Genomic DNA, 72,089 nt, shown 5'->3' on the forward strand with positions numbered 1-72,089 from the left:
GATTTGTGGGAGAGACCAAAATATCAACATTTATAACTTCAGGATAACTTCAGGCTGGCACTCAAGTGCAAGACTTCAGTGAAGGAAGTAATTGCAAATGTGATGAACATATTAAGAGAATTGGAATTAGAAATGGAGCCTGAATGTGATTAAATTGTAGGAATGTAATAATAAAACTTTAATGGATAAGAATTGCTTCTTATGGATTTGTGAGGAATCATTTCTTGGAATAGAATCTACCCCTGGGGAAGATGCTATGAACACTGTATAAATCACAACAAAAGAGTTAGAATGTCATAAATTTAGCTGATAAAGCAATGGCAGGATTTGAGACAAGTGACTAAATTTTAAAAGAATTTCTTCTGAATGTAAAATGCTATGAAATAACATTGTATGATACAGAAAAATCTTTCATGAAGAGTCAATTGATGTGGCAAATTTTATGTTATCTTAAGAAATGATAACACAAAATTCAGCAACCACAAACATAACCAGTCAGCAGCCATCAGTATCAAGGTAAAATCTTTCACCAGGCAAAAGATTATGATGTCCTAAAGATCCAAAATGATCATTACTATTTTAAAAAAATAAACTGTTCTCAAATTGAGGTATTTACATAGCTTTTAAGATACAATGCTATTGTACACTTAATGGACTATATTGTAGTATCAACATAATTTTTATATGAATGAGAAACCAAAAAAATGTGAACCACTTTATTGCAATATTCATTTTATCGGTGTCATCTGGAACCAAACCCAGAAAGATATGAAGTATGCCTAAATTGTTTGAAGAAGAAGCAGTTGAATTGCCTGAACACTAAAGAGTCAATTACTTGTATCCAATTACCTTGCATATATGTAATGTCAGTAAATCACTAGTATCTGACAAATAGATGAACCCAATGTTGTCAGGGGTAATCAGGGGTGAGTTACAGTTAGGGACTAGGCAGTCAAGTTATTAAAGAAATCCATTTTTATGGAACAATTCTGATGATTCCAATATTGAAAAACAGTACTTCATAAAGAATATTTTCCAAGCGTATGCAAGGTGTTTTTTGAAAAACAGGATTGACTACACCCCTGGAAAATTCACAAGAGAGAATTTTGTTTAATTCTTTTCTAAACACTGGATGTTTAGAACTCCACCTCTGAAGTTGAAATTACCTCTCCACCAAGCTTACAACTCGATCTGTATCTTAATACCTTGCAAAGAATTACTATGAGGGTGTTGTGCTTACTGGTAAATATCTTCACCTGGCACCAAATGGACTCAGCAAAACTCTGAACTCCATTTCCTGCTTCAGTATTAAGAGCCAAGGTAAAACTGTCAAAGATAGCTTTTCCGCCACAGTGCAGAGTTTCAAATCACACCAGAACAAAACTGCTACGGTGTCCTACATTTGACAAAAAAGGATAGGTTCTCCGATGAGAAAATCTATCTGCTCCAGCTCAGAAGTACTTTCCCAAGCTGTCTCATAAAATGTTGGATAAGCAATTCATTTCCTCTTCGCTTTCATGCTGTCGGAAGGCAGCTCTGTGATACGGTTTGTACTAAGTAGAATATGCACTACTCGACAACCTCAACAGCAATGACATTTTCTTAGGCAGGAATGCAATCACACACTAGACACTTGCCCACAACATAAATTCTGAATCCCTATTACCGACAGCCCACTATTTGCAGGCTCATGGCCTTTAAGTGTCTCCGTTATTCTCAAGTTAACTAAGTGCAAGCTTACTTCTGTGAGAGGAGTAGAGGAGGAAACCAGCCTGAGATACTGACACACCACACATGTACCTTTTCCCTTAGCATAAAATATTTACTGACATTCTCCTTTAAAACTTTGACTTGTTTGAGGGAGAGAGCTTCATTTCTACTTCATTATTGGCTAATTTCTGGAAGCAATAAAAACGGATGGTTTTGGAGAAAGGCCTGGTCTACCTTTTCATGAAAGCCATACTTAACTTCGCTCCCTTCCAAGGGAGCCTCGCCCGGGGTAGCCCCGCCCGCTCGTGTGGGAGGTCATATCCATAGGCTTGTTGTGTGTCCCGCCTCCTCCAGAGTTTCAGCCAATCCTGTCTTCGCTAGTATGGGGCGAGCCTCGCCCCGGGTAGCCCCGCCCTCTCGCGTAGGAGCTCACGCCCATAGACTTGTTTAGTGTCCCGCCTCTTCCAGAGTTTCAGCCAATCCCGTCTTTGCTAGTAGGGGGCGTGAGAAGCCCAGCTATCGCGAGATTCCGAAGGTAGTCTAGGCTGGGCTTCCGCCGAAAGGACATGCGCCGAGGCGCCTCGTGAAGCCCTCACGGAGGAGATGGGTGGGGCTACCTTGCGTGCGCGTTCACGGTGACCCCACGCTCAGGCGCGCACCCGGACGCTGGGCGCTGTGGTTTCTGGACACCCCGGGAAACCCAGCGCAACCTGTCCCGGGCGCGCGTGCCCACCTCAGACGGACGTTCGGACGGCGGCAAGTTCCTGCTCAGGCTCTGCAGGGGTTTAAGAGAGACTCGAACCTTCCAGGTAGGCGTTTGGGTGATGGGGAGGTCGGAGGTCAAAGGTTGGGGAAGGAAGACGTCTCTGGCCTCCCCAAGACCCCGGCGAGGGGACTTGACTCTTCCGGGAGCCCAGGAACCCCAAGTATGACAGCGAGTTCCCCGGACAGGCTCCCCAGCTCGGCCGTGCGGGCCTCTGGGGTGCCGCGGCTCTCCGGGGAGCAGGCGTGCGTGGGGCGGGGTGAGGGGCGTCGGCCGTGGGAGGGAAGGCCGAGGACCCCCCTCCCCGCACGCACCCCGGCCGCGGGGCCTGCGGAGCCGCCAGTGCGGTCCTCGGGCCTGTGTGCCCGGCCCGCCTCCGACTCCTGGGATTGTTCTGGAATTATTCCGGGGGAGACCCCCCCCCCCTGTTTCCTGGTGCACGGGATGAGAAGCAGTGTGAAAAGGTGGACACTTCTACGTTCGTCCCCGGGAAGTCGCCGTTACCTTTGTGGTCAGATGAATTACGTGCGCATTCAGACCCACCCTGCCTGGTTGTGTGTGTGCATCTTGACTCTGCGGTCATTGCTAGGTTCTTGGAAGTGAAGACCTGCTTTTATCCGAGGATTAGCGCTCCCTCCACCGCTGCAGATGATAATCATGTTTACCAAGTGATAGCCACTAATCAAGAGGCTTGACATTAGCAAGTAGGATTTCTAAATGTTTGATGTTTTACTACTTGTACTTAAATATGCTTGAGGTTTACACTGAACAAAAAGAACATAATTTTAAAGTCATAACTGCTATTTTTAATCTTCCCAGTAGGCGATAGCAGGAATGATGATACGCTCTGGAATAGAAAGTATCCTAATATCTGTTCTGTCATCAGAAAGACTGGTTTATGATCCCTAACACTGCACACCTAGAGCAATCGTGCATGATTGTGTCTGTACTTATAACCCACACTTCCTGTTACTTTGAAAGACCCAGTTAAGGGATAGCTAAAAATAAAATAGTTAACTTTTAGAGAATGCTGTTTTGTCCAGCCCAAAAGAACTGTACATGGCTAGAAAGATTTGGGGGAAACAGTAAACAGTCTACTGTTTCAAGTTTTTATAATCTATTTTGAAGTTCAGTAAAAGAAAACACTTCACTTTGCTGGAGTTGTCTCTATAGGAAGGTCATTATGAGTCTTTCAGTCCCTGGTAATGACCAGACTTGCTTAGATGTGCAGATGTGTACTCCTGGTCTGGCATTAGGTTGTCATTCAGGACTTGAGTAGATCTTTTCACAAAGAGACAATAATTTAGGATATGTGCATCAGCTTTTCATCATTATGGCAAAATGCTTGAGGAAAACCATTTAAAAGGAGGTAAAGTTTATTTGGATCATGATTTTAGAGGTTTCGGTTCGTAGTTGCCTGGCTTCACTGTTTTGGGGGATAGTGTTGAGGCAGAACATGATAGTGCCGCAGCATGTCACAGAGGATGCTGATCTCATGTCATCTAGGAAACAAAACTATAGATAATGAACAAGGTGTGTCCTTTCAGTGCCTGACACCAATGACTTGTTTCTTCCAGTTCCTAACCGTTAACGTTCCCATCACCTTTCAATAACACCATTACATTTTGAATTCACCATTGGTGAAATCAGGGGCCTCATAATTCAGTCACCTACTAAGAGCTGTACCTCTGAACAGCAGCTTTCAGCACATGAGTTTTGATGGGACCATTCAGCTCCAAAGTGTAGCAGGAAAAAAAAGCTGAATTTTAATAGATATTCATGTGTTGTGTTCTTTTAATAGCTTCACATTTCATATTTACTTTTCTAGCAATCTGTAATCATTTTCTGGTGAAGATAGAATTTGTTCAGATTTTTTCTGCATTCTGAGTCAGCCATAGTAAAGGATATTTTCCTGTTTTTTAGTCTAATAGAATGTGGGTAAAAGACTTCCACAAAAAGAAATGTGAGTAAAAAGCATTCTTAAGCTGAAAGGAGATAGGGAGTTAGAGATCTTTGTTTCACCTTGTTGTGTATCTCATTTATTTACATCATGCCACTGACCTGACTTCGCAAGTACAATACTAAATAGGGTACTATTCCTCCTACAGTATTCTCATTCAGCTTTCAGACTGTCCTGAGTTAACAGCTGTAGCAGTTGGGATCAAGGTGGAAATAGTCCTTAAATGAACCGACCAGTGTGTCATGGAAGATTTTTTCAGTGAAGATTGGGAAACTTGACTGGCAGATGTGTGAAAAGGCACTTCACAGCAAAGAGCCTTCTGTATTGAAATGCGGGACAGTGGAAGTATGGTCTATGTAGAAAACTTCACATAGTTTCATTTCATCCAAACAATGAAATACTAAAGGAGGAAGAAATAGTACCATCAAAGGGATTCATAGATACAAAGACATGGGGGTTATGTTGTATCAATTGCCAAGGTTTGAGAGGTTATTCCTGGGTCAAGATCCCTTAGGGAAAGAGTCAACCAGATTTTTTTTTTTCTGCTCAATTGAAAAGTGGACAAAGAGAAAGCCCTGATAGAAATCCTAGTATTTACTTTTGTCTAACATACTTCTACTGACAAATACCTGGAGGCTCTAATACAGGAATTGAGGTGGAAAGCAAGCATCAGAAAAGACGTGCAAATTATAGAGGCATACACAATTTAAAAGACACTGTAGGTTTTACTAAGCATAAAGAGTGGAAGGAATGTGTACTAGTGTCTGTTAAATTTTTATACCCAGAAATGTGGTATTTATTACTTGGACTCACATTTCATTGGCTGGAACTGTACTAAAGCAGTATTCCACACTGGGGAAGAAAAACAGATTTTTTAGTAGGAAACTGATTTTCTGCAATAAGGTTTCTGCAATTTGGCATTGTGTTGGAATATTTTAGGAAGCCTGAAAAGTAATTGATATATTGCTAGTCCACTCCAGACATTCTAATTTGCTAGGGGTGACCTAGACATTGGGATTTTTGAATGTTCTCCTAATGTGCAGGTAAGTTTAGGAAGCACCAATCAATGGTACAGCCTGACACATTGAAGTTTGGTTATTACATAGAGTATTGTTGGGATGATAATGATTATAATTGCCACTTAATTGCTGTTGAACTTTAGTTATTAATTTCTGACCACAGTCCTGCTGTCATCCCCATTTGAGAGATGAGAGAACTGACAGAGATGAGGTCAATAACTACTTCAGTGCCAGGTAGACTCTTAAGATTTTGGAGCCCACATTATCTCTGACAAGCCATGTTGCTTTGCACATGTCAGATTATGGCTTTTCCAGTTTTCAGTTATTGTTGGTGTAGTAAATTTTGTAATTGTCACAGTTCCTTTCCACCAAGCCTTAACTTGTATTTACACTCTACTATGTGCAGTATTCTCAGTTTCAAAAGGAAGTGTGGCCTATTTTCCTATCTCTGTGCTTCTATTTTACTTGTTTCTTTCATGGAACTTAGTGATTTTAACGTACCAAGAACTTTGAAAAGAACTTGTGTGATTGGATTTGAACTCTTAATTCCTCAACCATTGCCATAAGAGCATATCCAGGATACATTTTCCATTCCTAGGCAAAAGAAATAAGAGTAAGCAGAGCTACCATAGAGCCTACGTCAGCCATCTCTGAGGAGTCTTCAGACCTATGAGAAAAAAGTTCGTTGTCTGAAAGCATTTAGCTTTGATGTAGCCTGTTACACAGCATGTTTGTGGCAGTAATTAACAGATATGCTGATGTAACCTAACTTTTTAAAGTTCCAGCAAATTTAAAATTCCAGTATTTGAACATGTGCTCTGAGAAAAACTGGATAAAGATGAACACTTTTTTTTTTTTTTGGGGGGTCCGGTCATGGGCCTGAACTCTGGGCCTGGGCACTGTCCCTCAGCTCTTCAGCTCAAGGCTAGTACTCTACCACTTGAGCCACAGCGCCACTTCTGGCTTTTTTCTTTTTGTTTATGTGGTGCTGAGGAATAGAACCCAGGGCCTCATGCATGGAAGGCAAGCACTCTACCACTGAGCCACCTTCCCAGCCCCAAGATGAACACTTAATAGAGGCTTTCTATATTTAATTTCTCCAAGATAAGATAGTTAAAAAGTAGTAAACTTGCTGGGTGCTGGTGGCTCATTCCTGTAATCCTATGTAATCCTACATAGGAGGCTGAGATCTGAGGATCTTAGTTCAAAGCCAAACTGAGCAGGAAAGTCCATAAGACTCCTATCTCCAGTTAGCTGTCAAAAAGCCAGAAGTAAAGCAGTAGCACAAGTGGTAGAAAGCTAGCCTTTAGCAAAAAGCTTGGGGACAATGCCCAGGCCCTGAATTCAAGTTCCCTCTCCCTCCCCCAAATAGTAATGAACCCTTGACTTAGGGAATGGATTTCTCATGATTGACTTAGACCTGCATGTTTGAAGTACCTTTTGCTATTTTCGAAATGGTCTAGACTTAGTCACCAGCAGCTACGTGTGTCCTCTAGTCATATTGTAATAGGCACTTGAAGTGGAACTAATGAGATGGTAGAGCTGAGTTTTCAGTAATATCTAAGTTTATTTATCCAAAGTTAAATGTCCACATGCAGCTTGTGACTACCTTATTGGATTTGGTTTGACCAGTAATAGAAATTACTTCCTTTTAGGTCCTTCTTTTAGGTCTAGTCTACTATTTTCTAAGTTCTGTCTCCAAGGAAGGGAGAGAGGTTTTAGTTTGGTAAGTTATTAGGCTATTCAGATTTTCTATTTCTTAGACCAGTGTTGTTTAGAAATTCTCTATTTTAATCTAGATTTTTCAACTTTATGAGAATATCACTTATATATTCTCTTAAGCCCTTCTTGCGTCTAGTCTTTGTCTAATTAAATCAACTGTATTAAGATATAACATATTTAATAGAATATATATAAGTTATATTTAAAATAAGTTATATTTAATAGAATTCAGCAATCTTAAATGTACTTGGATGAGTTTTGACAGTGTACAGTGTGCAGTTACATAAGCACCATGCATAGACATTCTTGTAATCCCAAATCTCCACTGCCAGTCACCTCTTTGCACTTATTAGCCTCTTTTACAAATCTACATTCTATCATTGGATTTTTCCCTTTTTCAGAATTGCATGGAAATGGAATCCTATGGTATATGTTCTTTCATATCTAGCTTCCTTCACTTTCATAATGTATGAATCAAGTTTGTATCTCTTTAATAGTATTTCATTGGATGCATATGCCACAATATGTTCGTCTACTCAACAGTTGAAGATATTTATTAGAAACTGACACATTTTCTAAAGTGACTGTCTATTAAAGCAAGTTTGAGTGTTCCAATCCAGATGCTATACACCCTCAATGTTTAAAATTTTAACTGTTAATGTATATGTGTATAATGGCATTTTGTAATTTGTGGGTTGATCTTTTCATTGTTATGACTGATGAGGATAGTCTCATGTGTATATTTGCCACTCAGATCAATTTTGATAAAAATGTATTCATAATTTTTGCCCAGTTTTAAAATAAGGTTATCTGTCTTACTGAAAGCTTTTGTTAAAAGTTCTTTATATATTCTGTAAACAAATCCCTTATTAGATAATTTGTTTTGCTAATATCCATCTGTGGCTTTCCTTCTTATATCTATAACAGTATTGTATCTGAGAAGTCAAAAGTATTTAATTTTTGTAAAGTTTCATTTCTCATTTTCTTATTCTCTAGTTTTACAATTTTACATTCCCTCTTCTAATCCAATGTCACTTAAATTTTGACTCTCTATTTTCTTTTAGAATTTAGATTTTTATATTTTTACGATTTATTTTGAAGGCTTTGTTGTTGTTGTTGGTGGTGGTGGTGGTGGTGGTGGTGGTGTGTGTGCGCACACGTGCTGGTCCTGGAGCTTGAACTCAGGGCCTGGGCTCTGTCCCTGAGTTTTTTTGCTCAAGGCTAATGCTTTATACTTGAACCACAGCTTCACTTCTGGCTTTTTGGTGGTCAGTTGGAGATTAGAATCTCACAGACTTTCCTGCCCAGGCTGGCTTTGAACCTTGGTCTTCAGATCTTAGCCTCTTGAATAGCTAGGATTACAGATGTGAGCCACTGGCACCTGACTCTCAAAGTAATTCTTACCCATGTTAAGAAGTAAAAGTTAAGATTTCACTTTTTGTATATGGGTATCCATTTATTGAAAAGGGTCTATGTAGTTTTTTCTGCATTGGAAGTTCTTTCAAAAGTCAGTTGACTAGGTCTGTGATGTAGCTAAGTGGTAAACACTTGTCTGATGCAGAGGCCTGCTGGGCTTCATTCTCCAACATGGAAAGAAAGTCAATTGGCTGTACATGTGTGAGGCTGTTGCTGGACACAACCTTTCTGCATTAGTCCATAAGTCTGTCATTGCACTGTTGCCACATAGTTTTGTTTATTGTTGACAGTAGTCACATAAGTCTTAGAATTGTATAATCCATTCATCTTTTTTTCTGAAACTGTTATGAGTCTTCTAAATCATGGGCATTTTCAGCATAAATTTCAGAACTAGCTTGTCAGTTTCTAAAAAAAAATACTTTTTTTTATGCTGTATCTCTTCTGTAAGCATGCTTACATACTAAAACTTTCTCTTGCTCTCAGTGCCCACCATCAAATACCCATTTGTCTTTTAGCATTACATTTACCAAGTAAGAAAGGTGAAGATGAGCAGCCGACGGAAACGTGCTCCTCCTGTGAAGGTAGATGAAGAGAGGCAGCAGCAACTTCGTTGGAACATGCTTGAGGACCGAAGGAATGAACCACTCACTGACGATGAGCAGCCTTGCCTAGCTGCTGACTCCTCTCCTGCCCTGAGCATCAGCCTAGATGACGGTCCCTTGGAAGAAACAGCTCACAGAGAGAAGAGGAGATGTTCAGAGGTGGTGAGCTCAGTACCAACTGAGAAAGAAGAAATTATTGATACTGTTTCCTCCTTGTCTGTAAAATTGAATATTGTAATCTCTCCTTATCACTGCGATAATTCTTGGAAGGCCCTTTTGGGAGAATTATCTCTTCAGCTTCTTCCTGGACACAGTTTAATGGAAAATTTTTCCCGAAGGAGTTTCACATTGATGAGTTCTGAGTCAGTCAATCAATTCCTGATCTATGTTCATTCAGAATATGAAGATGTAGAGAAGCAAGAAAAGGAACTTAAAGAATCAATCAATTTTTGTGACAAGGGAATTCCAGTGGAATCATCCTTTAGTGGTGAGATGTTAGAAGATTTGGGATGGCTGCAAAAGAAGAGAAGAATAAAACTTTATCAAACACCAGAAGGAAATCACATGATCAAGGTAGTTAATTTCTGTGGTGTGTTAGGGTTCTCTACTAGCAGTTCATTTTGAAAGTAGCTGAGAAGGAAAATCTGAAAACCTAGCAGTAAGCCTCTCCTCATTAAGCTAAAAGTACACTTTATTTTGGGCTTTCAAGACTAAAAACTATGTATTATAGCTAGGCTTCCTTTCTGTCTCTACTCTCCATGACTTGTTTTGGTCTTTATCATCTCTTCCTCTTATTGTGAGTCATTTGTCCTTTTTTATTTGTCCTTTCCAAATTCCTTAGCTATTCTGTTTCAGAAATGATACAATATGAACGCAACTCTTTTCTCCCCCAGAGAACTAATAGAATCTTTCTAATCTGACATACTAGCCCCTCCTTTGATGAATTCTGGAAACTCCTTTTGTTACTACGTATTATGTCCCAGGAAGTCTACATTAATCTATCTTCTGCACATATCCTGCTGTCTTTCTGCTTCTTTGTATTTGCTCCCACAGTTCTCTCTGCTTGGACGCCTCTCCTCCTTTCCCATGCTGCCTCCTGGCCATTCTTTAACATTCTGTTCAGAGATTATTTGTTCCATGGAGACATTTTACTAAACCCGCTGGCTCAGGTTATGCATCCTTACCAGAATACCTAACGAATATTTTTATTTTTGTTTTGGTCACTTAAGAGTACATTTATAGCTGGGCACCTGTGGATTACACCTGTAATCCTAGCTACCCAGGAGTTTGAGATCTGAGGATCACTGTTCAAAGCCAGCCTAGGCAGGAAAGTCTGTGAGACTCTTATCTCCAATTAACCACCAGTAAACCAGAAGTGATGCTGTGGCTCTCAGTGGTAGAGCACTTGCCTTGAGCTGAAGTTCTCAGGGATAGTGCCAGGTACAGAGTTCAACCCCTACAACTGACAAAAAAAAAAAAAGAATACATTTACATTTCAGATGTTTCTGCCTTTTAAGCCACAAACAATACTGCCTCTTTAGAGGAGTGCTGTATCCAAAAGATTTTTAGTAAATGAATAGATAGATTTGTAATTTTTTTTTAGGTTCTGCCATTTAGTACCTACCAGCCATGTTGCAAATCTTGTGTTAAACTTTGTTTAAATTATTTAAATGCTCTAATTTCAGCTTTTTTTCTACCATGTCAAATTGTAATACCTGTTCTTTTCTTATAGAATTGTATTTTAAAATTAAATAGTGTAATAGGTGTACTTTGTAGTGAGATTAATATACCTTCATGCTAACCTTACAAGAATACAGAATTTAAAACATCAGATAATCTTTGCTTCTTGCTAGTTTTAAAGAGAGTTACTCAATAAGCTTATAGTTTTAGAACTGACCAGAGCAAAGGAGAAAATTTAGAGACATTAGATTGCCATTAATTTTTCCTAGACAATGATACTGTATAACCAAGTAATGCCCTATATTTATTGAGTATAAGTGCCAAAATTGTGACTTGGTGACACAGAGTTGCAAGAATCCATAGCTTGTGTATATGTTGTCACCTCCTTTGATTTCTATAAATATTTAAACATTTATTGTCACTGTACTAAGCTATCTCCAGTTAAACACAAATACAAATAATACAAATAATAATTAAATGCAATCTAGTTCTAGTTTTTTCACTGAAAGAGTAGAGAATCTCAGTGATTTGGGAATCAGACTCAGAATAATGTGGAGAGATGAAAAAAATTTAACACTGTCCACCACTAAATACTTCTACAGTTATATAGGCTCTCTCATATGCACTGCTTTCTATTTTATAAGGTAGCATTTGAGTCTAAATAAATGTTTTATTTTACAAATTTATTTAGCTCCTAAAAATGACTGCCAGTATTCAAATTAGATATTTCAACTGCTTAATTTCATATGCATTGTTTCACTTGTTCAGGTACTTAATAAAATTCTCTCTATGTTAGTATCTGTCTACTCATAAGGGTTCTAAAACCTAATTAGGCATAAGAATCCTGTATGTGCATTAACATCCTTCCAGGAAATCTGCATTTTAACAGGCTTCTCTGATTAGTCTGATATTTGTCAGGTTTAGAAATTATTGATTAGGTATGGAAAATTGGATGTTTGGTTCTAGATAGGGATGTATTTTTCCCAATAATTTCAATGATACTTCACATATAGTTTATTACTGAAAGTGAAATTATGTGACAAAGACATCGTATATACCTTTAAAAAACGATCTTACCAAAAGACATTTTTCTTATGTCCTCATAAATAATGGTATATCCCAATTGAAACTGTTGTTATGTTGATTCCTTGTAGATTGGAATTTACATCATGGAAGCTGGTCTAGCAAAATTAGATTTTTTCAGTGATGCAAATTCACGAATGAAAAAGTTCAATCAACTCATGAAAAGAGTGATGGAAAAGTTATATCATTTTATTATCCCAGGTAATTTTTAAGGTAAACTTTAAAATTGTTATTTGGACTTGTGAGTGTTCTTTTAACTCTTACAGCATAAGTGGAAAAAAAAACAGGTAATTAAAATGATAAATTTAAAAGACATCAATCACCTTATGAAAAAAATTTTACTTGTCTAAATATTATTATTATATTTCCTTATTTTATTTGCTTAGTTTGTAGTGAACATTCAAGAAATATCATCAGAGAAAATATATCAGTTAAAATCAGTCAAGCCAGGTACCAGTGTAATCGTAGCTACTCAGGAGGTTGAGATGGAATTGAGCAATTTGATTTTTTTTTTAATTTTTTGTCGGTTGTGGGGCTTGAACTTGGCCTTGGCACTGTCCCTAAGCTGTTTTTGCTCAAGGCCAATGCTCTAATACTTTAAACACAGTACCACATCTTGTTTTCTGGTGGTTAAATGGAGGTAAGAGTCTCATAGATATTCCTACCTGGGTTGGGTCTCAAGACTCTTGAGTGACTAGGATTGTTAAGCATGAGCCACCAGTACTGGAGTTTTTTTTGTTTTGTTGTTGTTTTTTAAAAAAAAAAAAAAAAACTCCTATGTAAAATTTCCTCAGTCAGGTCCAGGTCCTTGTCTGGCCTTTGTTCCATCCATCCTTTCCAGTTTGACAAATGGCCTTCAAAGCCTGGTTTCTATAAAGACCAAATAGCTCTATGTCTTGGCAAGACTTTGCATCCTCGTTTAGACCTTTTAGAATTCTCAGCCACTGGTGTCCAAAGGAGTATGGATGGCTTGGTACGGCCAGCAAAACTACTGGGAAAACAGTTCAAATTCTCTTAACTTCTAGCTGAGAGTTATTTCAGGTTTAGTCTATACAAAATTTGGAAATCAGTTTCTAAGCATGGTTGTTGACGTTTTTTGCACATTATTATTTCATATTTCATATTACTACTAAAAAATTATTTTGTATGTTAGAGCTAGTAGGAAAAACTTGAGTTTCAGAATGAAGAATCAATGCTCTCAAGTACATGCAGAGTTGTTTTTTTTTTTAAGTTTTAATGCAAATTCCATCATTCTGTCTTTTAAAAAACAATTCAGAAAGGGTTAGGAACATGGCTCAAGTGGTAGACAAATGCTTAGCAAGCTGAGGCCTGATGAAGCCTTGATGCTAAGCAATAATAATAATAACAAAATAAGATGAATACTGAATTTGAATTTTAAAAACATGATTTCTAAGAAAACCTTAAAATGTTAACACTAAATTGCCTATTATAATGGTATGAAATAATAAAGTATATAATTATACATTAATTGTGTGATTTTGAAAATCACTTATGGCATCTTGTAATAGAAAGATTTGGGGACTTTTTGGTGTAATCCCTCAGTTCTAGAACATATTGGGTTTGTTGTATTAAACTCTTTGAAAGCAGTTCAGAAATGGCTCACTTCTTCCCTTTGAGAGTGATGTTTTTAACAAAGAATCAGCTTAAGCAGATTATAGATATAGGATTTTTAATATTCTTACAAAATAGTTAAAGGACTGTTTCTTTTTTTTGGGGGGGGGGGTTCCAGTCGTGGGGCCTGAACTCTGGGCCTGGGCGCTGTCCCTCAGCTCTTCAGATCAAGGCTAGCGCTCTACCACTTGAGCCACAGTGTCACTTCCAGCTTTTTTTTTTTTTTTGCTTATGTGGTGCTGAGGAATCGAACCCAGGGCCTCATGCATGCAAGGCAAGCGCTCTACCACTGAGCCACCTTCCCAGCCCCTTAAAGGACTCTTTCTACTTAACCAGTGTTACTACTAGAAACCTTTTTTAAGTAGAAGAAATAGATATGAAAAATTATATCTGGATAGGCATAATGGCTTATATGTTTAAGAGGCTAAGGCAAGAAATTCTAAGCCAGTCTGACTAAATTACTAAGTCCCATCTCAGGCACACACACACACACACACACACACACACACGCACGCATGCACGCGCGCGTGCGCACACACACACACACACACTTCTATGTTGAGATGTAAAAGTGAAGTTATCTTTGAGTTTCTTGAATGATTATCAATACCCACAAAGGGCCAGATTTGCATCATCTTGATGCACATTTAAGCTTGACACAAAAACCCACCATTTTTGCCTTTAGTGGGCAAGTGATTGCAATGCCAAGTAGATTGCGGGGGTCTGCTAAATTTAAGTACAGAAGCATTGTATGAACACAAAGAACATTAATTCTAGCTTTAGAAAAACTGAGAAAAAGTTTCCAAACATTGAAAACTTAACAGCAATCGAAAAATAGCACTTGAACTATCTTACGGAACCACTAGGTAGATTTTTTTTTTTTGATAGATAACAATTTCCAGTCATGAAACACTGAGTAATACCCCAGAGTTGAGTGAATACACAGTACTTTCTTAGGATAAGAATTGCTTGTGTCTAGGGCTGGGAAGGTGGCTCAGTGGTAGAGTGCTTGCCTACATGCATGAGGCCCTGAGTTCGATTCCTCAGCACCACATAAGCAAAAAGAAAAAAAAGCCGGAAGTGGCACTGTGGCTCAAGTGGTAGAGCACTAGCCTTGAGCTGAAGAGCTGAGGGACAGCGCCCAGGCCCGAGTTCAGGCCCCACGACCGGACCCCAAAGAATTGCTTGTGTCCGTACATGGTAGATCAAGTTGTGAGTACATTGTTGTTGAATATGCAGATACACTAGAAGATGAGGAAGATGAAGAGAGTGAACCAGAGGGACAAGATATTGATGAACTCTATCATTTTGTGAAGCAAACACATAAACAAGAGACACAACCTGTCCAAATGGATGTCCAGCATCCTGCATTGACCCCTGTTTTGAGACCCTACCAGAGAGATGCTGTCAACTGGATGCTTCAGCGAGAGCACCTCGCAAACACACCTGCTGGTGGCAAGTACAATGCTTAGAGAAAGACACATGGTTAGAGAGTTTATGTGAGAGAGAGCTGGGGGAGGATAGGGGATAGAATAATCATTAAACAAAACATCTTGAAGAATGGTTAGAATGGAAGTTTCTGTGAGCAAAACTGTCTTCTACGAAATCCAAAATTGATATCTGAAATAATTTATCTAATATTAGTTTGGGCTAGTTTTTCCCAAGTTTTGGCCTTGATTAGAATTTTTGAAAACTAAGGCATTTGTTTACAAGTTTCACTGGTCTCAATCCAATGTCAGCTGGACCCATTGTTTTAGACCTAGGGCTAGTCAAATATGACAGCATGAGAGTAGGCTTGTGGAGGAAACAGTGACTCGAGGACATGCCTGAAGATACTCCCTTCAAATAGATTCCACCTTCATCAACTTGGAGATTCTGTCACCTCCCAATAGTCCATCAAACTCTGAACCCATTATTATGCAGTCACTCACTCCTTCACCGTGAGCCTTTGGGGGATATTTTAGATATGAATCATAATGCCTCATTAAGAGATTGTCCCAAATATGACTCTCCAAGTTGACATGTACTCTGAGTTTGACGTATACACAAGATTCCAGACAGTACCATGAAAAAATATAAAGTATCTAAATAATTTTAAAATTGATTGTAGATAGAAAAAAATGTATACTTCTTGTACACAGTGCTGGTGTGAAGTACTCTTCCCATCCTAGAAAGTTCCCTTGTGGCAGGGACAGTTTTCTTACTGTAACTCCTAAGAGACACACTTCTCATTTGGCAGATTTTAGTATTAGTGGTTCTGGCTGAGGCAGGTTCAACACTTGTGTGTTATGATTTGAGACACTGTCATCCTCGGTTAAGACCTGCCTTCCAACCTATGTAAGAAATCAGTGATGATTTGAGTAATGTTCTAGCCTGGTCTAATACTGCTAATAATGTACAAGCATATATCTGTTGGGTTATTTTAAATTTTCATGCAGTCTCTTGGATGATTTATATAAGATCATTTTATTGAGTACCAGTTGGTTATAGTTTTTTTTAATATATATATGTAAACATATGTAGATATATATATGTAGATATATATCTACTTTTTTCTTTGTTAACTTTCCACTATTTGTTGTGCTTTGCTCTTCTGTCTTATTACTTGTTTATGTGGATTTATACCTAAGTCAGAAAAAGCTGAAGAACCATATTAGAAGAAAATATTTGAAGGGATTCTTAGCTATTTACCCATGTGTTAAGTCAATGGCGTGCATTTTCCCAATTGAGACTACTCAAGGATATGAATTAAGATCCCAGGAATCCTGTCTAATTTTATCTGAATGTGACTATTTGACAGGAAAAGGAAAACATGTAAAATCTTATTGTTATGGTTATCTTTTGCTTTAGAAAATTCCCTGCACTTTTTATGGCGAGAAATTGTTACATCTGAGGGGCTGAAACTCTACTATAATCCATACACAGGCTGGTAAGGCAAAATTTTATTTGTGATTGATATAAAAAATAAATACAATGAAATACTATATGGCATTATAACTGTTGATCTTAATTTTTGTAGTATCTTGAAATAGAATGATACATTATTCTTATTAAACACATATGCTAGGACAAACAGAACTAATAGCACTTGTTTTTCAGTAAATAAAAGCATCATAATGACATAAGGAGTTTAGTTAAGATTTACAGACAGATTTTTATCCAAAGTAAAAAGTTATCTTGTTTCTTAGTAGCCACTTTTTATACTTTTGTAATTAAATTTGACAGTTTGTTTAACAAGGAGTTTTAGGAATTGTTAAACATAAAATAATCATTTGTTATCTCTCTCAGTGTCTTTTTTTCACAGATGTATAAAGATTCTTTTAAGAAGATTCATAATTTTTTATGTGTCAAAAAGAAAAAAGATGACAAATATTTACCAGTACATTTATGGTTCTGCAGACTTACTTGTCCACTCAAGCAGTTATTAATGATCAGATTTCAATTGGTTCATTCTAAGACACAGTATAAGATTTTTATACTCCTGTTATGTGTTTTTCTTGTTTGTTTTGTTTTTCCTTTAGCATCACCCGTGAGTACCCACATTCCGGACCCCACTTGCTTGGTGGGATCTTAGCAGATGAAATGGGTCTTGGAAAGACAGTGGAGGTTTTGGCTCTGATTCTAACACATACTCGACAAGATGTCAAACAAGATGCTCTCACTCTTCCTGAGGTAGGGAGTAGTACTGTGGTGTTCAGGAAAGCAGGGCACATATGTTCCCAGAAAGCATCCTGTCATGAACATTTGCTTGGCACACAAACCATCACTTTCTATTCGCTCTGGCTGATGATCTGTGTGAATTGGATGGCTAACTTCAAGCGAGCCCCCAGAATTGGATATTTATGACCTGGCAGAGTCTTCTCTGATGATACTGGCTAAGGAGGAAAGATATACACAATCAGATCCCACTGTTGGCAGAGGAGAAACCACTTCACAAAAGTTCTGTTGACTTCATACATTTGGTCACCACTGAAAACCTCTATATTGCCACTTTTTTTTTTTATTTTTGTCAGTCATTGTTTTGGAGCTTAAACTTAGAACATGGGCACTGTCCCTGTGCTTTTTTTTTTTTCCTTCAAAGCTAATGCTCTGCCACTTTGAGCCATAGCTCCACTTCCAGTTTAGGAGTAGTTAGTTAATTGGAGATAAGACTCACAGACGACGTTCCTGCCCAGGCTGGCTTCAAGCCAAGATCCTCAGATCTCACCCTCCTGATTAGCTAGGATTACAGGTGTGAGCCACCAGCTCCCCGCTTACCTCTTTTTTTTTAAGAACTATTTTTTAAAGTTATACAAATATTAAGTATAAGTCTTAGAATCTAAAATGAAGTCTTCGTTTAAAGGACAGGTAGCTTAGTAGATTGTTAGATTAAAAACAGGCTCTTAGGTATTCTTCATGAAATACATGTGTTTACAAATAGAAATTTTAGACTTGACAAAAAAATAACTTCATTGGGGCAAATGTTGCTGTAGATCATATGTTCCAGTGATGAAATCTGAAGACAGCACATTACTTACTGCTCAAATGAGACCATTAAACAAGGTTAATGTTAATTCTCTTCAGGGCCCACCAGGCAAACACAGCTTTAGTTAGTTATTTATAGTGTGGTAATGTGATCCTATTTGAAAAATTAGCCAATCAGATCTGACTAGTAATGAGAAAAAAAAAACCTATTTCTTTTGTAGAAAAACAGCTCAATATGTTGTTTTAAATATTAATAACCTTGTTCTGGAACTTTCTACACATTAACTTATTTTAATTCCTAACTTAATTCCAACTTATTGTTATATTATTATTATATTTTATTATTATTATATTATTCCAAGTTATATTATTATTATTAACTCAATATGTTAACTCTTTTAAAATATGCCCTAAAAGTTAATGTTAGCAATTCCATACAACAGTTAGGTAATTTAAGATAAAAATTTTAAAAGGTAAATTAAGTTGTGAGCTCTGACATAAAAATAAAGTTTGTATGTGGGAAAGGCATGATAGCCCTTCCATAATTGTATAAAATTGTTCTGTATTTCCTTAGTGGAAGGGTGATTAATGTTAATAAAAACAGTTGAGAATACCAAAAGCAAACACGTGACTATGGAATGTTGTTATATTAGGGGAAAGTGGTGAATTATTTCATCCCATCAAATTGTTTTGGAGGAAAAGCAAAAGAGACAAAAACACGGAATGTAGAATTTGAAGCTAAGGAAAAAGTTCATTGCCCTCGTAAGTATGAAGACTTTTAAAGGAAATACCTCCTTACAGTGATCTTTCTGGTCATTTTCTCAATCCTTAGAGATATCTTGTAATTATTATGAATAATTGTTCTTACAATTTATTCTTTGTATAAATTTTCTTATCTATAATTCATAATACCTTCACTTAAAAATAGTAATTTTTTTGTTGGACTTGGCCCATGCACTTCTTGTTAGGTCTATTGACTTTAAGCTTACAGTTGAAATCCAATTTTATTTTTGCCCTTACTAATAGTAGTAGCATATACTAAGGATAATTGCTAGGGCTTTTTTTAAAATTTTGAATAATTTATATATGACTAACAAATTAGCTTGAATAATTCTTTGAATTTTTTTGTTCTGGTAATTTTTCTTAATATGTTGAGATAAATTTTACTGTCTCTTCTTCAAATTGTACTATACTTCAATAAATCTTTTAATTATTTTTCCTTAACCTAATTCTCAGTGCAAGTTAAGATTAACTGAGTTTTAGTTCAATTTCATGCTCATCATTTTGACTGAGTTGGCCTATCCTTTTGCATTTAGCAACACGTGTGATGATCCTGACAGCTGTGAAAGAAATGAATGGAAAAAAAGGAGTTTCTATCCTTTCCATCTACAAGTATGTCAGTTCTATGTATAGATACGATGTGCAGCGGAACAGAAGTCTTCTCAAGCGGATGCTGAAATGTTTAATTCTCGAAGGTCTAGTGAAACAGATCAAAGGCCACGGTTTCTCTGGGACTTTTACATTGGGGAAGAATTATAAGGAAGAGGATATATGTGATAAAACAAAAAAGCAGGTACCAGAGCCCTTGCTGACTACATTTACCTATACATGATGCCTTCTATAAGTTGACACACCCTACCTTGACATGTAAGCTTACAGACTGATTTTTTTTTTAATACTAGTTAGGAAAAGCACTTATGGAAATGGCTACCTTCTACTTTCTAAATACAAGATCCAGGGGAATAGAAACTTAATTTTGGTTAACATTAGGCCCATAGAAAAGTATATGGCACATAACTAGGTCTAGGTCTCTGTTTGGTGAATTATAAAATCAATTGGTTAAACATTATAGATTTCAAGGTAACTTCTTTATTCTCATCTTGTGCTGTTAACAGTTAAGAAGTTAACGTCCACATTTTAGAAATATTAAGAATACCCTTAAGTTTACATAATACTTTATATCCATTTTTAACCTTTTATATAAAACTCTCATTTTCCCAGTGTCAGTGCTTATAAAATTTTTGTATATTATTATAATTTCCACTCTTTTACTCAAAGTTAGTGCTCTACTATTTGAGCCATAGCTCCACTTTCTGTATATTGTTATTAAACAGCTTCCATTTGGTCCAGTAATTTCAGTTTGCTTTTAGGAAAATAAGCATAGAATTTACAAATAAAAATCCAGAAAAGATTAATGGCAATAAGTCAAATAGTGAAGCTACAAGCTTCACAGGACACAGAAAAAGAGCAGCAGAAAATAATTCAATTTCTTAGGATAAGGGTTCTCCAACATTGTCTCCTGACACCACATGAAACTACAAAGAACTTGTGTGCTTTTAGTAATACTGCTTCCACTAGGCAAAGCAAATCTAAATTAATGCCTTTGGTTCTGTGTTAACTGTCCTTACTCTTTTGCTCAACTTCATCTTGACACCTTTGGTAGAAACTATTTCTGTTACCTACTTGCTCATCACACTCGCACATGTAGTATGTACTTCTGTTAGCATCCTTTTACTTACTATTCTTTGAGAACTGTTGTAACCAGGAGTCAAATATTGCTCATATGCATAACCCCAGCCTCTTAATTATTCAAAATGCAATTGAATGAGAGACAGAAGGCACATACACAGAAAAGGAAAGGATAGGGAAAATGTATTTGCTAATCTCAGGTCACAGTATATTAACTTACTTTTATTTTTTAGTATTTGGTACTTTTGTTATAGCCTTAGTTTGTATGTTGATACACTGTAATCTTGTAGTCTTCCATTGATTTAAACAGACTATAAATAATTAACAAATTAGTACCAAAATGTCAATAACTTCCTTTTTCTAATCTTTCCTCTTTCCAGATCATACTTGTATAGAGTAGAATCTTCTTTTGGTTTCTGTAGATTAGAGAGTTCTGACAGATGCTGGATTAGATGCTTTCTGTCAGAAGTGAGTCTCCTTAGGGTAAAGGGAGCAAAGACTAGCTACAGGAGTTTATGTAAAGCATGTGCAAAAAGTTACGAGTTGAGTTTCAGAAATACAACTATGTTGAAAAAAGTAAATTAAGTCTGATTTTTTTCCACAGGTAGTAGGAAGCCCGAGGAGAATTCAGAAAGATTCCAGAAAATTAGGGAACAAGGACACAGATTCTGAATACTTGCCCTCAAACACTTCGGATGATGATGATGATCCTTACTGCTATTACTATAAGGCCAGAAGAAACCGTAGTAAACTAAGGAAAAAGCTACTAACAAACAAAGGAAAAAGTCAGCCTGTTACCAGTCCTGATTCACAAGGTCACTGTCCAGCTACAAATGACTCTGGGATCGCTGATGTTACTATGTCTGAGAATGCATGTGTATCTGATGTTAAACAAGAGCAGGAATCAAAGGACCATGCTCAGCCTCTGAACGCTGCTGGTAATGAGGTACTGCATTCTCCTCCTGAGACTCCCTTCAATGCCCCTGACTATCGCTTTGAGTGCATATGTGGTGAAGTTGGGATAGACCCTAAGCCTCGGGTTCAGTGCCTGAAATGCCATCTGTGGCAACATGCCAAGTGTGTGAACTATGAAGAGAAGAATCTGAAGATTAAACCTTTCTACTGCCCCCACTGCCTTGTTGCAATGGAGCCGGTGTCAACAAGAGCCACTCTGATCATCTCTCCAAGTTCCATCTGTCACCAGTGGGTGGATGAGATCAACAGGCACGTCAAGTCCTCATCTCTTCGAGTCTTGGTAAAGGCACTGGGGGCTTAAAGAGGGATAGAAACATAGAAAGTTTTTGCTTTAAGAGTTATTATAATCTAATATACTTTTTGTTTTATCATCCACCTAAATTAAATTACTGACTGAATGCTAACATATCAGAGCCTGAAGAGAAAATTAAAATTAAGAAATTGAGCAGTAGAATTCATTCTTTTCTGATTTTAGAGGGTTGAAAGTACTTTAGAGTAGAAAGATGTGAAAGCTTTTTCAACAATCATTGGTCATGCCAATGGGAAAGAACTGTTTTTAAGCACTGGTTCTTTTAGAGAGAATACCAGCCAAAGGCAACACTGTATAATTTAGCTGTCCTCTGACTTGTCACCTCTGAGCTCCAGATTTTTTTCTCTCAAGTGCCAGCTACCTTGTTAGTGAAATAAGAATTTACTCAATCAACAGGTATTTATGTATTTATTGAGCACCTATTATGTACCATACCTGGGCTAAAGTCTATGAATAATATCCTGCTATGAAGATGGTTTGATAGAAGTGCTGTCCCACTAAGTGGTCAGTGTTACTGTTTACTGCCTGTGTTCTTTTTTTTTAATCTGAGAAATTATTGTTGTAGGTTTTTCTAATTTCAGCTACTATCATAGTCATGGAAACCACAGTAATAGAACACAGCTATTGCCTGGGAAGGGCTCTAGTTTGAATCTTAGTTCTTTCAGTTTTGGGCAAGCCACCTGATACTTACATGAAGGATAGAAACAATGCCCACTCATTGAATTCTAAAGATAATGCTTAGCACATGGAAACTGTTTCTTGAACGATAACCCTTATGCTGCTTTTGCATGCCATTGTGCTCTAACCAAGCTGTTGGGTCCTTTGACCTGTCATCCTTTTCCTTTCTTTCCTACCTTTGTAGCTCCTATGTTGTCACAGGCATACCTCACATTTTAAACTCCTGAATTCTCCTCAGGCATGGAATTGATCTTTCTACCATGATGCCATCACATATACTTTCCTTCCAGGTCCTTGTTATTTGTCTTTCACAATTAAAACAAGTGTTCCTCTAGCCAGGTGTGGCTCTCATAGCATATATGGTGATCTGAGCCAATGTGAAGGGCTCAATAAGGGGGTAAATGTATGTTTGCCTTGTCTTTGACAAGACTGTCTGTAATAACTCTGTCGATGCTCATTACTTCTAGGTATATCAAGGAGTGAAGAAAGATGGCTTCTTACAGCCTCATTTTTTGGCAGAACAGGACATAGTTATCATTACCTATGATGTCCTCCGTTCCGAACTGAACTATGTCGATATCCCACATAGCAATAGTGAGGATGGGCGTCGTCTGCGGAACCAGAAGCGCTATATGGCCATTCCCAGCCCTCTAGTTGCTGTGGAATGGTGGAGGATCTGCCTTGATGAAGCTCAGATGGTTGAGTGTCCAACAGTGAAGGTTAGTCTGAAAAAATCTCAGAGTAAGGGAAGAAAGAGGGAATATCAATGGTTTAATCCTTGAAGAATAGTTTTCTCACACTATTAATAAAAGCTTATTGTTAAACACTACATTTCTTTTTCTCCTAAGCTATGAATTTAATAGCCCATTGGAATTACTTTGATACTCTGAATCATTGCTCTGTATTTGGTGCTCAGATATTCTTGGATAAGATGTCAAGATGTGTGTGATACAGATGAAAGCAAATTAGGACTTTTATAAGAACTTCTGCTAACTGGAAAGCTCATTGTGTAGACTCTGGTACCTTTAAGGAAAACTTGACTTTAGTAGTAGTTTGTTCTCTGTGACAGATAATGATGGTGACAGAAAATGCAGTTACAGAGGACAAAATTATGACTCAGCCTTCTTTGTCTAGTCTGTAAACATAAGCTGAATTCATGAATTAAATCTCCTAATACAGGTTTACATTACTTGTATGAAGTGGTGTTGGAAATGTTTTAGTGGTACAGGGAGATTTTTCACTCTCTGTGTATTTGAACTACCTTATCATTTCAGAGTGGCACAGGCAGCATCCTCATAGTGAGAGCGAGAGCTCTTGTAATGGGAAATGCGGAATGTGATATTCATCAATGGATGTGGCAACTATTAAGGCAGGATAAGATATCGCGTTTGAAGTATAGAGATTCCTAGACTGTTTTCATAAGTAAACGTATGCCTCACTTACGCACTCTTCCAGTGACTTTTTAACGTTTTTGGCAGTACTAGAGTTTGAACTCAGGGCCTAGTGCTTGCTTAAGCTCTCTACTTCTCAAGCCATACTTTCAGCTCTGTGTTGTGCTATGTTATTGTTGGTTTGAAGATAAGGATGATGGTAGGAATGACGTTGATCAAGATGCATTATACTTATAATCTGAATTGAAACCCCTTTTTACAACTACTTAAAGATAATTTTAAAAATAAAAATAAAAGGTAAAATTTCACCAACTTCTCTGCTTAGACTGGCCTCAGATCATGATCCTTCAGTTCTCAGCCTCCTATGTAGTTAGTGTAAGGTATATTAAATAGGTTTCATTAGGTAGCTGATGAAGAGAACACCATGGGCTATTCAGGCAGGAAAAGAAGTGTATTTACCAAACTGCTGCCCCCCCCACACACACACCATGCATGGTAGAGAAGGAAGGCTGAAAAAGGAAGGAGGGATCCACCCCTGGGCCAGGACTTATCTAGGCCAGGACAGGAAGAGGTGTGGCCAGGTGGGGGAAAGGTGTGGCCACACTGGACCCCTGCTGTGACTTCAGAGTCTGGGACCCTCCTCAGGTCAGATGGGAGGCATGTGACCAGAGGTGGCCCAGGATGTGACCTAGCAGGAGGGGAAGGTGACTGCTTCCAGGTCTGCCAGTTACCTAGGTAACAGATACTGGGCAGAAACTTAGCCAAGAGGTAAGGAGGTGTCCCTGTGCAGACCTTACAGCTAGGATTCCAGGTGATAAGTTTGACTTCTTGTTTCTCTCTCTCATTAGGCTGCAGAAATGGCTCAGAGACTGACTGGGATTAATCGGTGGTGCATCAGTGGCACTCCAGTACAGCGAGGACTGGAGGGTAATGTAGGCTTTCTGAATATATGAAATGTATTTCAAAAGCCTATTATTTTGAAGAAAATAACATGATATGTTCCTGTGTATTAAACAGTTAACAAAATCCTTACTCATGTGAATGTGTATGTATAGTACACTCTTAATAGTTTTAAGCACTTGTCTTTTTTTCCTGCTAGTACTGGGCCAGAACTCAAAGCTTTGCACCTGCTCATCTTGTTTGCTTGACTAGCAACTCTACCACTTGAGTCACACCTCCAGGCCAATGTTTTGTTGATTTTCTTGAAGATAGAATCTCATAGACTTTTTCTGCCCAGGCTGGCTTTGAACCATAATCATCAGCTTTATGAGTAGATGGGATTACAGGCTTGACTCACTACAGTCCAGCTAGCATTTATTTTTTAAATGAACTTGTTTGGGTTTTTTAGTATTTGAAGATTAGATACCCAGTGAGTAGACGCATTATCTTAAGTAATTATTGTCCTACTAAACAGTATAGATACAGATCAAAATTGAACTCTATTTCAAAATGATAGAAAACAGAAAAAAAGAGCCTGACAGAGAGAGATGGAAAGAGAGGAAGAGGGAAAAGGAAGGATGAAGACAGGAAAGAGAGGACAAGGAAAAGAGCAAGAAGGAAGGGAGGAAAGAAAATTAATTTCAATTGGATGTGAGTAATTATTAAAATAGGGACCATAGTTTTCTTTGAATCCATGTAGGACCATGCTTTTGCTAATTCTAAAAGTTACAAAGTTATTAGTAGCTTTACAGTGTTGCATTATAGCATATTTGTTATCCTTAAAATCATTCCTCTGGTTGAGTTTTTATATCTAGTCCACCTGTTTCCTCCCTCTCAGGTGCACACACTGATGTTTCCATGTTAATTTTTTGTTACTTGCTTTGTCCTTGGAAAAGATACTGTATTTTTAACACACCTATTCAAGTTGCAGATACTTAAAAGTTTAAAAAAATGCTGTTTCACATTAAAAAATTTGCAGAAAAACAATTACTAAAATAAAGTTAAGTTGAAAAATTTAAGCATATTTGGAGTACATTAGTTTTTGCGGCATCTTTAATACTTCCCTGTCTGAAAATTTTAAGTTTTCATATATTACCTTTGAGTTTAGATTATCCTGCTAAAATTAAAACATCAGCATCCATACCTGAAAATAAGAGGTTTCTCAATGGTTAATTTTAAGAGAAAAATTTTCTAGGCAAAGAAATATTGAAATACATAATTTAAATGGTTCATGAAGATACTCAATAGAACAATAAGTCAGAGTTAGTGATCTGCCTTCACATTTGAAAACTGAAAAATTACATGTAGTTATTAATAAATCTCATTCAGCTCAAAAGTTAGCAGGAAGTTGAGGATATGAGTAGTAGGGTTGAGAGAGCTGGGAGAAAAGGATAGAAGGGGTGAGAAGATACATTATATGATAAACTGACATGTTGAATTAAAACCCCTTTGTATGCAGTTACTTAAAGATAATTTATAAAAAGCAGAAGGGTCGAGACAATATAAATAATTGTCAGTTGCTTTCTCTCGTTTCAGTATTTAAAAACATGAATAATCCTTCCTTACTTCCCAGGTAGTTTTATTTTACATATGTTGGCAAGACTGTTGAGCACTTGTTACCATTACACAATCACCGAGTGATTTTTTTTTTACATTGTTATTGAGCTGTTTGAGCTTCTTGAAGGTGTAACTGCCATATAGTAAAACTGTAACTACTTAAAGTGAGAAATTTAAGAAGTTTTGGCATCTTTGTATATCTATGAATGTATTTCCACAGTAAAATGGCTTAAAGATTACTCATGCTCCAGATCTCCTGAAAAACAATAGCTTTTTCCAAACTTTCTAGAATTTTAATAGTGACAAGCATAAAGAAAATTACACTTACCTATAGAATGTTTAAAGATAAAACGTCACCTTGATGGGGGTATGGCTTGTGATAACATGCCTGACTAGCAAATGTACTCTGAGTGAACCCCAGTACTGAAAAAAAAAAGCCAAAAAATATACTTTCTATAGAAATATTTTACAGCCCACTTGTGTGCATAATTTGATAATTTGGGGAAGTATATCAACAGTTTTCTTTTTTTCTTTTTTTTGGTCAGTTGTGGGGCCTGAACTCTGGGCCTGGGTGCTGTCCTTGAGCTCTTCAGCTCAAGGCTAGTGCCTACCATTTGAGCCACAGAGCCACTTGCAGTTTTTTCTGCTTATATGATGCTGAGGAATTGATTGAACCCAGGGCCTCATGCATGCAAGGCAAGCACTCTACCACTGAGCCACCTTCCCAGCCCTCAGCGGTTTTCTTTATGTTAAGAAATGCATCACAAATAATTATATAAGGAAAACTGTCTTAGATATATTGAGTGGGAAAAAAATGGAATATAAAATTGAGTGTCCAAGAAATACATAGAGAGCACCATGCTCCAAAGCTGATAATGGGAGATTTGCTGGATCAGAAAAGAAAAGTAGTACTGACAGAATACCATACTTTTTTTTTGAGTCATTTTTATCCTATATATTGTTATGAGTCACTGTGGATAAATCTTACCTGTATTTTTATATGTTTTTTTAGAATTAGAATTAATAAATTAAAAGTCATGAGGAAGACTGGATCAGACAATGTCATCAGTGATTCTCCATAACACCTCTGTTATTAGAAATTTTTTTCTGGTTCGATAAATATCGCATTGATGTATGATATATAGATATAGGGATATATATATATTATTTAATTTTTTTTTTGCCAGGCCTGGAGCCTGAACTCAGAGTGTGTGCACTGTCCCTGCACCTATTTTTTGTTCAAGGCTAGCATTCTACCACTTGAGCCACAGTGCCACTTCCGGCTTTTTCTGTGTATATGGTATTGAGGAATCAAAACACAGGGCTTCATGTATGCTAGGCAAGCACTCTGCCACTTGAGCCACAGAGCCACTTCCAGTTTTGGGGGTAGTTAATTGAAGATAAGATTCTCACAGACTTCCTTACCTGGACTGGCTTCAAACTGCAATCTGCAGATCTCAGCCTCCTGAGTAGCTAGGATTACTGGCCTGAGCCACCAGTGCCCAGCTGATGTATGTTATTTCTTATTTCTTATGTATCCTTTAGTCAAGCATACTCAAGTACTTTTTCTAGGTTTTCTCTCTGGTGGCAACTTTACAAATTTTTCATTAATTACAAGTTTAGTATTTAGAAAAAATGTAAAGCAAAATAGATTCTCAATAAATGTAAATTGCACTGAAATTAAATTTCAGATTAAAGACACTAAATCTGCATTTTAATTCATGGACAGTACTTTGTGCTTTATTATATCTGTGAAAGTGCTTATTCAAAATAATAACTCAGAAGTACAGAAACAGTTACTCTCAGTGTCTTGTGATTTTTTGTCTTTTCAGATCTTTTTGGCCTTGTGGTGTTTCTTGGCATTGAACCTTACTGTATTAGACATTGGTGGGTTCGACTTCTCTATCGCCCTTACTGCAAGAAGAACCCTCAGCTCCTGTACAGTTTTATTGCCAAGATACTGTGGAGGTCTGCAAAGAAAGATGTGATTGACCAAGTCAGTATGCTAAATTTTATTAAGGATATTATAAGAAGAAAGGAAATTAGGATGAAAAGCAGAATTGCCAAGTGAAAGAAATCTTTATTTCCAAACCCTCTAATACAGATCCAGATACCACCTCAGACTGAAGAAACCCACTGGCTCCACTTTTCTCCAGTGGAGAGACATTTCTATCACCGTCAGCATGAGGTCTGCTGCCAGGATGCAGTGGTGAAGCTCAGGAAGATTTCTGACTGGGCTCTGAAGCTCAGTAGCCTGGACCGAAGGACCGTCACCTCCATCCTTTATCCACTGCTGAGGCTTAGGCAGGCCTGCTGCCACCCACAGGCTGTTCGCGGGGAGTTCTTGCCACTCCAAAAGAGGTTTGTACAGTTTCCTTACCCTGTTCTTGAGAGAACCTGGTACCTAGACAGTATTTAAGCAGTTACCTTTGGCCCATAGTTCCATTCAGGGACTTACAACTGGGTGTCAATTGTTTCAGTGATGTGTTTTAATCTTTGTGTGGAATCTCATTTGTGAAAGACAGTCGTATCAAAAAAAAAGTTGTTTTGAACATCTCCTTTAAAGTGCGGACTGTTGTCCTAATTTTATTGTGGTGTGTTTGGTTGCCTTTTTGGTTTGGGAAAATTTTCTTGGCTGTGCTTTAGATTTGAAAGGCCTTTGTTATGTTTCTTGATTCTTAGGGAGTTAGATGACCTCTAAAGATTTTCTTTGTAATTATGTTAGCCATATTTTGGCTTTGCCTTCCAAAAAAATCTTAGGGAATATTTGTCCATAATACTCTTAACCCAGAATTTTTTTGTGAATCAGACTATAACTCAAAAACTGGCCTACTTTTGAAACTTGGTATTAAAAGCAGAATTTAGGTTCCATAAAAAAATATCAAGGAGATTAGATTTTTACTTTTGCCTTTCAGTAGATTATAGACAAATAGGAGAAAAAAAGTGAGAAGTTGTAGCTCAAGTGGTAGAGTACCAGCCTTGAACAGAAAAGCTAAAGGACACCACCAAGGCCCCCACTTCAAGCCCCAGTACTGCCCCCCCACACACAAAAGGGTCTTGTGCTCTTTATTTTGTGTAGTGCAGCATTCCTATTGTTATTTATGGATTTTCTTTTTTTTTTTTTTTTGCGGGGATGGAGGGACATGTGGAAGGGTGGCATGTCAGTCATGGGCCTGAACTCTGGGTCTGGGCACTGTCCCTCAGCTCTTCAACTCAAGGCTAGTGCACTTGAGCCACAGCACCACTTCCAGCTTTTTTTTTTTTTTAATGTGGTGCTGAAGAATCGAACCCAGGGCCTGATGCATGTGAGGCAAGCACTCTACCACTGAGCCACTTTCCCAGCCCCTATGGATTTTCTTTCTAGACTTAAATAGTTTCCCTTTACTTTCAGCACTATGACAATGGAGGAACTGCTGACATCTTTGCAGAAGAAATGCGGAACTGAATGTGAAGAAGCACATCGACAACTGGTGTGTGCCCTCAATGGCTTAGCGGGCATCCACATCATTAAAGGTAGAAGGTGATTGCTTTGATATCTCTGAATCTTCATAGAGGTTTTGAAGAAGGCTAATCGTAGTCAAAATTGACGTACTCCAAAAAAGATGTGATCACTCACTGCTGCTTGTTATTAAAGTAGAGAGCTCAGTGCAGAGCACCACAAAATCTTCCTGGTTACGTGTGCTTTGTCCCATTCTTTGCCAATTTGGGAAATGTGTTTGGGTTATTAAGTAAAATTAGATATGAATAAAGACATACTTTGACTATGCCAACCTTGGTCCTTTCATAGTGAACAACAACACCCATGTGTACATTAGAAGAACAGTTAAATGTTGACACGCAGAAATTTGCATTTTCAGTAGATCACAAGGTAATGTTCCCAGCCATTTGATTTGCCTATTAGTTATTACTTCTTCACCCGAGCCGCTAAAACTAGAAAGTGGCTCAGAGTCCTTTGTATTGAGGTGGAATTAGAAGCAATCTCAAAACTGAATACCAGCAGCACTAGACAAGAACTAGAAAAAATGAGCCGTCTTAACCTGCTGAAGATGTCACTCTGGAACTTGAATATATTCATGATTTCTGGATTACAGTTTCTTCAGTAAAATGTAAATAATGCATGTGCTTTATCTTCCTCAAAGAATACTATTTTTTGTTGTTGGTCACAGGGCTTGAACACAGGGTTTGGACCCTGTCCCTGAGCTTGGTGGTTTTCTGCTGGTTAATTGGATATAAGAGTCTTATGGACTTTCCTGCCTGGGCTGGCTTTAAACCATGATTTTCCAATCTCAACCTCCTGAGTAGCTGGATAGGCACCTGTGCCCAGCAAAAATGTTATTCTTAACATGAAACGTGGAAACATACTTTTTAGAAACATTATAGATGAAGATGTTGTTATAATAAGTGATCTCAGATGGTAACAACTTTCACCTTGCTGCAATGCAGATTTTATTATTAATAACTAAAGTAGGAGAAAAGAGACATACGTATTTTTGACAAATTAGGCAGATATAGCACCTACAACTTTGTGAGCAAATCTTCCCTTTCAGACATTACATAGAAAATCCTCAATTTGGCCAACAGTATTTGCAAGTTTATACTTTCTCTAATAATTTTTATCCTTACCGTCATCATTTCGGTTGTTGAGGATATCCTATGGCTATGTAGGCATCAGGCTGTAATTATTTGTACCTTACAACATACAGAAAAAGAGTAATAAGGCAATTCTAAGAATTTTTGTTTGGAGCCAAGAATGGTGGCTCATGCTTATAATTTCAGGAATACTGGAAGCAGAGATGTGTAGAATTTCCCTTGAGTCTAACCAGGACAAAAGGTTAGAGAAGCAAACCTCTTTCTCCTATGTTCCAGTCTCAACAAACAAGCTGAGCGTACTAGGGTGACACATGGGAAACATAAGTAGGTAGACCTCCATCCAAGGCTGGGATAGACAAAAAAAGAAAAAGAAAAGAAATGAGACTGTCTAAAAAAGTAACATGAACAGAAAGGTCATGTGGCTGAAGTGGAAGAGCACGTGAATTCAAATGCCAGTGCTGAGTTCATCCCCTACTACTGGCAAAACAAACAAAAAAAGGATTTTAGAAAATTAAACTTTCAGCAATGTAACGAGGGTAAAAAAAATGTGCCATTTCTGATACCAGTTTTTTTTTAATAGTAATTGAGTAGGCTAACTTTATCATTACAGTGTATAGATTACATGAGTATCACAAGTTGAGAAGGACATGTCCTTGCCCCTGAACATATATGACAACTAGATGTACTACTGGAAACATAGTATTATACTTGCCTGAGATGGCTTTTTGTTTTTTTGTTTTTGAGAGAGAGGTCTCACTTTGTAACTAATGCTGAACATTGAAATTCCTTGACATTGCTATGTTGCTCTCTATCCCTGGCCTGACTGAATACCAGGATTACATATGTGACCATGCCCAGCTAGAAATGTTTATTTTTATAGATTATATCTTATGTATTCACATTTGTTTTATATCTACTTTATTTTCATAATTGTCCTTTGATTGCAGTGTTATTCCCATTTTACTAAAGGAAACAAGTTAAGTTGCTTTCTCAAGATTATAGCTAGGAAGTGACAGAATGTACCCTGAATCATTTGATTTCTAATCAAGTTTTTTAAATTATTTTTGTTATGCTGTGTCTGCTTTACAAAACAGACATTTATAAACCTTATTATGTGATCTGCAGTGGGTGGAAAACTCAGACAATTTTCTAAAATCTGATTGATAGAATAGTTGTAGATTGTCATAGTAAGAAAACTAAATTTCAGCTTTTTCATCCTGATTTTAAAATTTCATTCCACATTTTATTGTAGGTAATTATAACTAAACAGCTTTGGCAGTGAGTGAATTTCCTTTCTTGGTCTTTCCTTTGTCTTCTTTGCAGATGTATTGTTGCCTTTCCCTGCAGTGGATTTAGGTGTGGGAAAGGAAGGTTCCTAATCTGATTATTTCCAAATACTGTCAGCCCAGCAGCATCAGCATGTGGTGGACTATATACATTGCAGAAGCACCCACTGCTCTTTCCAGATGTTTGCCCCTGCAGTCCCATTGTGCTGCCTGGTCTCTGTGCATGGAATTCTAGCAAACTAGAACTAGTTATTATGAGAATCCCTGTCAGAAAGTTTATTTTTCAATATAAGTTTTTAAAGATCCTAAATAATATATATATTTTTATTTTTTTGGGGGGGGGGTCTGGTCGTGGGGCCTGAACTCTGGGCCTGGGCACTGTTCCTCAGCTCTTCAGCTCAAGGCTAGTGCTCTATCACTTGAGCCACAGGGCCACTTCTGGCTTTTTTCTTTTTGTTTATGTGATGCTGAGGAATCGAACCAGGGCCTCATGCATGCAAGGCAAGCTCTCTACCACTGAGCCACCTTCCCAGCCCCCTAAATATATTGTTTATAAATATGTCTTTCTAGTTGGAAAATATAGATACAATAAACAATGGTAGATTCAGTAAAGGTACAAAAAGAACTGTGTAATCAGATTCTTTAAGTTTAAACTGAGACACTCATAAACTGAAACAAGTAGGTTAAATCCCTTCAAAAAGTCCGTGAATTAAAGGGGTAGGTTCATAGGCCAGGAGTAAATTGCTTGGACACTCAACATCCATCCCCTAAAAATAGTTATAATCATGAAGTTACATAATAGGGCCTTTTAGATTATAGATAAGTAGATGACTGTGTGGAATAGGATCATGATTCAAGTGTTTCAAACACCTATATCCTCCAGGTGAGCACACCTTAGCGGCAGAGCTGTACAGGGAAGTACTGCGCTCATCTGAGGAGCACAAGGAGAAACTCAAAACTGATTCACTTCAGGTGAGTAATAGCTAACATGTTTCAGTTTTGTATTTTTTTTTTCGACAAAATAATGTTTCTAAGTGTTTAAGACAATAAAGGGTGATAGATAGAGCTAAGTCATGATCACTCCTTGTAGCCAGGTTTTATTCTTTTTACTAAGCACCCAAAAAAAGATTTGTGTGTATAATAAAATTTAAGAATTACTATTTCCATCTGCTCAGATCAGTTTGGGCCAGAACTCATAACAAAGTAAATTTACAATATACATCAGAAATACAGCCCTCTAGTTACTTGTGATTCAAAGAGTAGAGCTAGTTTTATCACTCTTACATCTGAACATAACATTCTTCACATGATTTTTACCAAAAACAAGAAAAGATTAGTTTTACTCGGCAATGGAACCAACAAAAATAAAGCCTATCTAATGATCCTTTAATTTAACTTTAGGGTTTTGGGTCTTTTTGAAATTTCCGTTTTAACACCAGATCATGTACAAGCTCTTTTAGCCTAATGGAACATAGAGGCCACTTTATTAACCTTGGCAAGTTTTGGTGCGTTGACTTTTTTTCTTTTGCCAGTCCTGGGGCTTGAACTCAGGGCCTGGATATTGTCTCTGAGCTTCTCTTGCTCAAGGCTAGCACTCTACTACTTAAGCCACCACACCAACTTCCTGTTTTTCTGAGTAGTTTTTTTTGAGATAATAGTCTCATGGACTTTCCTTCCCCAGGCTGGCTTTGAACCACAGTCTTCAGACCTTAGCCTCCTGAGTAGCATGAGCCACCAGTGCTTTGCTGAGTAGACTTTTTACCATCCAGAATAAAAATGGCGGGACTTACATGATCACTTGGGTATTTGGAGAAAATACGTGGGAGCAGAGAGGGGAGGGTAAATATAACATATAAAATGTAGGGTTGTTTTTTTTTCTCTTTCTCTAAAGTCTTCAGTTTCAGCTCGTTCCCTTTGCAACATTCAGGCTCAACATGCCCCAAGTAACCTTTACAGAGGCAAAGCATTTGGTGATATAATTTAAATGATGGAATTAAATGCTCCCTGCACCATACAAATCATGCATTTTCTTCAGAGTCTACTGCACTACCTATCATAGGTTTTACCTTTTGTGTATTGGTAGAGACTTCATGCTACACATAACTTGATGGAACTGTTAATGGCCAAACATCCAGGGATACCTCCTACCTTACGAGATGGCAGGCTTGAGGAAGAGGTAATTATTCTCCTTTCATTCTGTTTGTAAAAGTTTGCTTTTTTTAAGCATTATACTCTACATAGTTGATATTTCAACTATAGGGCATGTAACATTTAAATCAGTGCAACCATGTTTTTTTCTGTTGCTTTGGTGTCCCAAACATTGCTATTTTGGATGTAGAGACTAGCCTACTCCATATTATGGCCTACTCCATATTATTTTCCTTGTCAGAGCATCTGCTTATAGGCATAGTACCTGGTAATTATTACACATCTGGCAATAATAACAAATTAAAAGACTTTGTTGATCTCATGGCAAATCTACAAGAGATACAATTTAGTAAATATACAAAAAGTTGTAGTTTCTCCACATTCTACTTATTATTTAAGCTAGTAAATAAACTCAAATTTTCTCAAGTATTTCTTTTAAAACCTTTTCTCTATAATAAGTGTTTTGTTTTGTATTGAGTGTTATGAATTATTTCACTGTACATTATTAATTATAGTTCTTTTCCAGAGATTTCTGCCTTTTTTGAAGATTATAGGAGAGCAAAGCTACAATTAAAAGAGTAGATATGGTTGAAATATATTACCTGGAAGTAGAGCCTTATTTGAATCAACCAGTTAAACTATGAATGCATAAGTATGCACTATTTTTAAATCAACTATTTATTTTAATTGGTAAAAGCGCATATGTTTATGGTATACAACATGATTTGTTTTTTGAGTTAATCTCACTGTGTAGTACCAGTTGACCTTGAAATTGTTATTATGTAGCCCAGGGTGATCTTGACCTCAGGATACTTCCTGCCTGCCAGGTGTGTCCAAATACAACTGGTTACAACATATTTTGATAAAGATAAACATGGAATGGCTAAATCAGACTAAATAATGTATCCCTATTACCTCACATAGTTGATTTTTTAGTATGAATACCTAAAATATATTCTCAGCAATAAATTGTTAGTAACCATATAATGATAAAATTGTATCCATTGACTCATATCTTCAGTCTCTCCAGCTCCTGACAACCATTTTGTTCTATTTCTGTGACTTTTTTAGATTCCACATATTAGTGAGATCATACAATATTTGTCTTTCTGTGCGTGGTTTGTTTTATTTAGTATGAAGCCTTCAAGGCTCACTTATGTTATTGAAAGTATTTAATTCAAATAACTTTAAATATCTGCAGTGATCACATTGTTCTTCACCCATCTAGACCAGGAGCAGAAGTTGATCTTTATTTTCTATCTCAACACAGGCCAAACAACTTCGAGAGCACTACATGACCAAGTGCAATACAGAAGTTGCCGAAGCCCAGCAAGCCTTACAGCCTGTGCAGCAGACCATCCGGGAGCTCCAAAGAAAGGTACTTCTCAAGATACACAGCCACTGTGATTCGTACTTACCTAGTCCACTGCCTCTCACTCAGCACATGATTATTTATAATAAGTAATGCTTATTGGTGAAGGATCAGATTCATAGATTGATCACTGTGTTGTGGTTCTGTTTCATTTCTTTTATGCTATGGTGGGTGTGCTCTTCCCTTGGTTATATAACTGGTTGCTTTCTGGAGAATGTAAAGACTTCTATACCCTGTTGTCTTAAACATATATTGTTCCAAAATCTTTTAAGATGTTAGAACATTAGTGGACTGTGTGCCATTCATACTCCTTTCTTAAGTTTCTGTGTTATAACGTCAGTAGAAAAATCCAAAGAAAAGACTGCACAGTATGATTTTACTTTTAAATGTTTATCAATTTTCCACATTTTTCTCCCACATTTATTAATTTAAATATTGGGCACAGAATTTTATTTATTCATTTAATGGAATCTAATTCCATTGTCTTGGGTTTTCTTTTTCCTTCTGAAAAAATCCTGTGACCTTACAACAATCAGAGTGAGTAGCTAATCATCATTTTTGTGACCTATGTTTTTAATACAGCTTTCCTCTGCCATTACATAAATTCTCATTCATGCAGTACTGCAAAAAAAATTACTATCTTTAATTATGTATGTAAATGAGTATTTCATCAGTTTATGTAGATTAGGTGTACTATCTACCCTGTTTTATAATTCTTTGGAGAATAGCATTTATTGTTTTTTTTGTATTTTTTACATCACTTCTCCCAGTTATGGGATCATAGTGAATACTGAAACAAAATAATCACTAAAAAACTACTTTCCTTATAGATTCGTTCTAATTCTCCCTGGTGGCTGAATGTAATCCACAGAGCAACAGAATTTTCCCTGGATGAAGAACTTGTACAACGAGTGCGTAATGAAATAACCAGCAACTACAAACAGCAAACTGACAAGCTTTCTATGTCAGAAAAGTAAGAAAACAGTTCAAAATATAAAAACCTAGATGAGTAATCCTGCCCATGTTCAGGTCATTTGGTACTGGAAGGTCCTACTTACACCCATCAGAACATACTATAGTTTAGGCATCAGGGTATTCAATTTCAGTCTATAACAAATCATCTTCATAATTTCTAGTTTTTCATTTTTCATAGTTTCCTTGATAAGCCATTAATACATATCTGTAACTTTTTCCTCAAACCAAATTTGAGCACAACTCCTAACTCTGCCTCATAACTCATACTTTTTGATCTGTGTATCTTAATTTGTTATACTTTATTTCTTAAGTACGATAGCAATTGAAACTTTACAAGAGACATGCTTGGCAAAGTACTTGGCATATAATAAATTCTCAATTGAAATTTATTATTCATATTAGTTCTTTATAACAAGAAATATGACTCGACCATTTCTCCTCTCAGTGTTCTGTTTTTATGTTCAGTCCTGTAGTTATCTCTCCATATACAGCAAGAATGTCAGAGGAACAATCTGTGGTCATTCAGCCTTATAAAGAAAGATTCTTCAACAATAATTTAAACAGAGAGATATTCTGTTTTCTAACTCTTTTAGTTCCTGAACATAGAACTATCATGCATTTTTGGTATCTAATAATCAGCTGAGTTTTTCTATACCTTTACTACTAGTAGTCATTGGATCCACTCTGAAGGAAAGCTCACCCAAATGTGACCTTTGGGTGAATGTAGCACATAGTTTCATTTTTTGGTTGGCAATCATTTTCTGAATTTGAGGAATTGACCTTATAATTCTCCTCCTGTGTGTGGTGCTGGTGATGGGAATCAGGTTCCGAGACTGCAGAGGTCTTCAGTTCCTACTTGCAACACAAATGGAAGAGCTAAATAAATTCCAGAAGCTTGTAAGGGAAGCTGTAAAAAACCTAGAGAAACCTCCGTCTCGTGATGTTATTGAGTCTGCAACAGTCTGTCACCTGCGACCAGCCAGACTTCCTCTCAACTGGTAGGTAAATGAAGAAACCAAGCAGTGAAGTGACATCATCCCATCGAGCTAACACTTACCTGAGAAAAGGAATAACGGCCATAAGATAAAAGCATTTTTTATTTTCAGTACTGGAGTAGAAGGAGATATATTAGTAAAAATAACACAATTCAAGGACCTTCTGTTTGGAAACCATGTAATTCTTTTTTTCTAAAATGGCATATCTATTATAAAGAAAAAAATGAAGGACAAAACACAAAGCCTTTTTTAGAAATCATAAGATTGCTTTATATTTATGAATATTTTTGTGACATCTCTTTTTCAGCTGTGTCTTTTGCAAAGCAGATGAATTGTTCACAGAGTATGAATCAAAGCTATTTGCTAACACGTAAGTTCCCTATTTGATTATTTCTCACCAGGAAAATTTTATAAGACTTTGTGTTTTATCTTAAGACTATATTGCCCACTGTAGTGATTCTTTTAATTTTTTATTCAATTCAATAAACCTTTGGCATTTGATCTTTTAACACAGTTAGGTTTCTCATGCAGAAGTTACCTCGTAAGTATTCTCTGAGAGTCATTTGAGAACAATAAGGTTCCAAATCCAGGAGTCTGATGGATTTTAGCTCAAATCCCTGCCCACTGATGTGAGTAAATTAAATTACCTGTCTAACAACTCTTCCTTCATTGAGATTTTAACCAATATTAAATAAATAAATATACATAGCTGTTTACAAAGAACTTAAAATATAATATCCTATAAAAGGGGCTGGGAAGGTGGCTCAGTGATAGAGAGCTTGCCTTCAAGCCCGAGGCCCTGGGTTTGATTCCTCAGCACCACATAAGCAAAAAGAAAAAAGCCGGAAGTGGTGCTGTGGCTCAAGTGGTAGAGTGCTAGCCTTGAGCTGAAGAGCTGAGGGACAGCGCCCAGACCCAGAGTCAAGCCCCACTACTGGACCCCCCCCCAAAAAAAATAATAATATCCTATAAAAAGTGCTAGCCCTTATTCCTTGTTATTAATACTCTTTCTTGAACCTTTGTTCATCCTTTTATTGAGATTAATGTAGTCAGTGTGTGCACATAACCACAACCTTAGCAGAACTTTCCTTGATGAACAGACATGGAAATGAAGATCAGCCTAAGTTCCAATTGCCCCAAAAGGAGGAGGGATTGACAGTGTATGACAAATGTACAACTTTTAAATTAGACTGTTGATCTTTTGCTTTTCTTCTTTTTTATCATGGTTAGTGATAGTGGCAGTTATGTTTTAATTCTCAGGTTGAGACTTATAGTCTGGAATTTATAGGCATTTTATTATCTCAGGTTACTCTCAAGAAACATTGGACAAATTTATTTGTCCATTTGTATATTTGCTGTTACCTTTCCAAAGTACCACATCCATGATTGTATAGTCATGACATTGAAAGTTGTAATGACCTTGCTTTTGTATTTGTTCAGACAGATCACTCACTCCCTGTGCTTGCTACCCAATGACACTAGTACCTGTTTTGTTCTGGTATGTTTTCAGGGTCAAAGGTCAGACTGCCATATTCGAGGAAATGATAGAAGATGAAGAAGGACTAGTAGATGATCGAGCCCCTACTACCACACGGGGCCTGTGGGCTGTTAGTGAGACAGAGCGTTCCATGAAAGCAATACTGTCGTTTGCAAGATCCCACAGGTTTGATGTTGAATTCATTGATGAAGGAAGCGCTGCAATGGATCTGTTTGAAGCATGGAAGAAGGAATATAAGGTAGACTATTTTAAGCCTCCCAATATTAAAAGTTCTCCTTTATATTAATTTTAATTGCTACTTCCTTTTTTTTCTCCTGTTTGTCTAAATCTTCTTTAGAGATTTGAAAGGGTTATAATTTCTTTTCCCCTTAACTGTATTTTTTGTAGCAAAGACTACTAGTAAATATAATAGTATTTAACAAATTCTATTTAGTAAAAGATAATCATTAAACTGGTACTTAACATGAAAGCTGTTTGTTAGCTGTGTGCTTCATTCAGTTCTTGCTTGATCTTACCCTGCTATTTTATGAAATTAGACTAGAGTTGTGGTTTTGTTTGTGTTCTTTTTATATTCTCATAAATAACCAAATAGCAACATCAAACTTGAAGATTAGAGAACAAATGACTGGTATGGTATTTCATATCTGTAAACCTAGTACACCGAAGCTAAGGCAGAAAGACTGGGGTTTTGTTGCCAACTTGGACTACGGAGTGAGTTTGTGGCCAGTCCAGGCTAAATAGACAAATAAACAAATAGATTGGGGAGCATAATGCAGATATCTCAAGTAGCAAGGCTGAAAACCATTCCATACATCGAGAACAAGTTAGCCTTTTATTTTTACACTTAATGATCCAGTTGTAGTATAACTCTTCATTTGATGTGGTATTTCTGAATTTATTAATTTTGAATTCTTCTTTATCTTGAATTTCTTATCTGACTTTTCAGGTAAGATAGCTTAGAGAAAGGGAAAGTGTTTTGTTTTATGTTATATTTCCATGTATTCTTTTTTTAATCTGAAATTTTTGCTGTTCAAAGCAGGTTAACAATTTTTTTCCAAACAAGATATTATCTGAAATATCAGTTGACACACCAGCCAGGATCTATCTCAAAATGTGATGTATATGAAGCAAGCATATCAAAAAATTTAAGCTCCAAACTTTATATGACCAAATTATTAAAGATATTTATCTTTATTCTCCCGTGAAAAGTCTGGAAGAATAAATAAAGGGTTGTGATTTACTCCATTTTTGACATTGCAGGAAGAATATAGAAGGACAATAAATGATGTAATTAAAGCTTTGCAGGGAATTCCTACTGATCTCTTTTTTAAACTATGTGGTAGGCACTCCGTTGCATGTTTCAGCATCTTCGTTATCATATTTTATATTTTGTTTTTAATACTATATAATACTTTTAATATGTGAAATGCTAAAAATATTTTCTAAACAGAACACAGTTAATTTATGGCCTCACTAAGAAATCTTTGGATATTCTCTTCTGAGAATCTGAAGAGGATGTATCCGATGGAGATGATTCACTCACTCTTCCTTAGCCTAAATATGCTCTGAAGAATTGCTTATTTGTTAGACATTTAATGAAGAGCCTATTGGGGCTATTGCTCATTATAATCTTACTCGTTTGAACAGTTTTAATCTTGTGCTCCACCACTGTCTTTTTCTGTTCCCTCAGTTGCTTCATGAATATTGGATGACACTGAGGAACCGGGTATCTGCTGTTGATGAACTTGCAATGGCTACAGAACGACTGAGAGTGCGGCATCCCAAGGAGCCAAAGCCAAATCCACCTGTTCATCACATCATTGAACCCTATGAGGTAAATCCCCATCTACAGAAGATACAGAGCTAGAGCTCTGTAAATCTCTGTTCATGGGCTGAGCCATTATTTTTGTTTGTTAAAATGGTCAAAAATAAACAATTTCATATTTAATGTATGCTTGCTCTCAGCTGTTTTGGTGTATTTTGTTTCATAGTTGTACATTCATCTGTTTTTGAGTACATCTGTGTACAGAGATTATTGATATATACTGTGTGTGTGTGTATACATAAGATAGAGACATATATCTATGTGTGTGTGCATATATTATATATATATATGTAACACACACACACACATATATAACACACACACACACACATATCGAGACTTTGCCTTGGTCAGCTCACCACTGTGACATACCTGCCTGGGTATGTGTCTGGGCTACAATTCTCTCTCTCTCTCTTCTTTTTTTTTAACTTCCCTCAGTAGCTGGAATGTACATGAACCACGATACCCAGCCTCTTCTGTTGAGGTAGAATCTCACAGGCCTTTCTGCCCAGGCTGGCCTGAGATCATGATCTTCCTGATCTTAAACTACCAAGTAGCTAGAATTATAAGTATATCTACCCAATTTTAATTTTGTGTTCTACTACAAAATTTCTTTCTTTCTACAGAGCTAGGAAACTATAATTTAGAAAAAAATTAAGGTATCATTTGATGCCCTTTCACTTAGATATGAATGTTCAGTAAGTTTTTTGTTTTAAAAATAAATTTCATGCCAGGCACCGGTGGCTCACGCCTGTAATCCTAGCTACTCAGGAGGCTGAGATCTGAGGATCACGGTTCAAGCCAGCCTGGGAGACTTATCTCCAATAAGCCATTAGAAAACCAGAAGTGGCGCTCTAGCTCAAGCAGTAGAGCACTCGCTTGAGCTGAAGAGTGAGGGATAGTGCCCAAGCCCAGAGTTCAAGACCCACGACTGATAGAAAAATAAAATTAAATAAATTTCATGGTTAATCCCCAGCAAGTGCTCTGGAAATCTTCTAATTGAATTCCTTTTGCATGTTCTAATTAGAAGGGAAAGAGGGTAAAGACATTGTTCTTTGAGCTTCCTAAAATCACCGACCAAAGGACCCTATCATTTAGTTTTTCTATGTATCATGAATATATTACTGTAAAATGGCACATAAATAGAATTTGGGTTGATTTTTATCTGATTTCAGTTATGTAGGGGTATTTTCTTCAAAATAAAAAAAAAATCTACATTGAATTTTATCTTCTATAAAGCAAAAAGAAGTCCTACAAAAGTACATTATCTAATAGCAATTTAGGAGCTTGAGTTTAATGTATAAGTGGTTTTCTTAAAACAAGACATTGTGTATGTGTAATATAGTTGACCATCTGTCTAAGAGAGAATTAAAAAAATGTCTTTTTGCTGTTTGCTTTTAGGTAGAGCAAAATCGTATAAAACTATTAAATGATAAAGCTGTTGCTACATCACAGCTTCAGAAAAAACTTGGACAGCTTCTTTATCTAACTAATTTGGAGAAGGTATTGTTTTTCATACTATTATCATAAACTAATAACTTCTTCCATTGAAAATATCAACCCTGCAATTCATAGTGTAATAGTACACATATTTTGGTTGTGTTAGTTATATAAGCCAAATCACTAGCCATGTCTACAGTAGCTACAAAGATCACAAAAGATAATAATCTGCAGAACTTATAACTTACACAGGTGATTTTAAAGACATGTTACACAGTAAAGTAACTATGTTAATAGACTACTTCAGAGCACTGAGTAAAATGTATTATAATACACCTTCAAATGAAAATTGCATCACATATATACATATACCCTTATTTATACAGAATATATCTTTAAATTTGCTATTAGAAATTAAAATGTTTGTAAAGCTAATAAATGAGAATCAGAAGATTTGACAATAAAGCTTGAAATTATACACTGTAAAGAACTGCATTTTCGGAATTGTGATTAATATGTTGTCTCAAACATTAGTAAATTAATCAATTATTGGCGAAGATTATTCCATTTTAGTAAGGAATTTGTATTTCATCAGTTGACAGATCACCATATTAGAACTAGTTAAAGAAAAAGAAAAAAACACTTACATAAAAATATTTTCAAGTAAAGGGCTGGGAAGGTGGCTCAGTGGTAGAGTGCTTGCCTTGCATGCTTGAGGCCCTGGGTTCGATTCCTCAGCACCACATAAGCAAAAAGAAAAAAAGCCAGAAGTGGCGCTGTGGCTCAAGTGGTAGAGTGCTAGCCTTGAGCTGAAGAGCTGAGGGACAGCGCCCAGGCCCAGAGTTCAGGCCCCACCACTGGACCCAAAAAAAATTTTTTTTCAAGTAAAATAAAATATTTCCAGATAAAAATTCAAAGAATTCATCCTTACAAAGAATTCATACTACAACCAACATTAAAGGAAATTCTTTGGACCTAAGAAAATTTATCCCAGATTGAAGGATGGAACTAAAAGACAGAATAAAAGGAACTAAAGGAAGATTAATTATATAGGTAAATAAAAAGGAATATTGTTTAAAGCAACAGTACTGTTGAATGGCATATACAACATAAACAGAACTAAATTTGTGATAGCAGCATGGAGATGAGCAGAGGTGAACTTTTATAGGATTCTTTCATACTTCAGAAAAAAAGCCAAATTATCACATATTTAACAAACATGACCTAATTAAACAGACACCCAACAACAGCAGAGTATCTCTTTTTATCTGTATGCAAAAGACATTTACTAAAATCAGTTTATGCTTTTCCTACGTTTTTTTTCATATCTTGAATAAATTCCTTTGGAGTTAATAGTATTAGGTACATATAAAGTATATGTCATATCATTCATTAGACTATTTAAATAGCAACTACCAACAATTATTTTTATTAATATATTTTTTATTCTACTTTTTTGCCTAGTCTCAAGACAAAACGTCAGGAGGTATTAATCCAGAACCATGCCCAATATGTGCTCGACAGCTGGGAAAGCAGGTGAGTCTCTCTCTCTCTCTCTCTCTCTCTCTCGCTCGCTCGCTCTTGCTCTTGCTCTCGCTTTCACTCTGACTCTCGCTCTCACTCTGGTTCCTTTCTTTCTTTCTACTGACCTCTCTCCCTGCCTTACTTTGCTCATAACTTGCATGAAAAACAAGTATTACCTTATATCTTAAAGGGAGAACTGGAGACCAACTGCCTGTCATCCTAGCTATTTGGCATAGATCAGGAGGATCATAGTTCTCAGCCAGCCTGATACTTTATCACAACCAATAAACTGGGCATGATATTGTATGTCTGTAATCCAGTCTGCACAGAAAAGCATAAGTAGGATCCTGGTCCAGACCTTTATCCAACAAAAACACAAGACCCTTACTGAACAATAACCAAAAAGCAGAAGGGGCTGGGGCTGGGGCTCAGGTTCTTGTGTAATTGGTGGGAAAGAATGTGCAGAATGACTCTGTCTTTTTCATTAGAGACGAATAATTTTGAACATATTTATAAGGACAAGTTTGTGTTCAAGTAACTTTTGAAAAGTAACATAATTGTAGAAATATAATGCAGCGCACAGGTTTACTGATGTAGTGAGATTGAGTCATTTCCCCCTTGTTACTGTGCTAGTCTTGAAGGCACTTAATGAAGCTCTCTCTCCGTTTTCTTTTTTAGTGGGCAGTCCTGAGCTGTGGACACTGCTTCTGTAATGAATGCACCTCTATCATTATTGAGCAGTACAGCGTGGGGTCTCACAAAAGCTCCATCAAGTGTGCCATCTGCCGCCAGACCACATCGCACAAAGAGGTCTCCTACGTCTTCACCTCAGAGAGAGCAAGCCAGGAGGAGGACATCCCAGTGAAGGTAAAACGTGGATCCACCATGAGTGCACTGCAAAAGGCACATAGTAGAATCAGAACAGAATTGGCACCATGAATCTGGAGAGACCACCACCAGGGTCTAGAAATATGTTGACACTTCAACTTCAGCTTTGGTATTGGCTTTGTGGGAGGAGCCCAGCAGTGCTTTGTACTGGGTGGCTGGAGCTAGCCTCGTCCACTAGGTGAAAGGAATTTCCCTGTCAGCTCTTCTGTTCAAATTAGATTCTGGGTAAATTAGACATTTACTCAAAGAAAGCTTTCATTCAAACTTGGATTTCAGGGGGAAAAAGATGTTTCCAATAAAACTGAAGGAAAAAAAATAGCTAATTGCTGACATTAATAAAGACTGCTAAAAGAAATACTATAGACTGAGAGTTCAGAGTAATATTTCAGAGTTTATTTACTTTATTTTTCCCTTGCTTCAGTCAAAATCCTAAAGAAATCTCTTAATTGAAAATATAAACACGATCCACAATTGGACCTTCTATCCAAGAATATTAATTTAATGAAAAATCTTTACTAGCCAATTTTTTTCTAGCTTTAAAAAAATATATTTCTGAATTTTTTCTTATCAGATTTACAAAGGTCAAATCAGAATAGTATAATGATGATTATGGCCTAAAGGATTCATTTCATTTGGAGAGGTTTAAGTAGTAGAGCCCCGCCTAGCCCATGTATGACCTCAGTTGAACCCTAATAACACACACACACACACACACACACACATGGAATAATTTAGAGAATGGTAGTACTCACTCTCTAGCAAGGAGAATCTTCTTCATGAATCCCTTTTTCTTCTGAGTTTTGGTAGTTTTGGTGGTCACCACTACCCTGTCCCCTTCCACTTGCTTCCTAATCCTGTAGCTCTCTCTTTCCCTTCCCAAGAATATTGTCCTTCTTAGTTCTCCTATCTCTTCTATCTCTTCCTCTAGCTGCAGGCATCCCAGAAGCCTCAAGTAGCATTCATTGCTAGGAAGAGGGAGCTCAGCCTTAAATGGTGAAAGTATTCTTCACAGTACAAGGAACCAGCAATGAGGCAGAACTGCCGTGTCAGACTTCAGGCAGTGAGGTTGAGGAAGGGATTATGCTAGCTAGCTCCTAGTAAACAGCACAGTCTCTGTGAAACTGAGTCATTGAGCCCGTGACACCCAAACACCTGCTCATTTTATGGCAGTTTTCCTAGACACACAGGACAGTTACAAGCACTGCCCTGTTGGGACAGGGATGTCAGTGTTGAAACATTTTTTATTTTGCTCTCCTTCTTGCCTGTCACGGCTGTTGGTAAACACATAAGTGACTTGAAGCATCTTATTTAAAAAAATTTAAGATTATAGACTTTGCTGAAGTTACAAATTTCTTTTTGCTACAGATGGATTTTAATTACATTTCCTATTTGTTATACATTTGACAGAATATTTCACCCATTTCCCAAACAAGCATTATCACTCTTCCTCTGAATTTTCTCATGCTTCCTCTCACATTGTTTGCTACTTCTGCCTCTTACTACCTGTTACCTCTTCTGTCACATTTCTGCCCACTGTCTGTTACTTTCTTCTTAAAGCATCTTCTCATTTCATACTTCAGCTCACTTTTTGGTTTTTGGGGGTTTTTTTGGGTGGGGGGGTCCGGTTGTGGGGCCTGAACTCTGGGCCTGGGCGCTGTCCCTCAGCTCTTCAGCTCAAGGTTAGCACTCTACCACTTGAGCCACAGCGCCACTTCTGGCTTTTTTTTTCTGCTTATGTGGTGCTGAGGAATCAAACCCAGGGCCTCAGGCATGCAAGGCAAATGCTCTACTACTGAGCCACTTTCCCAGCCCACTTCAGCTCACTTTTATGAGTGGAACTTCTCCATTACATGGTTCTGTCACCTATGTTAGCATGGAGAAAGAAGTGATCATATAGGAAATAAAGATGAATCTATATAAAGAATCTATATAGAGATACTGGTTTCCAGAATTCTTAACCTTTTCACATTGTTGCTGATTGTCAAATCCTTGACACTTAGTAGATTATATTGAGAAGTAATTTTTTGTTTTTATTTGAAATGTTCATGTTGTATTTCTGTCAAAATTCTATTCATTGGCCAGGCGCTGGTAGCTCATGCCTGTAATCCTAGCTACTTAGGAGGCTGAGATCAAAAGATCAAGGTTCAAAGCCCCCCTGGGAAGGAAAGCCATGAGGTTCTTATCTCCAGTTAACCATAAAAAGCCAGATGAAGAACTGTGGCTCTAGTGGTAGAGTGCTAGCTTACAGCACAAAAGCTCAGAGGCATTGCCCAGGCCCAGAGTTCAAGTCCCAGGACAACAACAGCAACAACAAAAGATTCTTATATATTGCAGATAACATATCATACATAATGCCTAATCATATAACTGGAGTCAAATAAAAGCTATTTGAAGAATATGCTATTAAGTATTCTTTGGTGGCTTTTGTAGTGGTGTTGTGGAAGTTAGATAGAAATTTCATGATGTAAGGAATCCTACTGATTGATTGTAGAAATTTAAAAAATATCCCTTTGGTAAATCCACTTAAAGATCAGATCTTCCCCTAATGGTGTGATAGTGTTTCTAAGTGAACTTTGGAACTTACTGAGCATTTCATAGAGTAAACAAAATTCCCCTTGCAAGTCCTGACAACTGCCAAGCATTTTGGATGAACTAGGTCTCCTGGCAGAACATAGGCCCCACGTGGCATGTTCCCTCTGTCTTGTGTCTCACAAGATTTCATCAAGAGCGTTTTTGACAGTAGAGGGGCTGGTGCAACAGTGGACAAGATTCCTTATGTCTAAGAACTTTCTGTCCAGGACAAACGCTCTACATAGCTACAGCTATCAAAACAGCCCTTTTCCTCCCCACCACCAAAGCACCGCAAGAAGGCTTTGAGTGTCTCATAAGCAATTGGCTTGCTTTTCAGGCACATTCCCATGAATTTATCATTGTATGTAAGGTATGATCCAAGAACCTATTTTCAACAAACAAGCCTACTGACAGTAGAGATGTCTGCATAAGATATTCTCACACAAATGTGAGAGGAAGCAATGGGAAAAATTAGAAGAGGGATAAGACTTGTTTGGGAAATGGGTGAAACATTTAGTGAAATATGAATACTTTCAGAAAAACATAAAACTTTGATTAAAGTAGGCATAAAATAATTTAGATCTATAAGTGACTGTATCTAAACATATAAAATATAAATTAAATTTTGTATATGAGATGTACATAAACATTAACTGGTAAATTTAGAATGCAGTGTATGCTCTTTAAATACATCATGACTTCATCTAAGTTATCATTGAAAAAAATAGTTTCTGTTCACCAGCCACATTAGCATTTATATTTTGTAACTATTAATAGGCCTTTTACTAAAAGTAACCATGATGTACAATAAATTGAACACACAGTAGAGACTTGCTTTATGAAATTATTGGTATGAAAAACTTAACCATTTCTGAAGTTTAAACTCCTATCTAAATCTGGAGATATTACTCATGAGACAGGTCTATACTCACTTCTGTTTTCTGAACAAATAAAGCAATGCTTACCATAATCGATACTTAGTACACATTTGAGTGGACCATGAATGGCAAGTGATTCAGTAGTGTTTCCATTAAACATCCAAAAACCTTTGGATCCAAACAAATTTGTTATCTAATTGTAGACCTATCTTCCATATCCAGAAAAAAGAGGTAGAGTATATGCAGTATAAAAGTAGAAATACCATTTACCATAGATAACTAAGTAGAATGATTGAAGTCCTAGAGAAGGAAATGTAATCCCAGTTCTACCATTTAAGTCTGACCTTTCACAAAACAGTATTTCAAACACTCCAGTCAGTTGGAACTTTTTCTTAGCTAGCCTCATTCCAATGTCACCTTTATTTGGTTGACTTTTCTCTGAAGTTCTTCAAGATTCAGCCACCACTCTACCCCTTCCTTGATTTTATGAATGGAGTTAAGCAAGACCATGGGAATGCCAACTAGTATGTAGTGAAAAGAGTATGATATATGTATATATTATATATGTATGTTTTATTTATATATATAAATCGCAAGGTGACATAACTAAACTGGAGACAAAGGAATACAACGTGCAACACACTCTTGGTTCCATTTCATGGATTGGCATACCTTCTTGCAAATTGTGTCCCAGTATTCACTATTATTGAGAAGTCACCAAAGAAAATATGAAACCATGATACCTTTCTAGTCATTGAGTACTACTTTTGTTTCTATAAAAGGCAAGTAGCCCTGCTGGAAGGAGATCTCCAATCTGTCCTCCCCTTTTGCTTTCTTGGCTAGACAAAGGATCTCAGCAGACAGGATTGGATGTGACAGAAATAAGGTGAAGCCAGTGCATCTTTCTACACGATACACCCCCAATAAAACTACTTCAGGGAATAAAATACATCGCCCTATTCTACCACTGCATTAGTAAAATAGTTTTATTATGAAAGGGAGAGAATTATCAAATATATATCAGATACTTAATTGCATTATCACTAAAATTTTTTTAGTATGCTAAATATATGAGGTAGTAGAGGTTTTCTGTCCTTTAAGCGCATTCAACAATTTGCTAACTCAGAGTTTAGGTTCTTAGAATTTTGCAACAAAAACCTGCATCAGCAGATCACATTGTTCCTTTCAGACTTAACTCTGTGATGAAATCAGTTGTACCTATGAGAGAAAATAAGAACCTACATAGCTTTTCTGACCTTGAATTACCTACTAGATAACTTCTGAACCAAATGTTTTAAGAAATATCTTTTGTTAGCCTTTGGTGCTAATGAGTCTTTATCATCTTCTCTATTTTTCAAATACTTTCTTATGTTCATAATCTTGTAGCAGAATGTTTATGAGAGATGAATACAAACACCATTCTTTGAAGTGGTTAGCATTGTGTGAACCTGTTGTTATTCTTGGTCATGCCATTACAAGCAGATGTTTTTCCTTGGTTGTATCCTTCACTGTTTGCACAGTGTTCCAAGTTTTGGTTCATTGTATCCTCAGCATTTCTAATTTTATAATATCTGACATAAGTAAGAGTAAGTGGAAGTTTTGTTTTTGTTTTTTTGGTGGGGGGAGTCTGGTCATGGGGCCTGAACTCTGGGCCTGGGCACTGTCCCTCAGCTCTTCAGGTCAAGGCTAGCACTCTACCACTTGAGCCACAGGACCACTTCCGGCTTTTTTTCTTTATTTGCTTATATGGTGCTGGGGAATCGAACCCAGGGCCTCATGCATGCAAGGCAAGCACTCTACCACTGAGCCACCTTCTCAGCCCTAAGTGGAGGTTTTTGAGTAGACATTCTGCTTCTCTAATATAACAAATTAACTAAACAACTTAACTAAAACATACTTTAATATGTTATGCCATGTGACTCTTTGGTGTGCTTTCTATTCCATAGTATCTAAAATCAGGGGCTAAAGAAAATTCACAGCAAACAAACAAAGTAAAAAAGAGTAATAATATATGTACCTGCTACTTGGTTTTAATATAGATTAGTTTTGATGATAAAAAGCGATTTATACTATGGTTTTGTTTCCATTTCTAACTGGTTTTTACTTGATATTGAAGTATTTTTCTCTGTGTGTTCAAAGGGCAGCCATTCTACCAAAGTAGAAGCAGTGATCCGAACTCTGATGAAAATAAAGCTCCGAGACCCAGGAGCCAAAGCACTCGTTTTCTCAACGGTATGAGCAATGTTTCTCCCCCACTACTAACTCAGACTGGTTTTCTGTCTAACCAGTTCATAGCTGAAAGCCAGTTTATACTACTTACCATAGTAGTTAAGGTTTAGTATTACTGCTAGGTTTATTTTCCATATCTTTGAGGTAGAATTATTTCTAGAAAAATGTAATGATACTTGACAAATTAACCCCTATAATTTTATTTCCTGATTTTATATTTCATTTAGGCATTTTCTTATCTTCATATTTTAAAAAGCTGGAATCAATAACCTTAAAAGTCTCTTTACAAATAAATTGAATTATTTAAGAAAAAGAAAATCTACAGAATAAAATATTGAATAAAACTGTAGTTTTAAGTGTAGAAAGATGAGAACCACGTCCATTAAACAGTTCACTCTTTGTTTTCTAATATTTCTCTTAAATCAATTTTTGCTCTTTCAGCCATAATTTGATGTAAAAAGAAAAAATACTATTTCCATAGAGCTAGACAGTTCTGCACATAAAGCTTTTATTTTTGTTTTCATTATTTAACTTAGGTATAAAAATTACTGTGATTAGTATCATCTCAAGTACTCTTTGAACAGAAGCTGTGTTAAATAAAGACAATTTTACTATATTTGTGTGTTCTAGTGGCAGGATGTGTTAGATATTATCTCAAAAGCTCTCACGGACAACAACATGGAATTTGCACAGATTGGCCGGGTTAAGACATTTCAGGTACGTCAAGACTTGGTTTGTGTGGTCTTTTGTCGATTCGCTTGCAAACTGCAGCTGCTGTTACTGCTTTACTTAGCATTGGTTGTCTTGTGTCATGAGTCCTGTGTGACAGTTTGAGTTCTTTTAGGTATAAAATTAACATCTTAAAGCAAAGTAGGAAAACCAGATGTTTTGGGACTTTTTTTAATCTTATCACCAGAGATGCTTCCTTTTCTTTAATATAGAAAGAGATTGCATTTTTTTTTTTAAGGAAGGACTTTTATCCCTGGTATTAAGTTCTATAACTACATGTAGTTAAAGTTTCCTTTACACCAAACTCAGCACAGTGACACATACCCAAGGGGATATATACACACAAGGGGATACACACACACACACACACACACACACACACACACACACGCACACTAAATGTAGCATATTTTTCTTTTCTCCCTCTAAGCTCATGTAGATTTTCATGCATTACATACATCTATCTTGTGATTGTATTACTGATTATAAGATCAAGTGAGCTTATGTAATACTTTTCCTAATAATTAAAGATAAGCCTCCAGTTTCCACTTTCTAGAATTGGCAGTTTTACCTCCAGCTTTCTTCATGGTTCCACGTCCTGCTGACCTTGTTGTTACCTTTGATATCTTTTAAGTGAACTATAATATGCTGTTCCTATTCTAACTGATCTGGCTGAAATCAAAATATGTCTTTGTTTTTTAGGAGAACCTGTCAGCATTTAAATATGATCCCCAAATCAATATTTTGCTGCTGCCCCTGCATACAGGTTCTAATGGATTAACTATCATTGAAGCAACTCACGTTCTCTTGGTGGAGCCCATACTGAACCCTGCCCATGAGCTTCAGGCCATTGGAAGGGTGCACCGGATTGGACAGACCAAGTAAGCAGTGCCATTGGCAATAGTCACTTTGCTCAGGTTTTAGAAACAAATCAGCTTTTAACCTCTGGGACCAGCAGTGTTTCAGATTTTAAAACATATGCATAGATAATAATAAGATACTTTAGAGATGAAGCCCGTACAGGCATAGCATTTATTTTAGTTTCACAGTATAAACAGCCTGAAGGTAGTGGTATACATTATTCTTCAGGGCTCCAAGTAAGGTGTAGAAATTACTTAGAACACTGGGTCTTTGTTCAGAACCTTTCAACTTTTTGCATTAGAGCAACTCAACCCGTACTTTCCTTTTTGGCAGTACTGGGGTTTGAACTCAAGTCCCTAGCAACTTCAGTCCATACTTCCACCCTCAATAACTTGAATCTTGAAGGGATAATTATTTCAAAGTAGGACTAGAAATAGGTAGCCATAGAGAACATACAATATGCAAGAACACAGGTGATAATAGCTTGAAGTTTCTAGGGACTGTAGGGAGTTTGGATTTGCCAGATAGACTATAAAGAAATAAACAGCGGAAATAAGCTCTTCCATGCCCATGTCAGGCTTGGAAATCTGGACTGCTAAGCAGGTAGAACAAATAAAGAATTAAAGCAGAAAAGAGACAAGTTCATCAAACCCCCTTATCAAAATACAGCAAAGCAGCCTGACTAATAAATGCAAGCTTGTTCTGAAGTACCACCAAGTGTCACTTAAAATGCATTTGTGTTTTAGACCCTGTAGCTGTTGCTCACTTGTGTGCTTTCAAGTACTGACTTCTCTATCTACTAGTGTTTTTTGAAATGGACTCAATCACATTTAAAGCTACAAGTCTAAAAAGCATTTAGCACTGTCCAACAATCTTATTCATTTTTCCTCAATGGGTAATTGTTTTCTCCTCGGTGAAGGGCCTATTTTATGTCTTCTATATCTTTTCCCCATGGATGTAGAGGATAGTGCCTCATCTAACCTTCATCACGTTAAACAGTCTACCTACATAAGACCTCATATACTTATACTTCATTGAGTAGATTTTTACTGAGATCCTTTACCAGGCACTAGACAGTATCTAGACACTTGAGATGCCCTCAGGAAAGTTATATTCTAGTTAACTAATAAGCAATAAATAGAGTAAGATACACGATACTAGGAGCTTGAAAGGTAGAACACATTGAGGAGGAAAAAGAATGCAGTGTTTGGGCTAGAAGGTCTTATTGAGGTCACATCTGAACAAAGACTTAAAAGAGATTTTAAGAAAAAAGCTAGTCACGAAGATACCTTGGGAAAGAATGTTAAGCAGACACTGCACCCACTGTGAAGGCTACAAGTTAGGAACTCACTGGGTATGTTGAGTAATAGCCACAGTTGCTTCAGTAATCAGGAGAGAAGTAAGAAGTGAACCCAGGGGTTTGGGAGAAGGACACTTAAATTGGTCCCAGGAGGCCACCCTGAAGATACTTCATTTGTGAGATAGGGAAGACTGAGCAGAGAGAGGAATGTCGCAACCGAGTCTAAGATTTCAAAGAAACATTCCGAGTGTTGTGTTTGTGCCAGGAGTGAAAAAGAACAAAGGAAAGTGTAAGAAGGAGAGCAGTAGTGAGAGCGGATGATCTGGCTATGGTGGCACCTGGTTAAAGTGGCCAGGTTCTAGATACCTGTTAGCGATAGAACTGCTGGTGTCTGTGACATATCTGAAATTACCTGTGAGAAAAATCAAAGATAGCACCTGGGCTTTGGACTGGACTAGAAGAGGAAAAGCTTTAGCCAAAGAAAACTATGAGAAAGAGAAGTTGTAAGGAATAGCCAAGGTCTACTTGATATACAAGTTTGAGAAGTTTCTATTCTGCACTTTTGTATACAAGTCATGAGTTTAGGAGAGAAGTCTGGGCTAGCAGCACACAACAGCAATGTGGTGTTTTTAAGTCAGGCATCTGAATGGGACTACCTAGGACATGAGTCTATATAGAGAAGAAAGCCAAGAATTATACCCAGGGCACAGCAAAGTTTGAAAGGCTCTGAGAGAAAGAAAGAAACCAGCAAAGGTGACTGGTAAAGATCAAGTCAAGGAAAGGGACATGTATAGCATGATCAGCCATGCTGTCTGCTTCAAGATAGTTAAAGAAGATGAGGAATCGTATTGCTGGGTTCTGTCCATAGTGGTAACAGCATGAAGACCAACAGTAGCAACTGCCTATAAGAAAGAATGGAGCTTTATGCGTCTCTAAATAACATGGGTACCTTGGTCACAATCACACAAGTAGGAAAAGAAGTGTTCCTGTACAGATGAGCCAAAGGAAGGGTTTTTTTCCCCCCCATTTAAATGGGAGAAATAGTGAATGATCCATTAGAAATGATTTGAGAATGGGCAAAAGAAGTGCTGGGACAGTGCTTGTGTGGACAAGAAGATATAGGACCTAGTCCTGAAATGCAGAGGTTGGTTTTTAGGTAGGAGTAGGCCTACGTCGCCTTTAATAATAGATAGGAAGGCCTCTACCTTCACAGCAGCTGGAGAGATTTCAGAAGCAGTGTTAGATCAAGTGAGTCATACATTAACCCCTGAGTGTTTTCCATTATAACCATAATAAAATCCTGTTCCTGGGGGTGTCTGTCTCGCCTGCCTCTCCAGCCTCATTTTCACCTCTGTCCCTCTTTTGCCAGCACATTCTCTTCCCAACTGCATGCACATATATGCTGTTTTTTTTTCTTTTGGATGCTGGTCCTACTATTCCTTCACTTATTGATCACATTCCCACTGCTTCTGTTTTGGCTCCTCATGGCCTTATCACTACGTGAAACTGATTTCTGTCTTCCCTCCTGAGGTTAGTTCATGGAGATCAGTAGTTTTACTCACTGCTAAACTATCCCTACAAACATCCATGCACCACCACAAGTGGGCACCAGCTGATCTGTGAATGTGTGAGTTCAGTTTCTACTTATTTGAGGTTTTCAAACTTAAAACTTTTACATTCTAGACCTACGATTGTACACAGATTCTTAATAAAAGCCACAATAGAAGAGAGAATGCAGACAATGCTGAAAACAGCAGAGAGGAGGTAGGTAATGCTCTACTCCCGTGGGTTTGAGTACATGTTTGAAGTTTCTTCACTTAGATGACAAAAAAATAGGATAAACACATACTTTTTTTTAACATAAGAAGTAACATGTTGCCCCATTAATGCTTTGAACAGTCTGTGTTTAACTTTATTAATAGGTTGTATTGTGTAAGAATATTCTAGCTCTCTGACCCTTCCTTTTTTACTTAAATACCACATAAATTATGCTTTACCTAAGCTTAAGCCTGATGTGTAAAATTGAACTTCTGTTACCTCACACTTGTTAGTCATGTGCAGATGGGAATATCTGAATAATAACACTTTTCTGATGATTGTGATGGCAGAGACAAAGACAGAACAGAAGCAGAGATCAGACAGTCTTAACTTTAAAAGTGTGTATGATTGGAAGACACCTGGAAGAGGTGATTGTTGCCTATTAGAAGGGATTGGGTTCCAGTGTTGGCAGGGATGCTGTGAAAAACAGAAAGTTCCTTCCACGGGTGGCATATGGAAAGGCAAAGTGGTAACTGCCCTCGCTTTCCACCTAAACAGAACACAAAGCCATTGTCTTCTTGTTGCCACTTGTAAGAGACCTCTGCACAAATGAAATTTCAGAAAAGCTGTTGTACTTCTCTTTAGCCTTAGATGGGAAAAAGGTAAATTGTAAAGTTAGAGCCTTCACAGTAGGTGTCCAGCACTCTTTTCTTTTTCCTTTTTTTCTTTAATTGTTAAGACAAAAGGCGTTTTATGACAAGACCTAAGTCTTCTAGGTTTGATGAAAAGTAATAGTCTTAATCAGCTGCTTTCTTCTGGAGTTTCTTATGGCCCAATTACAATAAATAGTAAGAGCAAATATGTATCTTGTCTTTTAATATAATCACTGACTCCTTGGCATTTCTTTCTGATGCGGCCGCTTGGAAAACCCTGCAGTCACACTAACTCATCAGGGAAGCATTCTGAGGCCTCTGTGCTGACTGTGGCCGATCTGGCAGACCTGTTTTCCAGAGACTCCGAAGAGCTTGAGTGAACGCCGTGTGAATCATGCTGCAGACATTGATGTCATACTGACTTGTCCTAACTGTATAGCAAAGCTACAGGTTTAAATAAAAAATCCCATAAACACTGTCCCTTTTTTTGGTTATACACTGGCCTAGTGCTGACTGAGCCCTTCTCTATATACTATTTTCAAAAGACCTATAATAATTTCTAACTTACACTCCTAGTAAAACATTTATTTTCATTCCAAAGAACATCTATCTGATGAAGCAAGAGAATGAAAAGAGGGCATGGGTCTTTGGATACTCTTTCTTTTGATAAGATCACTTATAAAGAGTTGGAATGAGAAAAAAAAAATAAAGTAGTTTTATATGACCTTCTTTACTCAACAAATATAAATCTCATTGTGGAAGGACCATTAGTATCTCTTAACAGATAACACACAATATCATGTCAGTAATATTTTAAGTAAATGGTGAACTGTAATTAACTCCTATTTGTTTGCATAAAGCCACACCACCACGCATAGTAACTTTGCAGTAATACAGCTGCTAACATGAAGTAAATGTTAGTCATGTTTATTCTCTCTGCATCCTACTACTAAAAATAGAGACACTGAAACTTTTTACTTTTCTCTTATGCATTAAGTAAGTTAGCTTGAAATAGCATTTTAAAGTGTATTGACATGTAACCTAGTTATCTAACTGCTCACAATTTTACTGTTTTATATGATTTAAGGTTGATATAATTGTAAATATTGAAATTTTATGCTTTTGGTCTTAGACATATGGCAGGAGGTTGATTTATCATTATTGTACTAGTGTCTTGGATTATATACTATTGCACATTCTGTGTAGCTAGACATTTCACCACCAATACCCATATTTATGATAGGTTGTTGGTTCATTTCAGTCAGTCCTTGCTTAAGGACTAGTATTTGATCTTTAGCACAAGAGAAAGTTGTGTTTTATGGACAAAGGATTATAAAAGGTCTTTTAAAAACCAATTATTTGTTCTTCTGTGAAGAATGAATGCACTTTGAAATTGCCAATGAAGTAGCTGGTGTATCCTGTGTGATGTAGTACAGATGTTCTTATTTCCTATGAGCTTTCAGAGTTTTAAATAACCCTCAGGACTCATTAGCTCCTACTTACATGCCCAGAAAACTGTAATTGGTTTGGCCCTTGGACTGCCTCCATCCAAGAGGCTTTGGTGCTTAGCTAAGGTGCATTTTCTTACCTTTCTTCCAGGTTTATAGGTGATATAATTCGACTGAAGGAAACACAGTGTTCGGTGCTTATTCTTCAGTTGATAGTATGCATTGTTTTATATGAAATTAAATGTAATTATTTTTATAGCTCTTTACATGCTATAAAGAGCTTTCCTGTACATCCATGTGTTTGATTTTCCCCACAATCCTGTGAGATACAGGTAATTACTATCATTCCTGTTAATATAAAGAACTAAGATTCAGAAGGTCTGAAAAACTTGTATTGACATGTAGCAAATAAACAATGGAGCCCAGGCCCCTGACTCCAAATCTCACGTACTTCCAATAAGTCACATGCCAGGCCAGAAGGCCCGTAGCTCTCATTTGGTATGACATGGCCTCAGCATTTCTCTTTAGTTCCTACTCTTCCTTTTTGTGCTATGCTTTCCAGAAAACAAGTTTGGTATACTTCAATTTTGTAAAATAAATATATATATAGAGAGAGAGAACATGTAATTACCTGTATACTTACCTGATACTTACCTGTACTTACTCTTATAATTACCTTTATTTCTGTAAGATAGCAATGAAATAAATATTTTAGTGACAGTTGAAATTGTGGTAGTATTTATAAGGCATAGATGATATGAATTGTTTTGCTTGTTTGTTGTTTCTCAACTGTGTCATCATCCCTGTTAGAAGTCCAAATTTCACATACATTTCTTATTCAAAACAGGTGTAACAGTTCTTCCAATTGCTCAAAACCAATGCACATCTAATCTTCTGTAACTTGGCAACAGGATTTTTTATTTTCCTCCATTACTTTATCTTCTCTAGAATACCACTCTACTTATAAGTTATTAAATGGACATTATACTAATGAGCCACTGAGAAAAAGTAAGATAATCCCAACCCTTAGAATATCCCTAATCCTTAGAACTTAAATGTGTTTCTCTGTTAAATATCTCCAGAAGGATTTGACACCAGACCTCAGGCCCAAAACCAGGAGCCTACATAACAGGTCCAGCCACTCACCCTTATACAACAAATGAGACATGGTGATGGGAAGACAAAGGAAATTCCAATGACAGCCATGGAACAATGGCATTTCAGTACATCTTCACTTACCATGGTACAGACATGAGCTTCATGATTTATAGACAATGAATGGGGGAAGGGATGGAGATAGCCATCTTATGGAACAGTCCTGCTTGCAAAGTGACTGCAGAGAGAAGACAGACATAAAATGGAGCAATAAGTATGTCAAGCTTTTTTCCCACTTGTAGTTAGTATGTGGGCCCAGTAAAAGCAGCTTTTCAAAAGCACCTCTTACAAGTTCATTGGAATGGGAAAGATTGATTTGTATGATTTATAACATACATATTACATAACCCCATCATCATCTTTTAAGGCCAAATAGCTTTACTGTATTCATTGCAACTTCAGCTCTTCCTTTTGTATGTCATCTTAGCATAATAAGCCATGTGTTTATTTTTAGAAACTGGTCCCTTTGGGAGTTATAGGAACAACCCAGTGGTAGAGTTTGTTAGCATGAACTATGTCCTGAATTCAGTCCCTAGCACCTGAAAGGGAAAGAATCATTTGTAACAACAAACACAACCTTACTAATAAGGTTCAATATATAACAATGAACACATTGAAAATAACAATATGTAGTTAGGCCAATGTAAAAAGAAATCTACCCACACACCAGCAAGTTTGGTGGACTTGGCATAAGGAGTTCCACTTAATTTTGTAGTTAGGTCTTTGCGGGGGGAGGGGGGATGTAAAGAGGTTGATTTTGCATAGAACAGCTTTTGAAATCAAAGCCTGTCTTGAGGATAATGTCAAGTAGTAATGTTTTGTGTTTACACAAGTTAATTGCCACTGTGATAGTTGGGGTTTTCTTGCTGGCCCTAAACTCAAGCCGGAGTGCTGTCTCTAAGCTCCTTTAGGCTCACAGCCCAGTGCTCTAGCACTTATGCCACAACTCCACTTGTGACTTTCTCTGAGTAGTTTACTGGAGACCATGGACTTTCCTGCCCATTCTGGCTTTGAACCGTGATCTCAGACTCCTGAGTACCTAGGTTTGTCATGGTCAGTTTTGTGTTAATTGACCAGGATATGGTTCTAGTTTTGTGAAATCATTTTACATTTGATTAAAGTCCATAATCAGCCTATTTACATAAAAAGCTAATGCTAGATTACCTGGGTGGACTTGACTCATTCCATTGAAATGCCACCCATGATACCAGCTTCAGCTCATGCATGTGAGGTCCAGCCTGCCATTCCTGATTAGTGTTATAAACATTTACATACAGATTTATATTTGAACATATGTTTTCATTTGTATCCGTTGCTGTTCCCTGGTAATTTCATTATTTTTATCAGCATCAGAGCATGGAATCTTTATAGGAATATCTTAAGGTAAGGTTGGTATACCGCTAGTTAGTAAACTCTGCAGTACGGACTGATGCATTCAGATGCATGGGAATACTACACTGGCTCCTCAGGTCCCTTGGACACGTGCTAAGTAAATGGGAATAAGGGTCTGCCTTTATTTCCATTGATCTGCAAATTAGATAGGAGGCAGCTTAATTTCTGTCTTTGAATAATTCCCAATTCGATATAAGTTCTGGTATTTTCTTGGTGTAGTTCAGCGATGCTGATACCTGCACATATGCCACACTTGAGGCCACTGATGGAAATCAGTGACCATCATGTCAGGAGCTACCTCCATCTACACAACCTTTACACATTGAAGGTCATTTCTGTAAGAATGTAGGTGTGTTTTCTTAGAGATATTAGTACTCTTTAAAAGAGTGCCCCATAAACCATATCACCAATTTGCTAAGCAAAATCCTACTGTTTGGGTAACGTGTGTTATTCATTTGGAAATTTGTCCTAAGAATGGTGTATCATAGTTTGGCCAGAGAAACAGAAGGAGTAGCAGATAAATATTAAGAGATTTATTGCAAGAACTTTATGCAATTATGGGGACTAACCAGCCAAGTCCAAAATCTGGTAGGCTAGGTAGTTGTGAGTATACTAAAAACCACTGACTTGTACACTAACTGGCTGGGTTCTATGGAGCATGAGTTATATTTCCATTACAAAGATATTTTGGAAGTCTTTTTAATGTAGCTCAAATCTTTTTATAAAAATTCATCAAGCATGCAAACATTTTGGCTCGGCCAATTGTCAATGAAAAGGAGACAGATGGTCTTCAAAATAGGAGGCACATATTGCAGAGAATCTTGTACCCAGAGTCTGTGAGCCCTAGTGATATCTGGAGGCACAGTTGAAATAGTGTCCCATCTGGAATTGCTGACTGTAATTGACACTCCACTGAACAGTTTGCCGTAGGTAAGCAATAAGCAAGCAATGCATAGATGATGTACTTAGATATAAAGCAAAGTTAGCTCTAACCAAATGTACAAAGGAGTTGCCATTCACTAAAGCAGTTTATGAACACAGTGCATCTTGATCGATGTCACCCCTTTCAACATTCTTACCCACCCTTTTCCTTATCCTAATTTTAGGTTATGTATTGAATTTTTTGCCACTTAACAAAGCAGTTTGTGCGCACAATGCATCTTGATCTGTGTCATCCCTTCAACATTTTTGCCCTGCTTCAACCCACCCCATCCCTTGTATTTCTCTGTTTTCAGTTCTGAGGTGGTTATTTTCAACCCTCTGTGATTAACCTTCAATATTTAGGTAAAACCCTAATCAGCAGCTCATTTCCCAATATCTAGTAAAATACTGTTAGTTGAGTCAGAAAGCTCATAGTAGAACTAAAGTCCTACTGAAGTGTTCTTCTAAAGTTCTACTACAGCAACAGAAAATACAGATATTAATAAAACAACTATTGTTTGTAGATAACATATATAATGTTATATTTTGTTATATATAAAACAACATACATTGTATATGTATAATATATATAACATATATATACATCCATAAGCAGAAATAAGTGAAATTACAGTATGTTTCAAAGCTTTTATTCAAGTGGAAAATACAAGGAGTTTTTCTTTAATATATGTTTGGCTGAAATCCATACATGGGCATCTTTTTCCTGGTTAGACGTTCCACACTGAAAGAGCAGCATTCTCTCAAATGGTAGTCTGTCACCTTAACGGTGGATCCATGACAGCCTCTCAAGATTCAAAACTGTTCTGGCCAACCAGCTACAAACACTGATTTTCAAAGTTTAAGTTTAAAAAGAAAACACAGATAAGCTAATGCATGGTAAGCAGATAACACATATACCATCTCAATATAAATCAACTAAACCATTTGCCTTTTGGATTTGAAGACTTTTAATTAGCCTGTGGAAAATAAAGAGGAGAAGAGAATTGCCCTCTTTTTAAAAGTTGTAAGTAGCATAACGATCAACTTTTGGATATATAATTACTACCTGAGGGCTGGGAAGTTGGCTCAGTGGTAGAGCGCTTGCCTTGCATGCCTGAGGCCCTGGGTTCGATTCCTCAGCACCACATAAGCAAAAAGAAAAAAGCCAGAAGTGGCGCTGTGGCTCAAGTGGTAGAGTGCTAGCCTTGAGCTGAAGAGCTGAGGGACAGTGCCCAGGCCCAGAGTTCAGGCCCCATGATGGGAACCAAAAAACAATAATAATAATTACTACCAGAAACAACCTCTTCTCAAGCGAAGTTACAGAAAACTCAGTTGTTAAGATAGAGCATCATATTCTTTTGAGAGAACCTGATTATTTAACCATTTCCATAGCTCTTTGGGAATATTGCACTCATGATAATTATACTGTATAGCAAACAGTCAATTCTCTGGTGAGAATATATCAACAGTTGCTGTCAAAGTACTGCACTGGAGGAAAACCTTTTCTATTTTCTAGTCATAGCCCAACATTTAATATAAAAGAGTTATGCAACCAACTTAAAACACAAGAATGTTTCATGGTAGGTAATAAGAATACATTGAAATTGAATTATTATTAATATTATACCTGATCTGAATTCAAATCACTACTAGTGACTTTAAGAACAATCATTTGTGTCTCATGATTTTTGTAGGCCAGACATTTGGTAGTGACTCTAATGAAGTTGTGGTCAACTGGTGTGTACTCTGTGCTTAATTTTTGTCACATAATTGGTTATTACATATTTGTCTTGCCTCATCAAAACTGAAAATTTCATAGAAACAAGGATTTTTCTAAGCTGTACTTTGTTATATATTCTGTTCCCAAAATTTAGGACAATACTTGTCAGATAGAAAATCTTCAGTAAATACTTGTTCTTCAATAAATATCTGTTCAATGAAGGAAGTTATGTTTGGAAATTCTCATAAAAAAGCAACATTTTAGAACTTGGTCAATTTTTTTTGATTAAAAAAAAAAATGACGTCTTGGGGGCTGGGAAGGTGGCTCAGTGGTAGAGCGCTTGCCTTGCATGCATGAGGCCCTGGGCTCGATTCCTCAGCACCACATAAGAAAAAAGAAAAAAGCCAGAAGTGGTGCTGTGGCTCAAGTGGTAGAGCGCTAGCCTTGAGCTGAAGAGCTGAGGGACAGTGCCCAGGCCCAGAGTTCAGGCCCCACCAGACCCCCCCAAAAAAAAAATCAGTTCTAAGAGTGTTACAGTATAACAGACTTCTTTTTAATGACTGACTAATGAGGTTATACCTCACACAGTGTCAGGTTAGATTCACTGAACAGAAACCAGAGAGGGTTGGGATGTGGCTCAGTGGTAGAGTGCTTGACTAGCATGTGCAAGGCCGTGAGTTCTACTCCCAGCACTGAGAAAAATAAGGAAAGAAGAAACTGAAGAAGCTGGATTATTCAAGTATAAGGCTAATTTAGGTCATATATATACATATATACATACATACATACATGTGTGTATATATACATACATATATATATATATATATATATATATATTCTAAACCAAAAGACTGCTGTCCTTATAAGAAGAGATTAGGACATGGGTACAGAGGGAAGACCATGTGAATACACAAAGAGAGCAAAACCCTGCCACACTTCTTTCTCAGAAAAGATCAACCCTACTGACCTTGATCTCATGCTGGAGCTCTACCTGGAGTCAGCCCTTTCTGCATTGGTTATTTTTGAGGTAAGTTCTTATTTTATTCCACTGTCTACACTGCACCTCTTTGTCCTTCCCTGTGTAACTGGGGTGACAGTTGTTTACCACTGCACTCAGCCATTGTGCTTGCTTTGTAGCTAGGATGACAGCCATTGCTTGAGATGGAATCTCATGCAGTTTTCACCGAGGCTGGCCTTAAACTGTGGTCAGTTTGAGCCACTTCACTCAACTAACATCTCTATTTGATTCTGTATCTGCTCTGAAAAGTTACAATGAACTTGTGTGGCTGAAAACTAATTCTATGAAAACTCTGTCAAACTTGTGAAATCGATTTCACTTGGTTGGAATCAAGGGGCTGCCTCAATCCTTCCGTAAGTTCTAGGGAAAATGTCTTTTCCTTGTCTTCTTCCAGTTTCTGATAATGCCATTATTCCTGCTTTTGACCCTACCACTCCAATCTACCCGTCTTCATAGTGTCTTCTCTCTCCTATCCATTTCAAATCTCATAATCAGCTGTCTGTATCCGTCTCTCAATCACAGTGGCATCTGCCATTGCACCGAAGGCTTACCAAATTAATCCAGGATAATCTCTCAGGTCAAGATCTTTCACTTAGCTGAGTGCCGGTGGCTCACGCCTGTAATCCTAGTTACTCAGGAGGCTGAGATCTGAGGATCACAGTTCAAAGCCAACCCAGGCCTGTGAGACTCTTATCTCTAATAAACCACTAGAAAACTGGAAGTGGCACTGTGGCTTAACAGGTAGAGTGCTTGCCTTGAGCTGAAGAGCACAGGGACAGGCCCAGGCCCAGGCCCAGAGTTCAAGCCCCATGACCGACAAAAAAAAAAAAAAAGATCTTTCCCCTAGCTGGATGCTGGTGGCTCACACCAGTAATGCTAGCCACTCAGGAGGCTGAGATCTGAGGATGAGCATTCAAAATTAGGGCAAGAAAGTCTGAGAATCTTATCTTCAATTAATCATGGAAAAAGCCAGAAGTGGAGCTGTGGCTCCATTAGTAGAGTAAAAAAATAGATCCTTCACTTAGTCCTTTTTTTAAAGGCCTTCTTCCATAGAAGATAACATTTACAAGTTCCATGATAATAAACTGGCAATAGCTTGGATCTGGAGTTTCTTCCAAACGTATATGTGAAAGGTTCAATTCTGACTTTGGTTCTGTTGAAAAACATTGGAATCTTTAAGAAATGGGGCTGAGTCGGCAGGTCTTAGATTGCTGGGGGCTTTGGCTTAGAGTAGACGGTAAAATCCAGTCTCTTCCTCTCTCTGTTTTTGCTGCCTGACAGACATGAGGTGAACAGTTGGCTCTGCCATGCCATGTTTCTCCAAATGTGCTGCCTCATCACAGGCCCAAGAACAATGCGGCCAACCAGCCATGGACTGAAATCTCCAAAACTGTGAGCCAAGATACACCTCTTCTCCTCACATGATTATTTACCTCAGTTATTTGTCATAGGAGCGGCAAGCTGCTGTCACAGAGCTGATATCTCTGGTCCTGGTTTTCATTGCTACACCGTGGTGGATGGATGCATCTTACTGATTTTGCTTAAGTTGCCTTCCTGTAAACATTCAATTAGTTTTTTCAGTTTGACAGTGGGGAAAGCTGAAGGGTAGAAAAGTTACACTGAGCATGCAAAGATTGTGAAAAGCCTTCATAGAATAGTGACATTAATTTTGAGCTCCAGCTTCCATTTAAAAATACACATTTGGGCAGGGTGGGCGGCTGTAACCCAATGGCAGATCACTTGTCTAACATGTTTGAGGTCTTAAGTTCTATCCCTAATGGAAAAGAAAGAAAGGAAGAAGGGAGGAAGGAAGGAGGGAAATTTAAGCTTTATATTGTAAACCTTTTAAATATAGAAGAATACAGATTCAAACAATGTGGATTCACAAGTTTTGAAGTGTCTGACAAACCTTTGTATTACAAACCTGTAATATTTTTCTTAGCATAAATTGTACTCCCCACCCACCTGTCTATTCTGCCATCTTGGCACAAGTAACAGGATGAGGGATTGGGAATTGTATGTGAGACAAGCTAAGTTTTGTGTGGAGAAAGCACTTTGACCTCTGAATCCCTAGAGACTCAGAGCCTAGGTAACAAGAAGCATCATACGGAGTTTCCTTTAACCTCTCTCTTCCACAGGGGCCAGCTCACTGGAGCTGTAAACTGTAAACCATGGCCAGAGGCCATGTCCCCATTCTCCTAGCAGGTGACTTCTGCACCTTTGCCTCCTCTCATGCTACCTAAGATGAACCCTCTGGCTACTCTCAAAAATATGCAGAGGTTGCTGGTTACTATACTGCCTATAATGTTTGATGTTAGTAACAACAGTCCTGGCAAGACTACTTTTAAAAAAAAAGCACTTGTAGTAGAAATAGAAAAGTTCATAGGACATATTTAAATCCTTTTAAAAAAATCAGCCCAGTTAATTTTATCACCTGTGATCCTAAAAATTAAGGAAGGAAAGAAGGTGAAAGGGTCATGAACCCCATTTCTAAGGAAGGAAGTTGAGTGCCAAAAGATAAGTTTCAGGAAAAAAGTAAAAGTAGACTTTTATACAGATATAAAAATGAACACACAGCTGGGCACCAGTGGTTCATGCCTGTAATCCTAGTTACTTAGGAGGCTGAGATCTGAGGATAATGGTTCAAAGCCAGCCCAGGCAGGAAAGTCCGAGAGACTCTTATCTCCAATAAACCACTCAGAAAACTGGAAGTGGAGCTGTGGCTCAAGTGGTAGACTGCTTGAGCTGAAGAGCTGAGGGACAGAGCCCAAGCCCAGAGTTCAAGCCCCATGATTAAATGAATAAATAAATAAAAATGAACACACAATTGAGTTTGTTTAACTCATTCCATGAGAGAACAAAGAGACAACATAACAGTTTCAAAAAAAAGTCAAGAAGTACGAATTGATAGGATGCAAATCAATGTTAAAATTAATGGTGTATGCAGGTATAATTGATTTCCACATCAGAAAGGAGGTGGGAGAATGGATGTCAACAGAGTTTATAACAGATAGGACAAGATTTGTCCTGGGCTATCAGGAGCTGCATAATCTGAGAAAGGTTTATCTAGACAATGCATAGATTTCCATAGAAGGCTTGGATATGAACCTAAGACTTTCTAGCACCAAACTACCAGTGTATACCACTCCACCACGTTCAATATCCTAGCTTCAGAAATAGGTCCTCCTTTGTCAAACCAAATCAATAGAGTTACAAGAATAAAATAATGAAAATATAAAAGGTGAACCGCTATTCAAGTCCTGCTTTATCTTGAAATTCTCGCCGAAACAGATAGGAAAATAAGATATAGCTGAACTGAACTCCAATATGAAACCAACCTCAGATCTTGCTCAAATGCACCTGGCTTCTCCCTGTGGGACAGCTTGAATCAGAAAGAAAGGTGAGGGCTGGGAAGGTGGCTCAGCGATAGAGCGCTTGCCTTGCATGCCCGAGGCCCTAGGTTCAATTCCTCAGCACCACATAAGCAAAAAGAAAAAAGCCAGAAATGGCACTGTGGCTCAAGTGGTAGAGCGCTAGCCTTGAGCTGAACAGCTGAGGGGCAGTGCCCAGGCCAAGAGTTCAGGCCCCATGACCGGACCAAGAACAAAAAGAAAAAGAAAAAGGAAGGAAGGAAGGGAAAGAAAGAAAGAAAGGAAAGAAAGAAAGAAAGAAAGAAAGAAAGAAAGAAAGAAAGAAAGAAAGAAAGAAAGAAAGAAAGAAAGAAAGAAAGAAAGAAAAAGAGAAAGAAAGGTCACAACCTACTTCTTCTAAATCCCTACAACAATCATATCAGTGGGCTCAAAAGGCACCTGACACAGCTCAGGCTGCTACAACAAAACACCACAGACTGGAGAACTTAAGCAATAACAAGTTGCTTTCTTGTACTCTAAAGGTTAGATGTCCAGACTCAACATGGTTGAGTTCTGGTGAGAGATCTTTGCCTGGCTTGTAGATTGATACCTTCTCACTGTGTCTTCAATGAGAATGTCCTTTGATATCTCTTAGAAGAGCTCTAATGCCATCTGGATAGCTCCACCTTCATGATCTCCTCCAAACCTAATTATCTCAAACCTCCTTCCTCCCCCACCGCTATCTCCAGATACCAGCCATTGGGTTCAGGCTGTAATCTATGAATTTTGGGGAGACACAATTCAGTCTATATCAGTGCCAATTATGAACTCAAATGAGCACCTAAACCAGGGACCTGAGATGGTCACAATTATTGGGAAGAAAACAGTAAGTCAGAATAAGATTATAACAGTTTACAAAAATGAGACAATTTATGGTGTGTGTATTCTGTACTAGAAATAAATAGAAAGGCACCACATTTTCAATATATGTGCACTTTAAGTTTTATTTAATAGTTTGGGTTTACTGGGCTGAACAAATGGCATTAAAAAGAGACATTAACAAATCTAGCTACCACAATGACCTGAAAATGTGGCAATTCAAAGAAACAAATCATCCTTCAGGTAGGATGGCCTAGAAATCTAGGACATCATCAAGTCTTGGTCCCTGAGGGCTTTTCACTTGGAAAGACTGCAGTGTCCTTCTTTCTTTGTTGTTTTTTTTAACTTGCTATTTTTCTCCAAACCTTTTATAAGTTTGCTCATGAGCTATATCTTATTCATAAGCTTTAAACTAAAACCATACTATTAAACACCATCTTAAAAAAACTTTATCATTTATTTTGTCTTGCTATTGTTCTTTTCATTTTATCTTCCATTTCATTTTCAGAACCTTTTTCAGTTTTAAAGATGTTTGGCACAAATAAGAATAGTAGAGTCTGGGAATGTGACACAAGTGACAGCGCACTTGCCTAGTAAAAGTGAGATGCTTAGTCCAAACCCTAGCACCATCAATAAATAAAACAACAAAGGAAAAAAGTAATGGGATTTTTCTATAATAGACATGAACAATGTAAACAAATGTTTGACCCCCAAAATCAGGGCCTACATCATGTGAAAAGAGGAAAGAAATGAGGAGATGAGCTAAAAGAAAGGAACCCTACAAGATTTGTCCGTTTAGTTGTCCGTTTTTATTTTTCCTTTACCAGGATATCTAACTAAAAGTTAAATGCTAAGCAAAATTTACTGGGAGAGAATATTAATCTTGTTACATATTCGTTCACACTCCTTAATGTCCCTTCTTTACGTAACTGTTTATTTTGGCTGTTTGATTGACAGTGGCCCAGCCTTCCCCTGTGCCGGCTGCAGCAATGAATGCCAGAAAGTACATATGCCACTATTCCAGGTTGGGTAGGGAAGAAGGGTAGGGTAGGAACTGCTATTGTTACCTACTGAAGCCCCAAGTCTGGAGGATCTGTATCATTGCTTCCATTCTTGAAGTTCCATTTAGGAGGCAGGATCACAACTTCAGCCCCTCTGCTCTCGTGGAGACCACAGGGCTGTCCACCAAGCCGAATGTGATCTGACAGCCACCATCCTGGCCATCAATCACAATGCTTTGAAGACCTCACTGCTGCTCAGGTTGATTTTCTTTCTGCTGCAGAAACTGCCACAGCTGTCATCGCAGGTATGAACCTGGGGCTTCTTCATGTTCTGGAAGCCAACTCTTTAAGAGCTTCCATTAGAGAAGACTCTGCTTCAGTCCTGACTACTGCAGACACCTGGGAGGAAGCATGGAGATATCATTTCTGCCATGGCACCTTCCAGTGACCTCAGGTGACCCTGACCATAGCTGCTCCAGAGGCCCCCACCAACATTGCAGATATCCTCAAAAGGTCAGCAAGGAGCTGCCTCCCCACCCATGACAACTGGAATAGGCATGCCGAGGGTGCCTGTGTAAAATGGCACAGCTAAGCAAGACAAGGAGGCTACACCCATGTTGACTGGTTATATACACAGCCCTCTTCACTCCCATCAGGTCTAAGAGTTTGCTCCTGTGCATGATTCCCTCTTGCTCCACGATAAGCCCAAATAAAGCCTTGTCATCTTTTATCAGGTAGATGAGTTGGTTTCATGAAAAGCAGACAGCACACCAAGTTCTGTTAGCCATGAGTATACCCGGCAACTAGAAGGTGGTGGAAAAATTGCAGAGTAGCAAGAAGCAGAAATGTGGAAAGATCTGCGCACCAGTAGCTCACACCTGTAATCCTAACTACTCAGGAGGCTGAGATCTGAGGATCAAGGTTCAAAGCCAGCACGGGCAGCAAAGTGGCAGCAAAGTCGGTAAGACTCTTATTTCCAATTAACCACCAGAAAACCAGAAGTGTTACTGTGGCTCACAGTGGTAGAGTGCTAGCCTTGAGCTGAAGAGCTGAAGGATAGCACCCAAACTTTGAGTTCAAGCCCCACAACCAACCAAAAAATAAATGTAGAAAGCTGGGACTACAGAAGGCAAAGATCTACAGAAGGTGAGAACTGAAAAACACAAGAACTATAGAGAGCTGAGACCAAAGGAGCACTGCAGCCTTGGCCAGTAGAGAAGTTCCAGAGGATAGCCAAGAACTACCAGCTCCACCTGCTGAAGAGCCACCAAAAATGGCTGGGTGCTGAGCTGTTGGCATTCAGGCATTCTAAATCACTAAGAGCAGAGGGCCACTGACACCAAAGCTCAGAACTTCTATCACTAAAGGAACTGCAATTTTTAAAGGCCCTTTCAACATAGATTTTTTTTATTGTAAAGATACTATACAGAGAGTTACAGTTACATGAGTGAGGTAATGAGTACACTTCCTATTGAGGAACTGCATTTTGCTATTCATTATTTCTATCTCAATATAGCAAAAGAACTCTCAGCTGGTGGAAAATTGAGTTAAATAATAAAGAGAAGATGCCATCTACTCGATCAACAAAATGGAAGAATAAAATGCTCACATACAGATAAGCATACAAAGAAAAAAATCTTATCAAATTGTTGGCGTTTATTTCTCTTAGGTCTCAGCACAAGTGTTATCTTGTCTCCTTTACTTGGGTTTATTCCATAGATTTTGTTTGGACTTTGTTTACAAAACTTACAATGGGGTATCATAATCTATTTGCAAATTTTTCTGGATAGAGATTCAAAACTAAGAAAGGGCCTCATTTATAATTGTTGGACAAATCTAACACCATCAAACTCCAGTCTAATGAAATTAACACTATTAATACACAGTTTATTTGCTCAGTGGTTCACCCAACTGAAATTACCCAAGCATCTACTATGTAACCAAGCATTAACAAGGCTCAGGAAAAAGAAGTAAACTTATACCTTGATGGCAGGTGACAAAGGATTTCCTAAAACACAGAAATCAATGCTTGGATAGAAAAATAAAGAATCAGTATGGATCTGCAGTTCTCAATTAGTCTGATACTGCCTACCTCACTTGTATGAAAATACTGTTTCAGAAAGGAAGACAGTACCTTATATATATTCAGAATAGACTTACTTGTCTTTGTTTTGGTTCTGAGACACTCTCCCTGTGTAGCCCAGGCTCAACTCAAACTCAGTTCCTCTGTTTCAGCATCTAGAATGCTAGGGTTACAACAGGTATACAACTCAGAACACAGTGTGATTACTGAAATAGAAATGTTATTGTTCAGCACCTACTATGTTACTGCCAAGCTCTGTGCAAAGAGGCATTGTGCAAAGTGGTATAATTCAAAGATGTAGTATTTGCCATGAAGAACTTATTTGCTTATTTATTTTTTGCAGTGCTAGGGATTGAACTCAGGAACTTGTGCTTGTTAGACACCTAGCCATTGGTTGAGATGGAGTCTCAAGAACTTTTACGACTAGGTTGGCTTCCAACCCAGTTCCCTGATTGCTTCCTTCCAAGTAGCTAATATTACAGGCTTGGGTCACTGTGCCTGGCCAGGAACACTTTTTTTTGTCAGTGTGGAGCTTGAACTCTGAGCCTGGGCACTATCCCTCAGCTCTTCAGCTCAAGGCTAGCACTCTACCACTTGAGCCACAGCGCCACTAAGAACACTTTTTTTAGACTTGTATTATAGTATATTATTGTATATTGTATATTATCACAATTTCATTACTCATCATCTCCAAGAGTTTCTGTACTGTTTTGTTGTTGTACAGATTTCAGAATTTACACATCCTGTGTAACTGAAATCCTGTACCCCTTCCACTAACAACACCCCATTCTTCCCACTTTACAACGCCCAACAACAACCATCCTGCTCTATTTTCACATGTTAGATAATCTTAGATTTTGTGTGTAAGTAAAATCATGTTCTCCTTTTCTCCAGCTATCTGGCTTATTGTTCTTAGCATAATGACCTCTAGGTTTATCCCTATGGTCACTATAAAAAAGGTATTTCTCATTATGCCAGCATATGGTATTTTGGATAATAAGCTGAGCAGTCCTGGACACACATTGTTCTCGTGCATAGCATGTGTTTTACTGTGACTAAGAAGGTGCACCCATCCTCCCTCAGGAGACACCAGAAGGTAACTATGCATGACCTGACAATACAAACTTCTCTAACATTGCGGTAAGCAGCTGATTTCCCTTCTGAAATCTGTCTGCTAAAAGATTTGCAAAGAGAAAAATAAAATCAAAGAATACCACACAATTCAGTGCTGT

At 37.6% G+C, this 72,089-nt stretch overlaps 1 protein-coding gene across 2 annotated transcripts; it reads left to right on the forward strand.

The window, feature by feature from the left end:
• Positions 1-2,355: 2,355 nt before the first annotated feature.
• Positions 2,356-58,332, forward strand: Shprh (SNF2 histone linker PHD RING helicase, E3 ubiquitin protein ligase). Of its 2 annotated transcripts, XM_013026986.1 has the most exons (30): positions 2,359-2,519; positions 9,106-9,765; positions 12,027-12,156; positions 14,827-15,042; positions 16,438-16,516; positions 17,109-17,259; positions 18,705-18,813; positions 19,368-19,624; positions 21,125-21,775; positions 22,951-23,202; positions 24,723-24,801; positions 28,203-28,366; positions 28,475-28,731; positions 29,762-29,883; positions 33,130-33,218; positions 34,330-34,422; positions 35,665-35,772; positions 36,597-36,739; positions 37,566-37,739; positions 38,044-38,106; positions 39,247-39,472; positions 40,925-41,068; positions 42,461-42,562; positions 43,964-44,035; positions 44,702-44,890; positions 50,500-50,592; positions 51,220-51,306; positions 52,021-52,199; positions 55,163-55,243; positions 56,174-58,332. In XM_013026986.1, the coding sequence occupies exons 2-30, from the start codon at positions 9,136-9,138 to the stop codon at positions 56,268-56,270; spliced, it is 5,037 nt and encodes a 1,678-aa protein (XP_012882440.1). In that variant the 5' UTR covers positions 2,359-2,519; positions 9,106-9,135; the 3' UTR covers positions 56,271-58,332. The 2 variants fall into 2 exon arrangements, with proteins under 2 accessions (XP_012882441.1, XP_012882440.1); XM_013026987.1 differs by lacking the exons at positions 55,163-55,243; positions 56,174-58,332 and having other exon boundaries at positions 2,356-2,519; positions 52,085-52,193.
• The last annotated feature ends 13,757 nt before the right edge of the window (positions 58,333-72,089 follow it).

The sequence above is a fragment of the Dipodomys ordii genome, unplaced genomic scaffold, assembly GCF_000151885.1.
Source record: "Dipodomys ordii isolate 6190 unplaced genomic scaffold, Dord_2.0 Scaffold98, whole genome shotgun sequence".
In the NCBI taxonomy this organism is placed as follows: domain Eukaryota; kingdom Metazoa; phylum Chordata; class Mammalia; order Rodentia; family Heteromyidae; genus Dipodomys; species Dipodomys ordii.

Bases quoted from the DNA above. Each gene is read 5' to 3' on its own strand.
- Shprh (XM_013026986.1), top strand. From the start codon at position 9,136: ATGAGCAGCCGACGGAAACGTGCTCCTCCTGTGAAGGTAGATGAAGAG. The intron at 28,732-29,761 runs GTTTGTACAGTT...CTTTACTTTCAG, and splicing joins TTCTTGCCACTCCAAAAGAG to CACTATGACAATGGAGGAAC. The intron at 33,219-34,329 runs GTGAGTAATAGC...GTGTATTGGTAG, and splicing joins TCAAAACTGATTCACTTCAG to AGACTTCATGCTACACATAA.